General features: G+C 48.9%; 1 pseudogene; it reads right to left on the reverse strand.

Moving 5' to 3' along the window:
* Positions 1-32,760: 32,760 nt before the first annotated feature.
* On the reverse strand, positions 32,761-52,267 carry LOC142814459 (uncharacterized; annotated as a pseudogene).
* Positions 52,268-72,089: the final 19,822 nt, after the last annotated feature.

Here is a 72,089-nt window from a genome sequence, read left to right on the forward strand (position 1 = left end):
CTTTCCCTTTTCCGCACCACTACACTGCAAGTGGCCCGAATGATATCTTGGGTAGCCACTCGTCACCATGGCATGCGCGAGGAGGACACCCTCGTGGTCAGTAGAGTGACATACAGTTTTCTCTACCAACGCCTCACCAAAAGCGAACAGGGCCAAGTAGACGCAATGCTCCGCAAGGCCTACAAAGCGGCACTCAAGCTACCACCGGGTACTCCTTCTAGCAAGCTCTTCGCATTGGGCCTACACAACACCTTTGAAGAACTTTGTGAAGCGCAACTCGCCACACAACTGCAACGGCTCACGCAAACACCTACAGGCCATGACCTGCTTCTACGCCTCGACTAAATCAGCCAGTTTCACGACGCAGCTCGTCGCAAGCCCATTCCGGACCAACTTTGTGCCACTTATACGGTCGCTCCCATCCTCCGCAATATGGATCTCCGACTACATCAGGGCCGAAGGGAAGCCAGAGTGGAAGCCCTCGAGCGAACTTATGCACACAAGAACACTACGTACTATGTTGACGCCGCCAACTACGACCATGCAAACAGTAAGGCTGTAGCCACAGTCATGGACCACACACTCACAGAACGTACCAGCGCTTCCGTGTGGTGCCACATCACCGATGCTGAAGAAACTGCCATCGCGCTCGCTCTCGCCCTCGGCTACAGACAACGAAGGTCGTTGACTGTTCTCACGGATTCTCAAGCAGCTTGCCGCAACTACCTAAAGGGGCGCATCCGCCAACCCGCTCTCAACGTCATCCTGAACGTTACAGACACTGGCGAGCATTCCATTACACATCCACTCAGAATTTGGCATCGGATTATATGGACTCCGGGCCACATGGGACAGGAGGGGAATCAGGCAGCGGATAGGGTACCTCGAGGCTATGCGAGCCGAACACCTTCCAACTCCGCCCCTGAGGAACTCGTTCCGGTCCTATGCGACTATTCGGCCATCCTAAACCATTACAGAGGACTTAGGAAAGCTTATTCAATTCCACACCGAACACTAAATAAAGAGGAATCGGTCAGCTGGAGGCAAATTAAAACCGGCACGTTTCCAAATTTGCACATCCTGAGTAAAATGCACACCTCGGCATACTCTCTTCTCTGGCCATGGTGTTCAGCTAAAGCCACTCTGTACCACGTCACGTGGGAGTGTCAGGCCATTACAGCCTTACAACCAGTACAAAATCCAACAGCGGAGCGATGGGAGGAGCTGCTGGCCAGCGATAACCTGGAAGATCAGTTGAGTCTGATCAACCGGACCCGCAGAGCAGCTGCTGCAAGCGGAGCCCTGGACTAAGGGCCCCCCCACCGCAAGCCAAGCATCTCCGTAGTCGGAGCTTCTCCGCAGAAGCTTTCATGTAAATAAATAAATAAATACGTTTTCACCACCACCTCAAGTGTTCCGGAGCTCACCGCCAGGGCCAGGCGTGGCGTTGTGTTTGGTTTTCGAAATGTTCATGGACTGTCGCGCTGCCTAGCGGAATTCAGGAGCGTCCTCTCATGGATTATCAGTAGGCAGGCCCTCTACACGCTTCCTTGTTCGGTGGTATCAGTCTGAGTGTTTACGCGTTAGCAAGGAACGAACACAAACCACTTTGTATGTTGCGTGCATCAGTGAATGTACCGGACCGTCCGTGACTAGATAAGTCTGATTCGTTCTTGCGAGAGGCGAAGTTTTCGTGAAAATATGTGGCAACTCGCGCTTTCGACTATAGCCCTCTGAGCATAGAGTTTCCTACAATACTTACTAGAGGGAACTCTGGCGCTAGTGTCTGTGGGAGTTGCCACAAACGGCGCTTCAGCGAGATGGGAATGATGGGTAGTACACACATTTGTCTAATTTTCGTACTTCTGGCCTGCTCTTGGCTCCGTGTGTGTTGTGTGGCTTGAAGCTGTTTTCTCACGAAACAAAAATCAGCGAATGTTCAGCAATAGCGCTTCACCACCCTATTTTTTAATCACCTTTCCAAATTGGGTCACGAAGTTCAAAAGGGTTGAATCTTTCGTTCAAAACAAAATCGAAACACATCAATAAACGAAGCCGCAAGTACGATTCGCCACCCGCAAGTACGAAGACTAGGCAAATGTGTGTACTACCCATCATTCCCATGGTCGCTGAACGATCGCAGCGCCAGAGTGCCCTCTAGTTAATATTGAGAAACTCTATGCCTCAGAGTACACATATCAGCTTCGCGAGATCAACGTTGGACAGTTAAATGCTATTGTTTAACCTTTGCATTTGAAACTGCTATCCCCTTCAGCTCATTAAAAGCTATCTTGGTGATCGGACGCAGGTTGTTCAGATAAACCAGAGTTTTTCATCTCCAAAAACCAATAACATTGGCGTTCCCCAAGGGTCAATTCTGGGACCCCTCCTGTTCTTGTTATTTACAAATGCCTTACCACATCGTCTGAATCACACTAACGCTCTTCTCTACGCTGATGACACTACTATTTTTACCGCACACAAGGATCCACTCATGCTACAACAATCAATAAACGTCGACTTAAATAACGTTCATACATGGTGTGTATCGAATCTGTTACTCATCAATACATCAAAGACTAATTTCATGGTATTTCATTCCCCGCAGTTGTTTTCAAACATCGCTCCATTAGCAGTGACACTTGATGGACACTGCATTTATACATGTTCATCTACAAAATATCTTGGTGTGGTTTTAGACAAACATTTGAAATTCAGCGAGCATGCGAAGGCCTTAAATCAAGGGGTGTTTTTCGGTATTCACGTGATTATCAAAACACAACCTTACTTCTCCACTGAAATCCTTTATCTCTATATTACGCATTAATTCATAGTCACCGGTCATACTGGGTATCATCATGGGGAAATACATATTGGCCGCATGTAAATCATCTAGAACGATTACAGAAGCAAGTTTTGAGACTCATTACTTTCAAACCATTTTTATCACCATCAGCCCCCCTTTTTAGCAACATGAACATTTTACCTCTGCATAAACTCTTCAGTTACAAAATTCTAATGATCATGTTTCGTATCCTAAATCATGAATTATACATTTCCAGTTTCTCGGGAGTTACTCTTGTTAATATCAACACGAGGTTTTCAGCTAACCGTAATCTACTTCTACCTAAAGTACGTATAAACTATGGTCGAATGACGGCAAGATTTTCATGCATAACACTTTGGAACATGCTGCCTGTTGATCTCAAATCATGCTCAATGTACTTCTTTAGTAAGCGCTTGAAGGTCTTATTGTTAAATGACTTATGACTTGAACGTTTTCTTTTGGGTTTCTTTGTTTCAAGCAAATTGTCACTATTGCTCACATGGCCCTACGTTTTTGCACCATTTTCTTTTAAATATTGCTGTCATTTTGCCGCTGTTTGCTGACTAAAAAAGCTAATCCTGTTTTTACTTTTTGTTAGGAAGTCTTCCTGACAGTTTTTACTTTGGGACCTCCGATTCTTCATTCGCCGTGCAAAAAATGTATTCCTAAAAAAATGTATCTATTTTTGAGTAAACAACAACAACTCACATTGTTTTACGCGCGTATAGCATTTGTCAGTACTTTTGTAGTGCATGAACCTCATAACATTCATGGCAAGCTAAAAGTAGCGCAGGCTGATGATTTGCTTTTCCAAACCTTGGCCTACGCTGCGCCACTTGTTTTTATGGGCGAAGCTCCTTATGGCGTGGCTTGTGCGTCCCTCGTATGTAACCACCAGTGGCACATACCCGAAATAGCGGTCCTTACGATTTTGACCTCCAAGGTGGTTCCAGTGAGAGATTTCTTCTGTGCGTTGTTGAACAATTTAAGATAGTGCTCAATGCACATGTTAATGGCTGCTAAGGGGGAATGAGAGACAGGAGCATTCGGCCTTTAGGTAACGCGCACGCTGGGTGTAACCTCCTTGGTTTTAGACAGGTTTAGCGACCGTTGGGCTGCATAGCCACGAATACAGTGAACTAGTATATACCATGAACTCGAGGTGGTTAAAGGTGGACGTATACCCGAAGCGCAAGCCGTAAGAAAGTGTGCATGTGCCACCTCCCATTTAGTCCTTGAAATGTCCGCTCGATGGCGGTGCTTCCATATGGAGAATATATGATGAAAAGATGCGAGATGGTGGTACTTGTAGTGCTGAATAGATGGACGAAGGGACGCACAGGCAGATGCATGGATGGACGCATGAACGGACGCAGGCGCGGATGCATGGACGAACGCAGGGACGGACGCACGAACAGACGCACGCACGGACGGGTGGATGGACGCTCGAACGGTTACACAGACGTACGCAGGAACGGACGGAAGCAAGAACGAATGGACGGACGAATGCTTCGCCCCACTCCCCGTCATTCACTCCGTGGATATGCTGCCATTTTTTTACGTTCGTTGGTAGATGGCAGCACATTGCTAGTGATTTCTTTTTTCCCTGGTATCGGAGCGAAATGATCTCCGCACCCTGTAGGTACAGTGTACTAGAATAGAGGCAGTGTGCTCACAGGCGGCGGTGGGTGACCCACTTCGTGTCGATGCCGAGAGGCGGCGCGGTTCGCAGTGTCACCTGAAACTCCTTTGCGCGCTGAAGTAGAGAGCCACAGCGCAATTGTTGAAATGCCAGAAATTATGCAACGTTCGCGACATGCAATGCACGACACTTCTTTTGGGGCATCTTATCAGTGTGCAGGGCGTGAAGCAACTGACATTGTATTATTTTCCGGCCGTTTAAATGTTCAAAGTGGTTTCGCTAATGCAGCGGTCATGTCGAGTGCGGTTCCAAGGTGCGAAAAACACTACGCACTTTTTTTCTCGCAATGTCAGAATTAAAATTTTGGAGTTTAACGGGCCGAAGCCACACTTTCGCTATGAGGTGCGCCATAGCGGAGGGCTGCAGGTTAATTTAGATCCCTTTAGAATTTTTAACGTCAGCCGAAATGCCGACACACGGCTTGTTTCGTTTTTCTCCTCCGTCAGGAGAACAGCCACCGCAGCTAGGATCGAACACACGTCCTTGGGTTGAACAGTACAACGCCTTAGACAGCCTCCACGCCGGGTTTTTCTTGATTACGTGCCTGCTGCAGGAATGCGCGCCCTAAATCCAAACTTTAACCACCATGACAACCACGCACGACGTTTAACATTCTAGCATCGCTGCTTCGAGACTTTAGGTGATGATTGGTGTGTGGCGTGATTCTTGCTGTAAACAAGACGTAGCATCATTATTATCAACAGCCTGTTAGGTCCTGCAGGACGGAGACCTCTTTCATTGATTTACACCCGCTCCTGTCCTTCACTGCCAGAGTCCATTCCATTCATTGCCTCTGAATTTTCATATTTCGTGTATCCATCAAGTTAATGACGTAGCAAATTACAAAGAAATGATAAAAATCCATGTAAATTGATGAAATATTGTTTATTTACAAATAAGTGATGAAATAATTTGCACAAGAAATATTAGGGTAAAAAAAAGGCAGAATAATGGCAAATCGAGACATTTACACATTCATATGCACCATTACTTGGAAGGAGTCTTTACACAATAACAAAACGACAAGCAATGCTCGGGCTCCGCTGGAACGTCATCCTGTGTGAAGTCGCAGTCCTCCCCGGAATCAACAATAGCAGCCCGTGAAAATTCAGTACAGTCAGTCTCAAGAGCACTTCGGCTCTTTTTCTTGGCGGCTGCATGGTCATTTTCGCACATCTTGCTTTTAGCTCTCAGTTTTGGCATCTTCTTCGTGAGGTACTGCGGCAAATTTGGAAGAATCGTGGGGACGGAGTTTTGCGACAGCATCGGTTTATCACGAGGAATGCGTACCTCTTTGCCATCTATATGGTGCACGAACTCCTTGATAACGAACCTCGGTTAGAAATGCAGTTCGCAGACCGCAGAAAACTCATCCAGTTTCTTATCTGCACGGTGGAGATTTCTTTCCCACTCCTTCCGCCGTTCTTCATCACGCGGGACGCTGAACAAAGACGCCTGTGGTGCATCCTGCACACGACTGTACCCGGTTCGACAACTGGGCGCAAAACAGTAATTTCGACGGCGGTTAGGCATCTTCACGAACACATACTACACAATGATCCAAACATAAAGCACAGAACACGCACACGGGGTACCCACGTTGATCCAATCGAACTGAACTGAGCGAACCAGCCCCGTCTGCCAACACGAACTAAGAGAAGTTTTTCAGGTGCGTCAAGCGTCAGCGCCCCTGGTGGGCATCGTGGAAGTCGACACAGAGTGCGCTACGGCGGAGCGCCGCAAGGATAGGGCAGTGAGCACACTGCCTCTATTCTAGTACACTGTACTGTAGGTGTTCTATGGCACCACGGAGGAAGGAAAGGTACCTTTCCTTCTTTCGTGTGTGGCACCCTCAGATGAACGTGGTGAGTGACGCCGTGTCGGGGCTGTGCAATGACGCGTTGTTAACGCTATCGCAGTCTTTCGGGGGAGAGAATTCCTCAGATTACTTTCAGCAGTGATGTTTGAAGAAACTGGCGTCGAGGATTGGCGTCGAGGATTTTTCACTGGGCGTAGATGGTTGTCAACGCGCTTAGAGTCACAGTGATGACGAACAATCAGCTACTAGCTCACGAGCAGCGAGTTGCTATTTCCGTCCCGTCGTGCGTTTCTTTTTAAATGCGAAGCATTTCTTAGCGAGCTTCGGCGACTTTGAGCGTATCTATCTATCTATCTATCTATCTATCTATCTATCTATCTATCTATCTATCTATCTATCTATCTATCTATCTATCTATCTATCTATCTATCTATCTATCTATCTATCTATCTATCTATCTATCTATCTATCTATCTATCTATCTGTCTATCTGTCTGTCTGTCTGTCTGTCTGTCTGTCTGTCTGTCTGTCTGTCTATCTATCTATCTATCTATCTATCTATCTATCTATCTATCTATCTATCTATCTATCTATCTATCTATCTATCTATCTATCTATCTATCTATCTATCTATCTATCTATCTATCTATCTATCTATCTATCTATCTATCTATCTATCTATCTATCTATCTGTAGCATCTCAATGCGCCGCTCGTCAAGGAAGAAGAAGTTGGCATTTGGGCCGCGCGGCGGGTGCAACGCAACAATAAAAAAATTAGTTCGAAAAGTGAACGCTGTCAGGGCTGGATCTTTCCCGTGTTAGCTCCGACAGTTAATGGTGACCCGATAAAGAAAACACATCCCCGATGATCCCGCATGGATCCCGCCGGCTCTGCCACCAATCCTACCGGTCCTGACGCCCAAGAAAACGCCAAACCTAGCGGTGCTGCAGTCGCTGCGATTCAACATGTCAACCTGCCACCATTTTGGCCCAACAGCCCCAGCACATGGTTTCTGCAGGTTGCGGCGCACTTCCGTCTACGGCAAATCACCAGCCAACAGACCAGGCACTGGCATCTGGTATCCTGCTTACCTCCGGACGTAGCCGATGACTTAGCTGATATTTTAGCATCACCACACTCGAGCCATCCCTACGACACGTTGAAGGCAGCTATCATTTCCCACAAGGCTGAGTCCGAACACAGCAGACTCCAACAGCTCATCACGGCTACAGAGCTCGGTGACCGTCACCCATTACAGCTCCTGCGACGCATGCGCCAGCTCCTTGGCGGCCCCTCCGCCCCTCAAGAGGAGAAGCTGTTACGTGAGTTCTTCCTCCAGCGCTTACCGCAGAGCATGGTCCCGGTCCTTGTAGCTGCAGGAGATGTCCCACTAGACGCACTCGCTGAAATGGCTGACCGAGTGGCGGACTACTCGCAGGCGCATAGTCCCAACGCCGTTACCACACCGCCACCGGCCACCGCTGGAAACCCGCTGCTCGCGAGCATCGAGAACCGTTTGGACGCTTTTGTCAGGCACCTCGATGACTTTGTACCTGCGCATCGTCGACCGTCATCCAGGTTCCAGATACACAGTCGCTCCTCGACGCCTCCACGTTCTCCGGAACTTTGGCCACCCGACCCGCCACGGGACGTTTCATCCTCAATTGTGTGCTGGTACCACCGCCGATGCGGTGCCTCTGCTCGCAAATGCACTCGCCCATGCTCCTGGTCGGGAAATGCGACGACCGGCCACTGACGGCGGCAAGTGGTACTGGTCGAAAGTCATGCCGCCTTTTCTATGTTTCTGATAAAATCACTGGCGCTTGCTTCCTAGTCGACACAGGAGCCCAGGTTAGCGTCATCCCGGCCTCGTGTGCAGATCGCCGTCGCAACGAACAGACCTGCCCACTCCAAGCGATCAACAATTCCGCCATTCGCACATACGGCCAACGCTCTCTTACACTTGACCTTGGACTACGCCGTACGTTCCGCTGGATTTTCATCTTCGCTGACGTCTCGCAAGCTGTTCTTGGAGCTGACTTCCTCCGTTTTTTCAACCTTGCTGTGGACATGCATGCTCATCGCCTCATTGATCTCAACACCCGCCTCTCCATCAACGGTGTACTCTGTACTTCCTCGCCAACGGGACTGCGAGCTCTCACACCTGCTTCGCCGTATGCAAAAATACTCGACGACTTTCCCAGCATCACGAAGCCGCACTCCAGAGAGTCCCCGGTGAAGCATTCCATCACTCACCACATTGTGACCACTGGACCTCCCATTTTTACACGACCCCGTCGACTATCTGGAGAACGCCTCGCCATCGCCCGCCGTGAGTTTGAGCACATGCTTGAACTCGGCATTGTGCGGTCTTTCTCCAGCAACTGGGCGTCGCCACTCCACATGGTGCCGAAGAAAGATCCTGGTGACTGGAGTTCATGTGGGGATTACCGCGCTCTCAATGCCCTCACCTTACCAGACTGCTATCCACTTCCTCACATACAGGATTTCACATCAAATTTGGCTGGGTGCACAATCTTCTATAAGATTGACTTAATGAAGGCTTACCATCAGATTCCTGTAGAACCCGCCGACATTCCGAAGATGGCCATCACCACCCCATTCCGACTGTTTGAATATGTGAGGATGCTTTTTGGATTTCGCAACTCTGCACAGACCTTTCAGCGCACTATCCACGAGGTCACGCGAGGTCTCGATTTCGTATTTGCCTACCTTGATGACCTCCTTGTAGCAAGCTCATCCGGCCCTGAGCATGAAGCCCACCCTGTTCCAACGCCTGGATGATGACGGCTTCGTAATTAATCCCAATAAGTGCCTCTTCGGCGTCGCTACAATAGAGTTCCTAGGCCACCTTGTCACTCCAAAGGGTATACAACCACTCGCCAGCAAAGTGAAGGCTATTCAAGACTTTCAACCCCCGACTTCACTGAAGAGACTCCGAGAATTTCTGGGTCTACTAAACTTCCATCGCCGCTTTCTTCCAAAGTGCGCCACATTCCTAAAGCCCTTGACCGACCTATTAGCTAAAAAGAAAGACCCGGCTGCGCAACTGGAGTGGCCCAAGGACGCTGCATCTGCCTTCGACACTGTCAAGAAGGCTCTGGCAGACGCTACCATGCTCATACATCCCGTCCCTGATGCCCCAATTCGTCTCATCACCGATGCATCAAGCATGGCAGTTGGCGCTGTTCTCGAGCAGCACGTATCCAGTTGGCAGCCCCTTGGGTTTTTCTCGCAAAAACTGAAACCACCAGAGACAAAATACAGTACATTTGCCCGAGAACTCCTCGCGGTATACCTCGCCATCAAACATTTTTGTCATTTATTGGAGGGCCGAGACTTTTACGTCGTTACAGACCACAAGCCCCTGACGTTTGCCTTCCATCGCAATCACAGCAGTTATACTGCCCGGGAGATCCGTCAACTATGCTTTATTTCCGAATTCACTGTGAATTTCAGACACGTACATGGGCCGGAAAATGCTGCTGCTGATGCACTTCCCCGCATCGATGCCTTGTCGACCCAGCCACCACTAGACATGGAAGAGCTAGCAGCTGCCCGAAGCAACGATCCTGAGCTGCATCGTCTTCGCTCTTGAACGTCTCTATCGTTCACGGAGTGCCCGCTTCCATTTTCTACCTCATTAATAACGTGCGAAACGTCTACTGGTATCCCTCGGCCCTTCGTGCCTTCAGCTTTTCGTCGTGCAATTTTGGATCAATTGCACAACATAAGCCATCTTGGTATTCGTGCGACCCAGAAGTTAGTCACTTCTCGTTTCCTTTGGCCAAGCATCAATGCTGATTTCCGACGCTGGGCGCGAACCTGCCTTGAGTGCCAGCGCGCTAAAGTTCACCGTCACACTGTCACGGCAACAGCCCCGTTTCGGCCTCCAGACGCAAGGTTTTCTCACGTCCATCTCGACATCGTCGGTCCTCTTCCGTCATCGCAAGGAGCCTGTTACCTGCTGACATGTGTGGATCGCTTCACCCGATGGCCGGGAGCGTTTCCCATTTCCGACATTAAAGCACAACAGTTGCCAAGGCTTTCACAAGGCTGGGTGTCGCGCTTTGGATGCCCTTCTGTCGTCACCACTGATCGCGGTCGTCAGTTTCAATCGGCCCTTTTCACCGCACTTGCCAATATCCTGGGCATTCGACACATCCACACAACTGCCTACCATCCTTCCGCCAATGGCATGGTCGAACGGCTTCATCGACAACTGAAAGCTGCCCTCACTGCTCACCAGCCAAGGGAACGTTGGCTCGACCACCTCCCCTTCGTACTTCTGGGCATCCGATCAGCATTGAAAGTGGATCTCGGCTGCTCATCAGCCGAACTAGTCTATGGCGTTTCCCTGCGTCTTCCAGGAGAATTCTTCGAGCCATCATCGCCACCTTCCACTTACGATGCCTCCACGTACATTCGAGAGCTGCGCACCACGTTTCGGGACCTTGCTCCTGTGATTCCTGCCGACCGACACGCCCAGTCTGTCTTCGTCAGTCAGGATCTGCACGACTGCAGTCACGTCTTCGTTCAGCGTGACCAAATACGGCCACCACTAACACCAGCCTATGATGGCCCATTCCGCGTACTCCATCGTACACCTAAGACGTTCACGCTGGACATCAATGGCCGTGAAGACGTCGTGGCTGCTGATCGACTGAAACCTGCGTATATCGCTGCTCTCGCGGCCGCGGGGTTTCAATCTAAAGTCCAAATGCCAACATCCAAGCATGTCCACTGGGTGACTCCTCTGGTGATTCCTACGGCTCTCGCTCTACAGGGGGGGGGGGGGGAGCCCTGTAGCGTTTCATTGCACCGCTTGTCAAGGAAGAAGAAGTTGGAATTTGGGCCGCGCGGCGGGTGCAACGCAATAATAAAAAAATCAGTTCGAAAAGTGAACGCTGTCAGGGCTGGATCTTTCCCGTGTTAGCTCCTACATATCTGTCTACCTATCTATCTAGCCGTTTACGTTTTGGTGTTTTCGATGTCACCCCTCGAGAACCAAAATTAGCACGGGAGAGTAAAATGATTTGACGAATATGACGCGCTGGTCAAGACATGAATATTGTCACAATCCAGTCGCGTACGTCGTCAAACACAGGCTTCCCGCCAAACAGTGGCACATACTCACGGGCAGGTACAGTCGAGTGCATAATTTTAGAGACCACGGGAACGCGTGCCGAGGCGCGTCGCTGCGTCTTCTGGCGGCTGCACGGTTCTGTCCGGGAGCGCGTACTGCGCACGCTCGTCTCATATCACCCGGCAGCCTGCCCTTTCGCTCGTTTCAACGGCGCGCATCTCGAAACGATGCGGACGGCGCAAGGTGTCACTTCTGCAGTCGCTGTGCAAGCACCGGTACTCCAGAGCGATAATATAGCGGCGAAAATCAGGCCATGCTATGGGAATAGCATGGCCTGAGCGCGCCATGCAATACGCTTTCTTCCTTGATGCATCGCGGAAAACATGTAGTTTCTCAGCTTTTCTTAAACGGAGTTGCATGATATGCTCATCTTGCAGTGATGAATTTTGTGATCTGTCTCGGAGACGTTATTCCAGCTCGATTTCTTGGTGCGAATATCGCGCGTGCAGTGGTATGCAAACGGCCATCGGCGGCAATCCCTTGCGTCACACGAGATGGCATTGAATTGTAAAGCGCGGCCACGATCTCGGGGCGTGAACCAGTGCTTCCCACTCCTCCTGTATGGCCGCCAATAGGATCTCCTTCGTTGAACTTCCACTCAGTATACTAGTTTCAAGTATCTCTCCTCTACCGAAATACGGCATGCGCGACTAGACTTGAAGACGCGTCTCTCGGGTCAGCAGCCGAGCATCGAAACTACTGCACCACCGCAGCGGCCTTAATAAAGGATTTATTCCTAATAACCCGAGTTTGTTTTCACCTTCCTTCCTCGGCTCTTTTCTGCAGCTGTTGGAAGTTTGGTGGTTTCATGCATGTTCATAGACACATGATATTTGGACTGAGAATTACTATACGTGCGTTAGTTCGGTGAGTGAGAGTGCAAAAGGCGACACTGCTGGCTGACCTTATTGATTGCCTAACTCGACATTCAAAATGTGATCACGCCGTGGATCACCTAGGAGTAACGTGCACTATGTGCAGCACGCCGAAACCCGCAAATGATCTGCTGTCGTCACATTAGCGCTCGGCTTTTTTCATTGTCTTCACAGCGACTACAGAAGGGACACCTTGCACCGTCCGCATCGTTTCGAGATGCGCGCCGTTGAAACGAGCGAAAGGGCAGGCTGCCGGGTGATATGGGACGAGCGTGCGCAGTACGCGCTCCCGGACAGAACCGTGCAGCCGCCAGAAGACGCAGCGACGCGCCTCGGCACGCGTTCCCGTGGTTTCTAAAATTATGCACTCGACTGTACGTGCCGCTGGTATGCGGGTATGTGCCGTGGGTAAATGACACTTAGTATCTACCCAAGAACGACAAGAACCCACATGGACAATTTAAACGCACGAGCGTTAAGAAATACCCGACATCAGTAGTGTCGACCCGACGAATGCAAAGAAAAAACGGCAGGGTCCCAGCTGAAATCGAACCCAACCATTCTGCGTGGCAATGAAGCATTTTACCACATAGCTACGCCCCGTCTCGGAACTACTTTTCAAATAGACCCTAATCTTCGTGAAACGTCAATAGTGGTTGCAGTGCTGCCTACCCAGTTTTATAAACATTACATATGTACTCCTTTGATACGGCTATCACGTTGGGTTACCGTCAATTGCGGTTAGTTGCCATGCGCTCAAGTTGATTTATGTAGCAGTGTCCAGTGCCAGCATACTCGCGAGCATGAGCGCTTCATATCAGCTTCTGGTGTTGCTAATGCGCAATTTCCAGATGGGATCGTTGCGCAAGTGCAAACGACTCGTTATATAAACAACTGCACCTGTTCAACATATGTCTGTGCATGCAACATCTGTACAAATATTTAGCGTCTTTTCACGACGTGCCGCTCAGTCAAGAGATTGCAACATGATCCCCTTCCCTCCGCCTGCTTCACATAACGTCGATTCCTAGGTACATGAGATCTGCCGATTTTTTTTTCGTTCACGCTCGTAAGTCACTTTGATCGTTTTTATTGTATATTAGCTTTCCGTGAGCTCAAAATTAAAACAAAAACAGAGTTCTTGTGCATTGCATGTAGCCCAATTACAGTGAATATTACAAAACGCCGCATGCCGCTAATACACGCGAGCTCGACCAGCGAAGCGAAATAGTTAGAGCAATGAAATACGCAGTTACGACTACATTCCATGCTAACTTTTCCTACACTTCACCAGTGCCGTCCGAACGACGTTGTTGTTTGACAAATTTTCATAATTTTGGCGTTGCAAAGCGTACGCATTTATTTGTTTCGATATTCTTGTTTTGATCGCGCTGATGGAACCTGCAACATGCGAGTGCAGCGAAGAGCGCATTGTTGGAGTCTGATCGTGGCTGTGACACAAGCGGTTTAATGTTTGTGTTCCCTTGAAGAAGCAGCCGCGTGATACTTACAGCGCAAGTAATGACGACGGTGTAATATGTTTGCAAATCATCGCTACGGTAAACACTCGGTCCTGTGCAGTCGCGACGGCGTGCTACTCGCTAGTGGCCTACCACTGTGGCAAATTCGCCAGGCAGGCTCGGAGCAAATAATCTAGGAGTGCCGTTTAGTTCATGCGTGAATTCTAGTTCGCGCAGTTTTCTGTAGCACGCAAAGGATTACGAAAATCATCGTTGACACAAGGCCGATCAGCTGACACCTCCACCCTTGGCACTGCGGCAAGAAATAAGGTATCAAAGATTCAGCAGTTTCTATAGTTTGGGAAAGTACTTTGGGCCAATATACATGCATTTGGCGATCAAAAGTTAATCCGGTGAAAGCGGCATGGGGAGTACGTCCGTGCGTCCTATCTTTTCATACACGAGTTCACGGACTAATCATTCTTCCGCAGCCATCTTGGATTGCACGGCGCACCACCTATAAGCCGTGGGCATCGCGAATAGTCTGATGCCGGGCACGACCCGACGGTAACCGGCGCGAAATGCGACATGCTGCATTTGGTGCCGATGAGTTACCCAGACAGCACTGCGTCTGCCTCTTTTCGTGACGGAGGGACGCCGGACGCGCTGAAACGCACATGCATCAAACGCACCGGCGCCTGCCGTGGCAACGTCGGCGTGAAGCGACGAAACGAACGCCGGCGCGCACGCGCGCCGGGTCACGTCGAAGTGTATTGGCGCCTAGACTGTGGCATGTATTCATGTTTTCACATGACACGCATCTCATGATTATCATGTTTGCACCAGTCACATACCTTCGTCATCCATTGACGTCACGTAATACCAAATTTGGCATATGTCAAGCCAGCGAAGCGGCCGCGAGCGCATCATAAATGTGGCATGTAGTCATTTTGTTACATGACAAGCATGTCATGATTACCATATTTGGATGGGTCATTTACCTATGTCATCCGTTCGCGTTACGTAATACCGAATTTGGCGCTTGCGAAGTCAGCGAAATGGCCGTGAGCGCATCTTGTGCATAGCATGTAGTCATGTTGTAACATGACACGCATCTCAAGTTTAACATGTTTGCATCAGTCTCATACCTTCGTCATCCATTTACGTTCCGTAATACCAAGTTTAGTATAAGTGAAGTTAGCGAAACGGCCGCCAGCGCATCATGAGCGTGGAATGTAGTCATGTTGTTACATTACACCTATCTCATGAATATCGTGTTTGCGCCCGTCACACACATTTGACATCCATTCACCTATCGTAATACCTAACTTGGTATATGTGACGCTAGCAAAATGGCCGCGAGCGCATCATGAACGTGGCATGTAGTCATGTTGTTACATGACACGCATGTCACGATTTTCATGTTAGGGTATGTCGCTTGTGTTCGCCATGCAATCGTGTCATACCATACCAGTTTCGCTACATGTCATCTGAACGAAACCACCGCAAGAGCAGCAAGACAAGGAAATGTAAATCATGACATTCATGACATACATGACATGATTTTCATGTAATGACTGGTCAGATATGCTCGTCATACAGGGATATTGTACCACACCAAGTTTGTTTACGATACCATTATTAAAATAGCCAGGAAAGCTAAAAGTCGTAGGCGAATAGATAGATAGACAGATAGATAGATAGATAGATAGATAGATAGATAGATAGATATGCTCAAAGTCGCCGAAGTTCGCTAAGGAATGCTTCACATTAAAAGGGAACATCCTCTATTGTGAGCCATGTCAAAGGCGCTGCAATAGACGTAAAGTTCGCGATGAATCGTCGATAATAGGCGCAGAGACCCAAGAAGTGTGTATGTGTAAGTGATTCTTAAATGAGAGAAAAAGAAGATAAAAGTGAGCCCCGTAACTGTCTGTGTCATAGTGCGACACCTCTACAGTGGCTCACGAGGGATGGGGGTAAGGAGGGACTGAAATATATTGCTAGAGAGATAGGGACAAGGACAGACCCACATACACAAGTAAAGAGAGGATAGAGAAAGATTGGAAACGGTCGAAGCAGTCTGCGGATGGGGCACCATTCAGCGAGATCTTCACGGCGTCAGGAGATGGCGGAGGGTGAGCCGATCGGCCGGAGCTGCGCTGTCGTCGGAGATCGCGAGGGCACAACCGGTCGGCACGAAATCCAGCGAGCGAGTCCGAAGAAGAGCCTTGCTGCTCTTTTGTCATGTGGCGCAGAAAACTTTGCAACAGCGTCAATTTTGCCTGGGTCAGGTCGAACACCCTCAAGACTCACGACGTGGCCTTGGAGGCGAAGTTCACTGAAACCGCAATGGCACTTCTCTGGTTTTAAAGTAAGGCCAGCCGAACGTACGTATAGCTTGTAGAACTGCGATTAAGTTGCGTGGATGTTCCTAGAATGTAGTCAAGAAGACAATAACGTCGTTTAGATATACCAAGAATACCTGCCACACTTCAGTCTTGATAGCACGGTGTCAATTCAGCGCTGAAAAGTGACCAGTGCTGAGCCTAACCCGAATGGGAGCACTTTAAATTCATAGAGACCATGGGGCGTCACGATGGCAGTTTTCTCACGATCTTTCTTATCGACCTCTGTCTACCAATAGCCGCTTCGCTGGTCCATTGATGAGAAGTAGCGTGTATGCCACAACTTATCGCACAATCATCTATGCGTGGCAGCGGATAGACGCCTTTCCCCGTGACTTGGTTTAACTTGCTGCATTCTATAGAGAAACGCAAGCTGCCATCTTTATTTCTGACCAATACCACGGGGGATTCTCGAAGAATTTTTGAAGGCTGTGTGACGTCATCTTAGAGCATCTTGTGTACTTGCTTTTGAATGTCCTCGCGTTCTTTTGGAGCCTACACGGTATTGATTTTGTTAGATTGACCTCGTGTATTTTTAAACAATGATTCGATGCTGGGTCAATGGTGTTTGCTTGACCTTCGATGTACACGAAACACGTACACAAAACACAACCTTGAAACTGGTGTATCAGCTCTAGTAGGCGCTGTTTATCCGAGGCTGATGGGGCAGAGCAAATTTCGACAAAGGCGTCGAGGCAAGCATGGTTGCGTCGTCCAGTTGCAAAGCGATACAATCCCTGGCTTTGTCCACATCGTCGTAGTAGGCATTCACGGTTGAGCTTTTTCGTCGACACTTCAGCATGACAGTTAAAAAGGGCCGAAACGCCGAAACCATGCGACAAGATTTTTCCCGGTACTTTTTTAGTGTCGACGAAAAAGCTCAAAAGTAAAGCTAAGAGCCTGCTTCGCAAGTTAAACCTTGTAAGTGTCCTTGAGAATATGTCAGATGCCAAGGAAGATTTCCTTGAAGCCTTCTTCAGCGGGAAAACGCATAAGGTCGACATGCCTTTTAGGCTAATTGTATCTGAAAATAATACCTGGCAAAAATGTATTGCACTCGACCTGCAGAAAACCTTGAAATACCTAGAAATGAACTATCCATTTCTGGTAAAAAGTTCATGTGAAGTCTAGGAGTTTATTTCGTCGCGTTGGAATAAGGCTCTATTTGCCTTCTCTGTAGACGTCAAGGACCTGTACTATTCCATTCCGCATGATTCATTGTTACAATGCATTGGAGAATATATAGATGAGTATGGCGCCTCGAAATTCCAGACCCAGTCTGGCGTCAGCGTCAGTGCGTTTTTAGCGCTTTTAAGGTTTTACCTTCAGTTGACGTACATCCTATGGGATGGAAAACCTCACCTTCAAAAATCCGGCATCTGTATTGGTTCTTGCATCGCTCCCATCGTCAGTGACCTGTTTTTAGGCAAATTAGACAGATCCATTTTGGAAGTTTTCACTTACACTAATGTGACGCACGTTTTCAGATACGTAGATGATTTTTTAATTTTTATGGACACTGATGTTGCATCGCATAAGAATGACGCTCTTACAGTTTTAGACCTGATGCGAAATGGTTTTGAACATTTTGAGCTTACTCATGAACTTTCTGAGAATTGTGAAATCAGGTTCCTTGACTTTAAGCTTTTTCTGAATAATGGACGCACTTGCTAGATGTATCAACCGCGTGGAAATAAGCCTGATTTGTCATTTCATTCCGCGCATTCTAAGTTAGTTAAGCGAGGTGTTGCAAAATCTTGCTTCCTGAATGCCTTGCGAAAATCCTGTGTGCACAAGATTACACAAAGCTTTGTTAAGTAATCTTCAAGGCCGACGTCGGCTGGTTACCCCGACCACGTGCAAGTTTCCGTTGCCGAAGGCCTGCTGCGTGAACTTAAGGCCAAAGGGACAGATAATGCAGTCCCACCGGTCACAGCTGGACAGGCTTTCGCCGTGGTTCCATATATGCACAAGATAGCGCACAATCTTAAAAAAGTGGCACATCGAGTTAATGTGAAGGTGGTCTTTACGGCCCCTAAAAAATTGAGTCGCCTGTGCAAGCTGTCCGTTCCTCCGCCCAGACCCACCCTCGGTTGCACTACAAAACATGCAAATAAATTCAGAGATTGCATCTGTAATGTGGTGTATCAGCTGCTGTTATCGTGTGGAAGGTATTACGTCGGTCAAACAGGTCGTTGTATAAATGAGAGGCTGAGGGAACATATGTACATTGTGGATCACTTTAAACAAGGATGGCTGTCCGTTCACTGTGGCACGTGTGGCTGCCGGCCAATATTTTCAGAGTGCTCTGTTGTTGCTAGATGCAGGGATCGTACCACACGCGAGATCATAGAGGCAGAAAAGATTTGCTCTTTGAAAGATGCTTGTGTTAGCACCTCTTATGTCGCGCTCACCGATAAAGAAAAGTTATTCATTTGCTTGTCAATGGGATGTACTTATGCAGTGTCATTGTGTTTCGCGCATGACTAGTGCGACTGGTAACTGTATAAAAGCGAATACCTTCACAAGAAATAAATTGTTGGCAGTTCAGCGCTCTGTCTCGTTTCTTCTTCTGTCCCCTCCTGCCCTGTCGCTTGCGCTGGGAAGAAATCTTTATGCGAACGTCACGAAGGTGAAAACGCGGTCCAAGTTTGAGTGAGCAGAATCGACGTACATTGCCAGCATATCACCCAGTGTTCGATTAAATCGTTCTGTCAGGCCGTTAGTTTGAGTGCGGTATGCAGTGGTGGTGCGGTGAATGATGCGGCATTCCTTAAGAAGTGATTCGACAACTTCGAAGAGAAATACGCACCCTCGGCCGCTGAGCAGCTCACGCGGGACGCCATGACGTAGAACGAGGTGGTGTAAAATAAAAGAACCGCCGTCGATGGCCGACGCAGATTGCAGAGGTGAAGTTTCTGCGTAGCGCGTCAAATGATCGATTGCGACTATTTTATATCGGGCCTCAGCAGGTGTAATGGGTAATGGTCCATAAAGATCAATGCCCACAAGTTCAAACGGTCTGGCCGGACAAGATAGAGGCTCTAGAGGAGCAGGAGACCAAGGAAGAGTATCTTTGCGCCGTTCACAAGCGAGACAGGAGCGGATGTAGTGGCGAACAAAGCGATACATTCCACGCCAATAGTAGCGGTGGCGCAGGCGTGTATAATTTTTTAGTATTCCCGCATGTCCACAGTGTGGATCAGCATGAAAAGATGCGGATATATCTGACCGAAGATGCCGGGGAATAACCAAGAGCCATCTGCGCCCTTCAGAAAGGTAATATAGAGCAAACCATCTCGAATGCTAAAGAAATGGATTTGCCGCCGCAGTTCTCAACGAATGGGGTGCGATGGAGGCCGACATAACAAATTCATAAGAGAAGCGACCCAGGGGTCTTTCTGTTGCCCCTGAGGCATGTCAATGACAGGGAGTGAGGACACGTCATAGAACGATGTAGACAGAGACGAATCATTAGGTGGAAGAGGTGACCAGGACAGAGCGTCAGCATCAAAATATTTACGTCCAGACCGGTAAACGACGCGATTGTCGTACTCCTGCAGACGTAGTGCCCAACGGGCAAGTCGGCCGGATGTATCTTTTAAGGAGGAAAGCCAGCATAATGCGTGGTGATCTGTGACCACGCTAAATGGGCGTCCATAAATATAGAGCCGAAACTTGTCTATGGCTGAAACGATGGCTAAGCTTTCCTTTTCGGTCACAGAGTAGTTGGTTTCGGCTTTGGTGAGCGAACGGCTGGCGTAAGAGACGATGTACTCGTGAAATCATGGTTTTTGTTGTGCAAGCACAGCGCCGAGACCAACACCGCTTGCGTCCGTGTGCAGTTCAGTCGGGGTGAGAGGGTCAAAATGTCGCAGTATCGGAGGTGAATTTAGAAGGCGTCAAAGTGTGATGAATGCATCGTCGCAAGCTGATGACCACACTGCGAGGTCGTGGCCGCCGGGAAGGAGTTCAGTTAAAGGTGCAATGATGGATGCAGAGTTGGGAATAAAATGGCGAAAGTACGAACAAAGGCCAATAAAACTGCGAAGTTCTTTCAATGTCGTTGGTTTAGGAAACTAGGCAACCGCACGAAGTTTTGTCGGATCAGGAAGAACAACCTCTCTGGAGATGACGTGGCCCAAAATAGGAGCTTTCGAGCACCAAAGCAACACTTCTTCGAGTTCAGGTGCAGACAAGCAGATTTCAGGCAAGTGAGGACTGCTTCCAAGCGTTGAAGATGCGTAGGAAAGTCACGCGAAAATATTACAATCTCATCCAAGTAGCACTGACATGATTGCGATTTCAGGCCATGGAGGATGTTATAGATCATGCGCTCGAGGGTGGCAGGCGCATTGCAGAGCCCGAATGGCATGACATTAAATTCATACAAGCCATAGGGAGTAACAAAAGCAGTTTTGGGGCGACCAGCCTTCGCCATCGGTACCTGCCAGTAACCGGAGCGCAGATCTAATGAAGAGAAGAACTCGGCTCTTTGGAGGCAGTCGAGGGCATCGTCTATGCGAGGTAACAGGTAGACATGTTTGCGTGTTATGCTGTTCAGCCGTTAGTAGTCAACGCAAAAGCGCATTAAGCCGTCTTTCTTCTTAACCATAACTACCGGCGATGCCCACGGCCTGTTAGAGGACTCAAAGACCACGCTTAAGCATATCGTCAACTTGTGCAGCGATTATCTGACGTTCAGCTGCTGACACACAATATGGGCGCTGACGTAAAGGGGGGTGTAAGTCAGTGTCGACGTGATCAGCTACGGTTGAAGTATGGTCCAAGGATGTTTGTCGGTAATCGAAGCTGGTACGAAAACGTTCAAGCAAGGTGGTGATGTCAGAGCGCTGCTGTGACGTCAGTTGACTGTCGATGGGTCGGGAAAGCGTATAGGTGAGTGATTGTAACGAGCTGGAACGGAACAATCGATGCCGTTAATCTGGAGAGAAGTCCGCTCCTCAGAGATGACACTTCAGGGGAAGAAATCGAGGTCATAAACGATGCCAAGACACTCTCCTTTCAGTAGGATGGATGGGCAGGGAAACAGGTTCAAAACGTAAATTGCACTAGAAGAGTCTTGAATCGAGAGGACGGCGAAGGGTAGCAAGCAGCACTTTCGGCGAATAGCGGTTTCAGCTGGTATAAAAAGAACAGGTGAAGCAACAGAGGCGTCGCAGGAAAGCGGGACTAAAACAGATGAGAAAGGGGGTAGCGTGGTGTCGGCGGCGACGAACGCTTTTGCACGTAGACACGGCGGGTCGACTAAAACAGAGTCACACAGCGGCGAGAACTCGACCTCGGAGCGAGCAAAATCTATTACAGCATTGTGAGTACGTAGGAAGTCCCACCTTAGAATATCATGAATATTGCACAAGTACGACAAATTCGATCGTATAAAAACATCTTCGATGACAACCCGTGCAGTGACCGCAGTGAACGGCCGAATGGGTTGCGCATTAGCAGTGCTCAAAATGAAGTCGCGAAGAGGTGTCGTTACTTTTCGTAGTTGTCGGCAAAGCTTCTCAGACATGGCAGCAACTGCGGTTCCTGTGTCCACACGCGCTGAAACTGGTACACCGTCAACAGAAACAGCAATAACATTACACGGTGAAAAACAAGTCCTTGAAAAGTTCGAAAGCTGCGCAGTTCTTGCCTCCGCAACTGCGGTTCCTAGTTTTCCTCTGGGTCAGGTGGAGGACGTCGCCTCATGGGAGAAAGAGAACGGCGTTGTGGTGACAGGGATCGGGGTGCGTTGAAGTGCTGTCGAGTCGAAGAATCAGGAGCGTCGTATGACCCAGGTGAAGCAGGCTCAGGCCGGGGCACGAAATCGTAACCGTGTAGCCTCATATCATCATGCTGAGGTGGCGGCGCGAATTCGTAACCGTATGACCTCATGTCATCAGGCTGCATAAACCCACGTCACCAGCATAACCGTGCTACGTGACCCGGGAAACCGCACGCGTAGCATATGGGGCGATTGTCTTGAGTGCACCGTGGATTCAAGGAATGGAGTGTCGGTCTGGAGGGTGGTCGAGTAGCCTGATGCACAAGCTGATATGATGGCATGGATGGGCACGCGGGGACGTAGGAGTTGGCAGCGGGAAATCGTCGAGGGTCGACCAATGCTTCAGCATACGTCAGCGGAGCAGTCACTGGTGGTGCAGTGGCTGCGGGAAGCACCTCGGCGACTTGCTCTTGAACAACACGTTGTATTGACGTCGGTAGCGAACGTGGGGTGGAATCAGAGATGCAAGGCAAAAGGGAGAGCTGATGGGTGACTTCTTCACGCACAAACTGCTTGATGTCTCGAAGTAAAGCGGCATGGTTTTGCGCAAGGCCAGGAGACGTGAGAGCGGCAATGGTTACACCTAATGCAGTGGCGCGACGAGTAGATTCCCGTTGCTTCCGGAGTTGGCGGATAATTAGCGATGAGCATCTGGAAGGCATCGTCAGACACACTTTTCAGGATATGCTTGATCATCTCCGCCTCCGTCACTGAGGAGTCGATGCACTTGCAAAGAGTGACCACATCTTCAATGTAATTGCTGAAGCTCTCACCGCCTTGCTGTGCTCGACCTCGCAGGCGCTGTTCAGCTCGCAATTTCTGAAGTTCCGGACGGCTGAAAAGTTGAACGAAGGCCGTTTTGAAGGCTGACCGGGTAGGAAGGTCAGGACTGTGGTTACGAAACCACACAGTTTGGTGACATCAGTCAAGTTGAAGATGATGTTGGTGAGTTTGTGTGTATCTTCCCATTTGTTGTAAGTTGCTTGCCAGGTCGTACTCGTCAAGTCAGTCTTCTGAGTCTTTGTCCTCAGTGCCACTGAAGAGAGGAGGGTCACGCTGCCGAAGAGGGCCGGACCAAACAACAGTTGGAGGGTATGTCACCTGGGGGTCAGGCTGCTTGTAATTGTCCGGCACCATGAAATAAACTGGGGGCAACGTACGGTTGCGGAGATCCAGGACGATGGTAGCGTAACCCGCACCTCCACAAATAAAAATAATGCGTTTCGGCCCAGCACGTCTTTAATGAACCATATGGTTCGTCGCAGTAGGTCGGGGGGGGGGGGGCAACATCCGAGCAGGTACAAGCGTCGTGATGTACCAACCACGAACCTCGTCCGTCTTTCTGCCTGAGAGTGGTCCCCACTGCTTTTCAGAACAGCGCTGATCTTCTTGATTACTATATATACCATTGACCCCGCCAGTAGCATTTGCCACCCATGTCTTCAGTTGCTCCCCACTCCGCCCCTTTTTCGACACCTTGGGCCGCACCGCGAGTCAGCAATTCCTGGCGCACTCCTGACAATCGACCGATCTGCTACGCCTGCGGTACTCCAGGACACGTGGCACGATATTGTTGCCGTCGCTTCCAACCAACCACTCTACGACGCTACTCGGCCGTTACCGTATGACCTACAGCCCATGCACCTACCTGCTCCCTATCCCACACGGCAGTATGGCTACACTAATCTTCCCGTGTCGCCGTCACCCCAGCCCCCATCTCAGACTCAATCTCCCCGCTCCCCGTCTCCCCGCAGGAGATCACTGTCCCCAATGCACCCCGGCCCCCTTCCTTCAACCAGGAAAACTGAACGCCGCAGTTCCAGAGGCAAGAACTGCGCCGTCGTCGAAATGCTCAAGTCCTCGCACTTCACCTGCTAACGTGGTCGCCATATCTGTCGATGGTGTTTCTACCTTTGCCCTTGTCAACACAGGTGCTGCCGTTTCTGTTATAGCCGCCCAGCTCTGCCATTCCCTAAGCAAAGTGACCACGCCGCTCTTTTGACTATCGCTTCGTATGGCTAGCGCACAACCAGTTCGACCTCTCGGCACCTGTACGGCCCGCATATTCATCCTAGGGTCTGTGCTCATTGTCAAGTTCATCGTCATTTCGGTGTGCTCGCTTGACATTATCCTCGGGTGGGACTTTCTGCCACATCATCATGTTGTAATCGACAGCGCATGCGCTGACGTTCAATTTTCGCACCTGTGTGATGAACCTTTGCACGAAACTCTTGCGCGGTCGCCAAAACTCGTCGTGCGTGAGGACACTGAAATTCCGCGAGCCTCTCTTGCCGTTCTCCCTGTTTTCTGCGATGGCCATAACGATGCTACGGTAATGTTTACACCTTCCGACATTTTCATGAGCCGCAGAGCCGTTTCTGTGCCTTTCGCTGCACTTGACGTCACTGCTGGACGAAGCAATATTTTCGACCACAACTCCCTTTCAGCACCGCTTACGCTACTTGCCGGTGAATGTCTCGGTCGAGTGGAGTACCTTGATTCTTCTTTATTCCTTAACAAGCCAGACGAATCGTGCAGTAGGGCCTCGACCGAACTTCATGCCCTTTCCGCACTGGAATGCTCGTCGAGTGACATCTTCTCGAGTTCTATCGCCGACACCTTAGGTGCTCAAGAACGCGCCGAGCTTCTTAATTTTCTCCAGCACGTCGCGAATTAATTCGACGTTTCTCAGCTGCAATTGGGTCGTACTTCCACAGTGCACCACTACATTGACACAAGTTCGCACCAGCTATTGCGTCAAAGACCGTACCGTGTCTTTGCTGCAGAACGTCACGTCATCAACGACCAGGTCGAAGAGATGCTACGCCATTGCGTTATTCTACCGTCGCACAGTGCTTGGGTATAGTCTGTCGTTATAGTTCGAAAGAAGGATGGATAGATTCGATTTTGCGTCGACTACCGGCGATTAAAGAAGGTGACGCGGAAAGATGTCTATCCATTACCGCGCATCGACGACGCCCTTGACAGCCTCCAAGGAGCCGAATTCTTCTCCTCCTTAGACTTACGATATGGATACTGGCAGGTTCCTATGGCAGACGCTGATCGCCAGAAAACTGCGTTCATCACACCAGATGGCCTGTACAAATTTAATGTAATGCCTTTTGGGATTTGTAATGCTCCTGCCACGTTTGAACGACTCCTGGACAACACGCTGCATGGACTGAAGTGGTCTGTGTGTCCATGCTACCTCGACAACATTGTCATTTTCTCTCCCAATTTTTCTACACATCTGCTTCGGCTCCAACTGATTCTGACGTGTTTAACCAACGCTGGGCTCGAACTGAACCTTAAAAAGTGCCGCTTCGCCGCGCGAGAGCTGTCCATCTTAAGGCACATTGTGTCCAAGCATGGTGTTCTACCCGACCCTGCAAAACTGCGAGCAGTCGCCGAGTTCCCGAAATCTACTACACTGAAAGAATTACGCAGTTTCATCGGACTATGCCCGTACTTCTGGCACTTCGTTCGAAATTTCGCATTGATCATGTCACCACTCACCAACCTCCTACGCGGTGATGCAGACCTTTCATCCTGTTCTCCTGACTGCGACGTCACGATGATCTCCAATGTGGCCATACCGGAGTTTTCAAAACTTACGAACACATTAGCCATCGCTTCTGCTGGCGCGGATTGTATAATTTTGTTCGAAAATTCGTTATGGGCTGCGCTGATTGTCAACGCCGCAAATCGCTGCCTTTCCACTCGTCCGGTACTCTTCAACCGCTTCCGTGCCCTGCCTAACCTTTCGATCGGATCTGAATTGATCTCTATGGCCCTCTACCGACAACATCAGATGAAAATCGGTAGATCATAGTCACTGTGGACCATTTAACACACTACACTGAGACCGCCGCCCTTCCAAGTGCCACTGCCCGGGACGTAGCATCCTTCGTCCTCCATCGATTCATACTACGACATGGTGCACCTCGAGAACAACTAAGTGACCGAGGTCGAGCCTTTCTATCGGAAGGCTCTGCTTTCTGAATGCCATGTTGTGCATCACAAGGCCACGGCATACCACCCGCAGACTGACGGGCTCGCGGAGAGATTTAACCGCACCCTCGGCGATCTGCTCGCGATGTATGTGACATCTGATTATACTAGCTAGGATCACATCCTTCCATTCATCACGTTCGCATACAACACCGCGGCACAGTCTACCACTAGATTTTCACCTTTCTTTCTTCTTTATGGACGCGAACCATCCCACTTCATCAACATTCTCCTTCCATACCATCCTGACGCATCCGAATGCCCATCTGTGTCCGAAGCTGCCAGAAAAGCGTAAGAGTGCCGTGAACTCGCACGCACCTTTACGTCACAAGAACAGCAGCGCCAGAAAAAAAACAACGCGGACTCTTCACGAAGCCACAGTTATTCCCCGGTCTCACTTGTATGGCTGGCTGTTCCTTGCCAAACCCCCGGCTTTTCCTCAAAACTCGTCCCGAAGTACGAGGGCCCTTACAGCGTTTTAGAGCAAATCTCGCCGGTGAATTTTCTCATTGAGCCACTTTCCCCATCTGAAGACATGTGCCGGCGTGGACATGACATCATCCACGTCGCCCGCCTTAAGCCATATCATAGCCATCTGCCTCCAGACTTTTAGGTCGCCAGGATGGCTTTTTCGGCGGGGGAAAATTGTGAAGAAGAAAACGCATTGTTGGCAAGCAACATCGCCACCGTCATTTGCTGCTCTGGCCCGATCGTGTTTTCATCGCAGGGCCACCGTTGCAACACACGCCAATAAATCCCTTTTCAATATATATATATATATATATATATATATATATATATATATATATATATATATATATATATATATATATATATATATATATATATATATATATATATTGTCAGCCTCCAAGAGTTCGCGTTCGCAGATGCGAAGAAGAGGAGGTAGAAGGGAGTGCGAGCAGCGAGCCGTTGGGGAGCTGACCGTCGTGACCCATGCGTTGCGCTCCGCATCTCTGACTTCTCACCTTGTGTATAAATAAAATGTCTTCTCCATAATATCTGAAGGCTATGTATAGCCAACCACTATACATAGCCTTCATAGATTATGAGAAGGCATTTGATTCAGTAGAAACATCAGCAGATCATGCAGACACGGCAGAATAAGGACGCCGACAAACCATATCATCCTGGAAGAAATCTTGTAGTGCCCTCGTATACCGACGGATTGTGGCCACTAGCGTGAAAGCAAGTGGGCTTATCCACGCCCCGGGCGAGAAGTACTACACAGGGTGCCACGAGCATGACTCCGTTGGCAAAGGTGATTCACGGGGACACCGGGACAAAAAGCCCGACTGCTGGAGGGAGGGCAAAAATGTGCTCGCGTTGGCTTCGGAGAAGTACGGTTCGGCGTAGTATGACACCGCACCTATATTCGACCTAGCGTTCCAAAGGGGTGAGGGGTGACAAAAGGTAAGCGTTCGCCGAGGGCGCCAGGTGCCGTTGACGAAGTCCGACCGAGCCCCAAACAACAGGAGTCGACGGACGGAAAAGAAATGCGTGCTTGCCCCATGTCGTCCCGGAGTGGTTCTTTCTCACTCCCGACGCGCGCGTGTAAAAGCACAGAACACTCACCACTTAGGAGAACGGAAACTGTACCTTTGGGCTGTTTGTATCAAAATAGCATCCAAATAGGTATCGGCGGCATACTGAACTGCAATACCGCGAGGCGAGATGGTGCTGGTAGTACTGCCATCATCATTAAACAGACGCTTTTTTTTTGCTGCAGGTGGAGGGCTCGCTGCTGGTTCACGATGCTCACTCTTTCTGGTATTTTGTTTTTTTTCTCGTTGCTAAATCGTGGTTATCGTACGTATTTATCGCCAGGTGACCTAACTGGCCTCGACTGGCAAAAACAACGTCAATCAAGTAGGTTTGCATTGTTTATCGCGAGTGTCCAAGCCGGTACAACTAATGTATACGGTCACTCGTACATAAAGCTTTGAACCCACGTGTAAAGACTCTCGAAAGGTAACAAGCATGTCTATATAACTGAAAATCAAGATCGCCGAATGAACGTCGCCATCATTGTGTTGCGGCGTTCGAGTTAAATTGCGTGGCTTAGGGACAAGGGTCTGATTCTTTCGTCAGATGCAGCGCTTGCCAAGTAGTGCTGATCTTGAAGTGAAGTAAATGGATGATGTGAAATCGGGAAGGAAACTTGCACATTTCAGATAGAAAGCTCGCGCAGTGAGAGCAATGTAGTTTTACTAAACATGTCAAATAAAGAATCGCGTATGCGTGCAGTTCTGAATATTTCTCGCTCTGCAATGCTACATTGATCATTTCACAACTATGCAATGTCACGTCGTGTCGACATTGTAGGCACTAGTGTGAATTTTCAGCCGTGAGCCTATATCACAGGTAATATGTATTCAGCTGATGGCCATAAAAATATTTTACGCTTGCTGCATTTATTGTTAGAGTTAAGTTACACAGTTACTACAGGTAGAACTTCTCGTCTCAAGTAATGACCGGTCTGCTGAGTATGCAGCAAGCGTGTATGCTAAATGAACAGAGTTATGAGGTGTGCTTACTGATCGAAAAGGCTAAATTCTAAAAAAATAAGGTTTAGGCGTGCATAGTACATTTCTGTTGCTTGTATCTTACAGTGCACTAAACAACTGCTCAGCTCTGAGCACAATCTCTTTTTTTTGCATAGACATGTCGATAGAACTTGAACACTCTCTTGCAAGGAAGCACTCCAGAAATGCACATGATGTGAATCTGTCCAATTACTGGATCAATAAAGGTCACGTTTATTACACACTTGTTATTGTGTTTCCTTTTTCAGTATACTGGTGCTTGAAAGCTGAAGTTGTTTTCTCTCTGCTACTTTTATAGGTTTGGACTTGAAATCTTGCATTGTGGCTATCTTGCAGTGCGGCTGTGGATACGTCAAGATCATATATGTTTTAACTACCTGTGCAATTTTCTAGATTTTTTCATGAAGGTACTGCTAAAAATTTCACTTCATAGAGGGAGACACTATAGCTATGATAACTTAATTTAAACAGAAGCAGATGTGCTCAAAGAAATCTGAAACGCTTCTCTGCTATATTAAAGAAACATCACATCAATTGAACACAATCCTGCTCATCACGACAGCATTCACAAGTTTGAGGAAACTGTGCTGCAAGTGCGCATCACATTTATGATTTATTATTCTAGGAGCCCATGGAGCATATGTGCAAAGCTAATACAACAGAGTGTAGCCTCATGAGCTTTGGCACATCTTTTTCGTAAACTTGTATGAGCTAAACAGAGTAATTAAGACAAAACAGTGTAGTTTGTAAACTTTGTCACAAGACAACTAAATGTCGGGAAGCCTGTTAATGCCCCTCTCTGCGGGGGTGTTCATCGTTTAATGAAATCAATAATTTCTTACAGTTGACATGCCAACAATGAAGTGATCATGAGTCGTTCAGTAGTGGGCAAATTTAGATATTGATTCTGGCTTCAACGGGTTAAAACAAATGACTTTGTAGCCTCGCAGGAGAAAAGACTGCTTGTCGAAACATGTGCTCTGACACCTCATGCTGACAGATTTTTCATATTTTCAATCTTACATCATTTAAGGGTCAGTTTAGTTCACCTGCATCAATCGGAACTGGTTCACAGCTGTGCACGAGAAGCTGAGAACTTGTGCAGCATGAGTTCAGCAGTGCGACATCACAAGTGAATGACAAGGTGCCGACAAAGCGGAATCCTTAATTCTGTTCACTTAATTTAATGAGGTGCAAACATCTTGGCAAAACACGCCGCGTTTGTAGAGGCGTGTACGGCGCCTACATCTAATGCTATGTCGTTTGTTAAGCTGTGCCTGCGGCTGCACCAAACCAGCGCCGTCTGAGTAGGAGGTACAGGAAAATCATGAACTAGTTTTAGTGTTGTACCTCTCCTGCACTTTTTTCAAACGAATGACACGGCTAAGAGGACGTCATTACTGCACCACTGAAACGAATGGCAAGGTGCAGCACCTCGTAAAGTGGATCATGTGGAGCAGGCGAATCATACAAGCCCTTAAGCACACGAGCGTCTTTAGCATTTCGCCCCCATCGAAATATAGCCACTGTGGCAGGGATCAAGCCCGTGCTGTTGAGCCCAGCAGTACCACACAATCTCACTGATAGTGTTTAAGTTTCAGCGTTATTGAAGTGTGAATTCTATGCCGTGGTAGATAGCCAATGCTTGTGGCCAATCTAAAGCACCCCGGCACGACATGCGTGGTGAAACATTCACCAATACAGCATTGCATGTGTGAGGTTCGAGATGACCTGTTGTAGTGGACGTTCAGATGTTTCAACATGCTTGCAGAATGGACATTCGGGGGTAATCCTCCTGTCGTTGCATGGCAGTCTGGAAAAACAAGTAACATCACCAGATATTCATAAGCATAAGCAATACATAAATTTTTTTAAAGTAAACAAATAAACTCAGTTAACTAGTGAACCGCAGTATTTCATACATATATTTATTGGTACCCCATAACACATGTATCACTCGGGGGTGCTTATTCACATGGAATGTCATGTAGCAGGTTCCTTGCCCACTGTACACAGCTGCTTCCATGTCAGGTATGCCAGGAGGCTGTGGCAGAAAAAGAAGTATTTTTTATTTATTTGACGCTTTCTTCGTCACACTACAGCAAAACCACACCCATAATTATGATGCCTGTCAAATGTAACTGTGGTAAACTATTAACTCGTAGGTGTTTTGCACTAATATTTGGGCTAGGTACGAAGACACAAGGGAGGTAGCTGTGATGTATTTGCCTTCTTTCATCACAACGACGTGGTTTGCGTTACCGGGTGATACAACTTCAGAATTACCTATTCAGTCAGCGACTCGTTCCCACGTGAAGCCACGTCGCAGGTAACGCACGTTTTTCCGGTGACAGATTGACTCGTGAAAATTTTTAAAATGTAGTATTGTAATGTCATGTAAGCAGAAACACACGTCTATTCTGCGTTTTCATTTTATTTTGAGATATGGGCAGTGACATTAATTTGATTTGGGCATACATGCAGTGTATGTGACACATGAAGCCTGTATAAGGTGTAATATTGTAGCTAAAAATTAATTTCTACGCATACATTTCAAGTAAGTGTGCCAAGAAAAGGTAACATAATTGTTCCACAACTATAAATTTACCTTTTTTCGCATTTTTAAAATACGCTACTACGGTCTAGATGAAGATACTCATCTGTGGAATAGTAGTGGCGGCTGCAACCACTTGGATGGCTGATTTGACAGAAGACAACGGGCCAACAGCGTGGTTCCAAGTTCGGTGAGTATATATGCCCCAATTTTTCGTAAAATGAACATTAATACGACATAGAAAGCGCAAAGTCGTCTCCCTTGAACGTTGGTAAACATCCGTGACCCTTAAGAAGCTCTCCCACCTGCCTTTATACGCACTCCCGTGCAGTGATCGTGTGAGGCTTAGAGGTGTTAGGCCTGAAAATGGAACGTAGCAAAATCATTGTTAACAAGAAAAAGTAAAATATTCTGACCATGCTTTCTTTCTTTTTGCTGTTAATGAGAGGTGAAATATTGGCAGCGTTACGCTCTGACTTAATACAGAAACGCATTTGATTGAACTGCAGTTTCATTACCGACACCCTGACACCGATCTCGTGGGGGGAAGGGGGTGCGATGAAGACAAGCACAGTATTTGTGTCGCAGTATCTTAGTAAATTGCTACACTATTGGAGCTATAGCAATAGCATGCCATGACTTGCGAAACTTTTACCGCTGCACGCAAAGCTATATTTGGACACTACCTTTGAATGAGTGATCACTTTGCCTTTTTGCATGCTGCTTCTATCATTTTTAGGCTGAAAATATTGCTGTGCTGCGTCACTGAACTGAGGGTTCCGTGGCTTATAGCTTGTTCTGCGTACTGATGGAAAGCGCTCATTTTCCCGACCAATTTAGCTCATTTCAGCGTAGGTCAGAATGTTTCCACTGCTGTTTAAAAGTAAGTAAATAGTTTCACCAATGTTTTGCTGGGTTGGATTGTCTGTTTGTTTAATTAGTGTCAGCATAGAAGCGAGCCTCTTAATCTACCATTCACCTTTGGTCATACTCATTAGCTTGGAAGCAAGTCAACTTCTTTGCTAAGAAATCTTTGAGTCGTGCTTCAAAGCCTTGATGGCTGATCTTATCATGACGTTTCTTGTATTTACTGATTTTCTTGTATTTGCAAGCTGTATCATGGTGAATCATGTTTATGCATCAAAACAGGACATTTGCAATGTCAAAGGATTGGTTGGCCGAAACCTTAGACAAGGAAGGTAGCCGATCACGCAGGCATCACGGAGAGAGCATGCACAATTTGCCATAGGTGTTCGTGCGAAGAATTCGTCTAAACAAAAAGTTTTATGTCCCTGTACCTGTGACGTGAGCTTTATTGATGCTAGTATCTATGCCATTGATGCTAGTATTATTGATGCTAGTATTCATAGTATCTATGATCTAGAGTGGCTGCTACTAGATGAGCTGAAATTTTATTTGTGGGAGGTTTTGCAATCCTACTTTATGTGTGCTCGTGCGTGGGTTTGTGGGTGAACATTCAGATGTATACAATGCAGTACACGTGAAAATTTTAGGAAATAAAAAAGGCGTTAAAGCCCTCACAGGCTCCACCCTAGTGGCCACCAGCTGGCCACGTGCTAATTTTCACCGGGCCGAACGTGGCGCAACTGAGGCTGGCACTTGGCCAGGTCGGCAAATAAGGTCGGCCCCATGTTGATGGCCATAACATCGGCCGACGTGAGGCCAGTGTCAATCCCCATACGTGGGAAGGCCTCGGCAGCCGACCTAAGTCCAACGTCTGCAAAGCTGGCCAGTGACCTCGGGCCAACGTTGCGCCGAGTGCTTTTGACCCGTTGGGATGTTTAAGAAAAAGTACTTGCTATAAGAACAAATTGTTTTTTATGCGTAGAGGTACGTAAATATGTAGTATTTGATCATTTTAGAATTGAAACTTGGCCCCGACGAGAGCGCCTCTACAACACAGTGCAATGGCGGCGCCCATGCGCTGCATAACGGAGGCATCAGTAGATCCACTTCGGGTGTTTGAAGCCAGAACGCGATGTGTGTATGGATGGATTGATATGGCTGTACCCTTTAGATCTGGCGGTGGCCAGCGCCGCCAAGCCGTAATACTTAGTGGACCAAAAGCTAGATTAATTTTTTACCTTTAAATAGTGAGGTTTAGGACTCGTACTTTGCAGTGAAGGGTTTAATTTTCACTCGTGCCTTGACTTTAGCCATCAATCAGATAACCTCCTTCTAGTTAATTCTACCCGCTTAAAGTCTATTTTGCTCTCTCTGTCCCTAAACCCCAGTGCTTTGAAAAAATCTGCGCCATCATCCTGAACTATAGGGTGAAGCCCTTTACAGAACATTATCAAGTGTTCGGCAGTTTCCTATTCCTCTCCACACGCACTGCATACCGTGTCTACCCCTTCGTATTTGGCCCGATATGTCTTGGTTCGCAATACTCCCGTCTTGGCCTCAAATGGTAGAGAAATACTCCGAGTATTATCATAGATCCTTTCCTTGGCAATTTCCTGCTTAAAAGTTCGATAGATCTCTAGTGCAGACTTCTTAATCATGACAATGCTCCACATATCGGTCTCCGCTTCCTTCACCTTCTTCTTAACCAATAATTCTCTCTGGTTTGGCTTCCTGCTGTTTTCTAAGTATTTACCAGTCAATTTCCTGGTTCGCTTCCTTCATTTTTTGTCGACATTCTTCATGTACAAGTAGCTGAAAACCTTCCTAGCCCAACGCTCCTTCCCCGTTTCTCTCAATCGCTTCTTAAATTTTATCTTGTTGCTAGCTTCCCTGCCCTCAAATGATGTCCATCCCATATCACCTTGCACTCCCTGATTTGGTGTATTCTCGTGAGCTCTTAAGGCAAGCCTACCTATTCCACGTTTCTTAATTTCTAATTTTGCTTGAACTACTGATCTCATGCACAAGACCGCATTGCCGAACGTCATACCAGGAACCATGACCCCTTTCCATATTCTTCTCACAACATCATACCTAGTGTAATTCGACAGTGCCCTGTTTTTCATCACCGCTACATCCTGTTACCTTTAGTCGTCACGTATATTTCGTGTTTCCTTAAGTACTCGACCCCCTGCTTATTCATACGTCTAGATATTTGTATTTATCTGTTATCGCTAGCGTGCCCTCCTGTATTCTAAGTTCAATACCTTAGTTATCATTAAAAATCATGACTGCTGATTTTTTCTTACTGAATCAGAAATCTAACCTCTCTCCCTCATTACTGCAGATGTCCATCAGTCTCTGCAAATCTTTCTTGATGTCGGCCATTAGTACTATATCATCGGCGTACATCAATGCTGGTAGTGCCTGTTCAATGAGTTATCCTTGTTTGACGAAAGAGAGGTTGAAGCCAAGTCTACGTCCCTCTAATTTGGCCTTTAATCCTTGTAGGCACATCATGAATAACAAGAGTGACAGAGAATACCCCTGCCTTAGCCCCCGTTTCACCTCTGCAGGCTTGGTTACCTCTTTTTCCCACTTTATAACGGCCTTGTTACCTTATAGATATCCTTTAAAATATTAGTGACTCCATCTTTCACACCTAGTGTTCCTTTTCTGCTATTTCGATGAGCTGCGTCACTGAGAACAGATTGTCTTCCAATCTCTTGTGTTTCCGAAACCTATTCTGCAGTTCTCCCAGCACCCCTTCAATCTCTATTAATGCCTGCAGTTTTCCCTTCATAATCAGCATCGCCAGGCTGTAGACCACTGATGTCACTTTTATAGGACTGTAGTTGTTTATGTCATCTTTGTCCCCTTTCTTTTATAGATCATGCTTATCCTGCTAAGATTCCATCCATCGGGAACTTCACCACCGATTATTATTTTGCCTACTGCCTCTCTCAATGCCAGCTTACACTTCGGACCTAATGTCTTTATCAGCACAATTGGAATGCCATCTGGGCCTGTCGATGTACTACTAGGAACCCTCTTCTCAGCCCTTTTCCACTCTCGTTGTGAAAATGGAGCCATTGCACCACTTGATTCATCCTTGTCTATTATGGTGCATAAATCACTTCTTTGTTGAAATTTTTTTGTCACCCAAACTCTTATATATTCAATAGCTTCGTCCCCTTCTAGCCTAGCACCTTGAGCTGTAGTTATAAACCTCTGCTCTAGGCTTGTCTCTTCTCTTAGGGAGTTTAGATGGTTCCGAAATTTTGCAGCTGCCTTTCCATCTTTTTTATGTTCTTCTGCCAGCCACTGAGCTCCCTTTCTTCTAATTTTTTCATTGATCAGAAGGGGTGTATCCCTTCTACACCTTAGAAAGATTTCCCATTTTCTTTCAACATCATATGCCGGTTCACCCCGCTGCTTTGCATGCCTGTGTTCTTTAGAGGCTTCCTGGCGTTTTGCTATGCCTATCTTAACTTCCTCGTCCCACCAACTCTTGGGTTTGCGCCTTCTTTTCCGGGGTGACTTGTCACGCGCCTTAGCAAGCTCTAGCTCAAAGAGTCCAATTAGATTCGTGTATGTCCGCACTGTTTTATTATCCTCAGTGATTTCTTTCTCAATTTGTTTAGTAGCTATTTCTCTTCACCTTTCTGAATAAAAATGTTCCTGTAGTTGCTCATCTTGTCTCCTTCCCACTTTCACGGCTCTTCCAAAACTTAGCTTGATACGTTTGTGATCACTGCCAAGACTTCTGGAGCCACCTTCATCTATGTGCGTTCCCCTGAGCTTATCATACATCCTATCTGACATTAGTGCGTAATCTATCGTCGACTGCAGCCTTCCTACCTCCCATGGTATTTGCCTTTCACACGTCTCGGTACTGTTGCAAATGATCAATTCATGCCTTCACACATATCCGTGATCATTTTGCCTGTTGGGTCGGTATACCCATCTATATCTTCTATGTGAGCATTCATATCTCCTAGTATAATTATCTCTCACTATTCTCCTAACTCCTCAATGTCCTTTGTTATACACTCTACCATTGCCTGGTTTTCTTCTCTGGCTTTTGTTCCCGTCCACAAGTACACCAAACCAAGGAGTGTCATTTGCCCTGCCTCCTTCCTGTCTAGCCATAACTGTTCCTTGCACTCCTGCTTGACCCTTTGGCAGCCTGTGCTTTTATGATTGAATGCCCTAATACCACCCCCCTTTCTGCTGCCTTCTGTTCTATTACAATATTCCCACGCGTAGTCCGGATTGTTAGGAGGTTGTTCCATGTCCTTAAGATGTGTTTCTACAAAACCGTATTCCATCGGCCTGTCCTCCCTTAGCTGTTATTCCATCTCTTTCCACTTCAGCCTGTTCATGCCACCCTGCATGTTAATATACCCTGTGTCTGAATTGGCTCGGTGCTTGTGGCTACGTCTATATCTGCCCCGGTCTCTACTTTGGAATTGTATCTGTCCATACCACCTGTCAAAGAGTCTCCCTGGTTGTTTTTGTTGTTACTAGCTACTCTGCACCCCGAAGGGCCCGCGTGCCCCCCCAAAAAGCTACTGCGCGTCATGCAAGTCACCAACCCACCTCATGACCTAGCCGCCCATCGAAGTGAATTCTGTCTTGTTGAAAACCACCCCACTTATGCACCTCTCTATTTATATCCACCACCTCAAAGGCTTTCTCTCGACTCATCTGCCATATCTCTTGGTTTGCGTTGACAACAGATTTTTGCAGGTTGCCGTCCCACACCGGTACCTCCAGTATCGTGCATATCACTACCTGTACCTGAGGAGAAGTGGCACACATGTCATCGACCCCTTTCGCCAGTGTGGTCGCTAGTCCTGCCGTATCTCCATTTAAGACATCGTTTAAACCGTCTGAAATTTTTACGAGGTTTCGTCTATCAGCTGTAGATTGGAGTTTTGCACTCGCTTGCCTCATGACTGCTTTCAGCTTGCGTCCTGTAAACGTCCCTACTGCATGCGTCGTCTGCAACGCCCAGCGCGAGATTGCGTGTACCAAAATCACACACAAGATACCATACCCTCGCAACCACCCGCCCAATCCTCCCCTCTTCATCCGCCGCCTCGAGAGTACGTACCTAGGAATGCGTCTCCGCCGTCTGACCGCCCTCTGACTCAAATACCAACTTGAACGCATCGATCGCCTTCACTACGCCGCCCGCCAAAAACGCCCCAGCTGAGAAACTAGCTGGTGCAACCGATGAAGGCAAGGCCGCAGGACATATTCCTTGCAAGTTCCCCCACCTGCCGTCATGTTAAAGAACAAATTGTGTGTTTGTGTTGAATGCGTTAGTACTTTCGCTTTAGTAGATACTGGTGTTTCTGTGTCTGCGATGTCCCTTTCTCCCGAGAGCTGCTTCGGACAGCAAGTATATTCGCCATGAACGAAAGTCAACATATTGTGGAGTGAAGGGCAAACTATTGCGACCTATTGGAGTCTTTTCAGTTTTGGTTATCATAGGTGAACAAGCGTTTCAAACTGAATTCTCCGCACTAGCACTTGCTACGCATGATGTAATTCTTAGTATTTACTTTTTGCGAGACTGTGTATCTACATTTGACTGCAGAACGGGTGAAATTTCTCTTAGAACTGATGCTCTACCGGATGCTTTTGAGGAAATGCCATCTGATCGACTTGAAGTATTTTTCGTGTGCAGCGATGCTCTTTTGCCTGCGCGAGCTGCAAAGTTTGTTCCAGTGATTTTATCTCGTACCCGTGAAGTTTACGCTGTGGTTTGATTGAGCCGGGCTATTAGAACACGCAAAAAAAGTTCTTGTGTCTCGTTCACTTATCGTCTTAGTTGACTGTTCTATTCACGTCTGGACGGTGAATGTGTCCTCCAAGACTGTTGTTCTGGTGTTCAAGCTAGCGTACTTCGCAGAGAATACCACTCTGAGTATTCGTGAAGTTGCTGAAAAAATACCGACAGAACTTCGCCATTCTCTGACCACTCAAAAACGTTCAACAGCATGATAAAGTAATAGCACCCCTCGTCCGATCAACGCGCGCTTCACGAGCTTCTTGAACGCTATGCATCCGTCTTTGACTTCGCGGAACGGGAGCGCCTTCTTTGATCACCTGAATCGATCGTGCACCTTTGCACCAATACTGGGGCCGCGACTCCCATTCTACAGAAACCATACTGAGTCTCTCCGACCGAGCGAAGAGTAATAGATGACCAAGTTAGGAAGATGCTACAGAAAGGCGTAATCCTAGAGTCCTTTAGCCCTTGCGCAGCTCTAGTTATACGGGTCAAGAAAACGATGATTCGTGGCAAATTTGCGTCGACTATAGACGCCGCAACGCAGTTACGAAAGAGGATGTCTATCTGATTGCATGAATAGACCATGCCATTGACTGCCTACATTCCGTATTTCTCATCTGTAGACTAGTGCTCTCGCTACTGGCAAATACCTATGAATCCACAACACAAAGAGAAGAGAGCCTTGATTACGCCGGATGGTCCCTTTGTGTTTATTGTAATGCCCTTGGGCTTGTGTAATGCTCTGGCAACCTTTGAGTGATTCATGGACACGATTATTTGTGGCCTTAACGGGAGATATGTATGTGCTACTTTGATGACGTGGTCATTTATGTCAATACATTCTACGAGCAGAATTAATGGCTTGAACTTATTTTCCGTTGCGTCCGTCATGCAGGACTTATCCTTAACTCTAAAAAGTGTCACTCGGGTGAGGGTCAAACGCTTGTCGTGCTTTTTCTCGCCTACAAGAAAACGCACAACAAGCGTTTTATCGTATCCGTCTCGGCCCTCACAAGCTAGCCGCCGTCCGTGACATTGACCAACCGAATACGATCAAATACCTCCGTAGCCTCCTGGAGCTTTGCTCGTATTTCCACCGTTTAATCAAAGACTCCGCACGTCTAGCTCATCCGCTTACGTCTACGCAAAAACAAACCCTTCGCATGGATATCTGAGTGTGAGTCTGCCTTCAGCGAGTTAAAGTTTTTACTTATCTCTGCTATACACACTGATGCTATAGTGGTGTGGGCATTGACACAGTACTTGTACAGCTACATAATGGATGCCAACAAGTCATCGCCTGTGCAAGTCATAAACTGACTAAGGCAGAACGGAACTACTCGCAATGTTCATAGACTGTCGCGCCGCTTAGCAGAATTCAGGAGCGTCCTCTCAAGGATAATCAGTAGGCAGACACTCCTAATGCTCCCTTGTTCAGTGGTGCTAGCCGCAGTGTTAACGCGTTAGCAAGAAACGAACACAAACCATTTCGTATGTTAAATTTCCTGCATCAGTAAATATATAGGAGCGCCCGTGACAAGATAAAGCGGATTCGTTCCTGTGAGACGCGAAGTTTTCGTGAAAATACGTGGAAACTCACGCTTTCGATTGTAGCCCGCAGAGTACACATATCAGCTTCGCGAGATTTTCTGCAGCCACTTTGGATAATTAAAGGGACCCTGAAACACTCTTTCAAGCAAACATGGAATAAATTCACTGGAATAGCTTATTGCCTCACGAATTCAAAGCCGCAAACATTTTAAGAATCCGCCCAGTGCGAGTGGAGTTACAAAGGTTTGTCGCATGCTGCACTTGCATTCTCTCTTCTCTCGTCCAGACGAAAACACTGGAAGCTAAACTGGAAGGGCTGGAAAGGCCACAGAAAAACGTCACGAGTGCTTCGCGACCTATGGTAATGGAGGTACTGTTGTCGATCAGCTGGTTTGCGATCGAGGGTTGTGGAAAGTTTGTTATCTTCTATTCCCGTGTTTCAAGGAACTTTACGGTTACTTTTTAGTAGGTGTGTGTGAAGTGTATGATTGGATTCACAGTATTCTAAGTATCGATAAAGCTTAGCTGTTCATCCTCGCTGTGAGTCTAAAGAAAAAGATATCGTGAATGTATCTTCTGTATAAGAGCGGTTTCAAGGGAGTTTGGGACAAACATTCGGTTTCTAGTTTTCCCATGAAAATGTTAGCCGGAATGATTGTAAGACCAGCATGTCGAACAGCCACCGCATACACAACTAAAAGCCTACAAACGTGGATTCCCTGAACAAAATAGTATTCACTTTAAACGCCCGTTCTCGTGTCTCTGCAACACAGCCTGGTACCCCTTTAAAATGAGACAGCGCTGCGCAGCCTCCCTGGAGTCTCGGGACGCCGGCTCCGATGCCTGATTATTGACAGCCGGTTAAAAAAAAAGCTTTCCACGAGACGCAAGCCCTTACCGTAGCCGCAAGACACCGTCTACAATAAAGGGACCACCACCCAACTATACTGAACGCAACACTTCTAAGAAAATACCCACTTACGACGCCACTCGCATAGTACAGTGAACCCTGGAACGTTATCGTTTTTACTCCTCTTTTTATGTTATTTTTATTTCTGTTTTTCTATCTTAGCCGTTCTTTAACTCTCATTTTTTACTCAAAATACTATAAATGTTAGCGCGAGCAGAATGTACCTGACGAAGGCCAGACTCAGGTCGAAACTGTCGGGTTACCATTCTCACGGAAATCTGCTTAACTCTCTCTCTCTCTCTCTCTCTCTCTCTCTATATATATATATATATATATATATATGTATGTATGTATATATGTGTGTGTGTGTGTGTGTGTGTGTGTGTGTGTGTGTGTGTGTGTGTGTGTGTGTGTGTGTGTGTGTGACGTATGAAGCGATGGTTGGTGGTGGCAGAGGAGGAAAAAGTGACAGTAGAATAAACATGGCGTATGAGCCAGGCCACGTCAACCATTCATCATAGCGTCACACGAGTCGACAGGATGAAGACCTGGCAGCCACTTCATCAACCAGCCACCATCTCCGAACATCTCAGCAAGACGCAGTGACCGGACGTGGGCCAAGAAAGTACATCCCAACACTACACCAAGACCAGCATTATGACAGCACCAGCAGGCGACCTTCCCATCCCCAAGTACACCGGAGCAGCGGACGATGGACCTGTACAGGACTCGTTCGACCTGTTCGAGCACCACGCAACCGCTGCATCATGGTAGGAACGGGAGATGGTTACGAACGTCAGCGACTACGTCACCGGTGAGGCATTCAAATTTTACCTAATTCACATATTCGAGAACGACGAGTCATGGCGAAAAATCAAAGAGGAGATGATTACCCGTTTTAATGACTATGACCAAGACTTACTCATTGCCAACCATCTAGAGACAACTGCACACTATCGTCAATTTCCTAAGCAATCCTCAAGCATTCGAAAGTCCAGCGCGAATCGACAAGTGCCTCAAGACGAAGTGGCACATGCGTTTACTTACAGAAGGCCATGCGTATATTGGGAAAAACCCAACCGTCAAGCGCAGCTCCCTTGTGCACGAAAGTCGGCATTTCCAAAGTCGTGGCACCAGCATACGACACGAGACGTCGCTCACCCTACTGATGCCTTTCATGCTTCGTCTCGCATACATGGTCCACCACCTGGTTTTCTACGACGCAGCTCTTCAAAGGCTCCTAACGGTCACTATTCGTGTCATAAGGGCACCTTGTTCATGGTAGACCAGCTGACACATGGGGAAAATACCAAACAACGCCAAGATGACTCAAAGAGTGAAAATCAGTCTTCACGCCTTGGAGCAGCTTACTCCCCATCTCGCAGACTTGGCCCGCCTCCTGGTTTTCCATCGCTTGGCTCTTTCGTGACTCACAATGTGTATCTCACATCTAGCACGCTCACAATGGCCGGGATAGAGCTGCGGAGCTCGGACGATGCAACGCCAAGCCCTGGATTTACCACCCAGATTCATGCGCCAGAACACCTCGCATCGTTAGTTGCACAGAAAGAGGACCATTCACAACTCAAACCTTACCGAGCTATTCCTGTTAAGGTGTTGCCGTCCAGTGCGCAGCCACCAGAAACTCCAAACACAGAAGGCTCAGACGCATCGAACGTCGCATGCTACCAGGCGCAAGAACCACTCATAGTGAGCCGCGAAGAAGAAGCCCCTGATGAACTATCTGTCAACTCTGAATGTTTTTTGTCGCAAGAGTTCATTTCCACAACACCGCAGAATTTGCATTTTCAACCTGGTGATGTAACGTCACATGTGGTACCCTCATGCAGTGGTCAGCAATCCAAGAATCGAACCAATTCAGAAGCAAATCGTACATCAAACCTCGTACACAGTTGTTTTTCAGAAGCGTCCGTAATCAACCACGTCACAGAAGCCTCTGAAGAGCAGGCTAGCAATGATGGCGCACCACCAATCATGCCCGATAAGCAAGAAACCTGTTCACCATGCATCAGCTGTCTACAGGACGCGTCAAACCTCAAAGTAAATGAATGTCCCATTCCGGTAGGCTTGACAATACAGCCATCTCCTGAGCAGCATCAGCAAAGCAAGCATAGCCAAGCGCGCAACCTTATGCGACAATAAAATAGACTGCAACGAAGGCATCGACGAACGCGAAATTCAACGGAAGCACACTCACCAATTGAAGAACAGCGGAAAATAAGATCTCTAACACAAAAAGTATTCCAAGACATCAAATTTTCTCGCACAGAGGAAAGTCGCCAGAGACGCTCCCTGCGCCAGCAGTTACATAGACCGCAACACCACGGAAAACGCCAGGAAAGATGCGGAAGCACTTCTTGCATACCGCCAGCCCGCAGGCATCACGCCGTCACAATCCGTCAAGAAGCACGCATTTTAGAAGCAACGTGTCTGTTGCCACGACGGCGCTGCATCCGATGCCAAAGACATCCGTCAATCCAATGCTACACAGATTTCAAGCCTTGTTCGTTCCTCACAAGACTTCAAATCGTGTCATAATCAGTGAAGATGTCAAGGGTGTGGTTATGCCATCCAGAACGCAACAGTCAGCCTCGCCCACCAGAACTCCTGCGTTAACCGGACTGCTGCACTCTCCATTGAAGTCATTGAAAGTTTACGGAACTTCTCTGGAGCATAGAACCAATTGTGACTTTTGACATTTGTGGCTTTTCAACCTCTCCCTGTTTACTTTTTCTGGTTCATAATTCATGCCTTCTTTCGGGAGAGAGGGGGAATCGTGTGACGTATGAAGCGATGGTTGGTAGCGGCAGAGGAGGAGGACAGTAGAATAAACATGGTGTATGAGCCAGGCCACGTCACCCATTCATCATAGCGTCACACACACACACACACACACACACACACACACACACACACATATATATATATATATATATATATATATATATATATATACATATATATATATATATATATATATATATATATATATATATATATATATATATATATATATATATATATATATATATATATATATATATATATACAAGAGAAAGAAGTATATACCTAGGGGCTCGTTTTTCCGTGTTCTGACACAATATTATTGCGATCTAACACAAAATAATGCTAAGGAATGTATAGGGGAAGTTATTAGAACCAATGTAATGTTAATAAGAAGAAAGAAAAGTGGGTGAAAAAAATAAATTGCCATGAGCAGGAATCAAACCTACGACTTTTGAATAACGCTTTCGATGCTCTAGCCACTGAGCTATCATGGCGGCTATCCTCCGGCCACTTTATTGGGTTTATATGTAAGTTTAAACGTGGGAGTGTCAGTCAGCGCCATATGTAGCAACAGTGGAGAGTGTAAAACACCCTTTTATGAGCCTGTGTGACGTCACATAGCACGTGAACCTAATACGAGCGGCCGCTGACCTATAGTCCCTCGTATACAACCTAATGGCACCAAGTCTGCCAGTATGAGACCCTCGTTAATAAAAAGGGAAAAAAGTGTATACCTAAGGCCTCGTTTTTCCGTGTTTTGACACAATATTAATAACAAAAGGTTCCGGGAGTTCATCGATTAATGACTGACATTCATGTTTTTGTAGGTGATAGCTTGGAGGTACGTAAAGACTGGAAATTGTTACGAGTTTGTCAAAAAGCACAGCTCTAACAGCCACTGCTTCAAGATGTTTGGAGTTAAAAGTGTGTGCATGCAATCCCTTGATTCACTATATTGGCAACACCTCCGGATGATGTCATGGCATCATCACGGACCTTTCGGAAAATAACGTATTTACGAAGAAAGTTGGTGTGTTTTGAATTCAGGTGTGTTTCTTGTACACACAGCACTTTTGGTGAGTGTTCGTGTAAAAGTTCTCGGATATCGTCAAGGTTTTTAATAAGGCCCCTGACGTTCCATTTGTAGAGAGGAAGAAGATTATGTGCCACAGTGGGTCACGCCTTTAGCGAGAGGAGCCAAGCGCGAGCGTTTGCCCCGAGTGCTGTGATTCCAGAGTCCGTTGCTGCCGCCCGCTTTCCGCATCGATACACCTGCTGTGCAAGTACTACTTGTGCCAACAAACCCCGTTTCAGAGTGGTGGAGGTGCTGGGTATTTCAACCTGGAACTCCGCAACAGGAAACTACCTGCTATACCAGAAATGGCTGAAGAAACCACCCAGCAAGGTACGACCCAGCCTCCGATGGTCATCGTGCCCACTGCGCTACGCGTGCGCGATCCACCTTTTTTCGACGGTACCGATGAGCAAGACGTAGAAGATTGGCTGTCGACATTTGAAAAGGTAGGCGCAAGCAACAAGTGGGACGACACATCGAAGCTGCAATATGTACCCTTCTACCTGAAAGAGGTAGCGAGTCTCTGGTTTAATAACCACCACTCGGGATTCGCCACTTGGGATGCTTTTAAGCTACGCATTACCGATGTATTCGGTCGCCCCGAGGTACACAAGCTCCGTGCCGAACAGCGTCTACGGGGACGCGCACAGCTTCAGGGGGAAGGCTTCACAAGCTACATCGAGGATGTGCTAAACTTGTGCAGGCGCCTTGACCCTTCAATGATCAAGGCAGACAAGATCAAGTACATCTTGAAGGGGATAGACGACGACGCCTTCCAGATGCTGCTGGCCAAGGGCCCCGTACCGTGTCTGAACTCGCCACTCTTTGCCAGATCTTCGAGGAATCGCGCAAACAACGGGTCATGACACGGCGGCCAGCGGCTACGGACGAAACTCTCGCGGCATTGACCCTAGGTGGAGACCACAACAAAATCATGTCGGAAATCAAACGATATGCGCGCGAGGAGGTGACCCAACAACTCTCGTGTCTGTCGTATCAACCGGCAACGGAACCCTCTTCTGAGCGTCTCGCGCCCGCTATCAGACAGGTAATACAGGCGCAGGTCTCTGAGGCACTGCCGCCCGTCTCTCAGACAACACCTGTCACCGCGCCATTGACTTACGCTGCTGTTGCTCCACGACCTCCACTTCGGCCGACTCCCCAGCCTCGACGAGTACCAACGACGCCAGTTCCAGCAACACAACAGCGCTATAACAAAAACCCTTGGCGCACAGTTGACAATCGTTCAATCTGGTATGCATGCGGATATCCAGGTCACGTGGCGCGCCTCTGTCGCCAGCGCTTCACAACGGGCCCGGCTGCAGCTCCGAGGTACACTGACGACTCTTTCCCGGCCCCGTACAACGCGCAACGAGAAATGCCCCGTTAATACGCCCGACAATCAGTGCAACGCGACCCGTCCTCATCCGAACTAGACCACTACCCTGCTGCCGACTACCGACCATTTGGTCCCCGTCGCTCATCCTCACCACGCCGCTACCGTTCCCCGTCCCCGCTGCGTCGCCGACAGAACCCAGTAGAGACGGAAAACTCACTGCCGCAGCTCCGGAGGCACGAGCTGCGAAATTGTCGCATTGTAGAAGTCCTCGCCCATCCCCCACAAACGTTCTGGAACTGTTTGTTGAAGGTCTACGAACTCTTGCGCTTGTTGACACGGGTGCCGCCGTATCTGCGGTGAGTCAAAAACTCTGCCGTTCAATACGAAAAGTAACGACGCCGCCTTCCGACGTATTGCTGAATACCGCGAGCACGCAACCTATTCAACCAGTCAGAGCATGTACAGCGAGAGTAATCATTCAGGACGTCCTGTACCACATCGAGTTTCTCGTGTTGGCCACTTGTTCCCACGACGTGATACTTGGATGGGATTTTTTGCCACGCCACCATGCCGTAATTGACTGCGCTCGCGCGCAGATGGAATTTTCTGTGTTTTCTGATGCGCCATCTACCGACAATGAGCTCACTCACCTTGGCAAGCTTCTTGTTGCTTCCGACATAGATGTCACCCCTCTTAGTGCCATCGTTGTCCCCGTCAATCGCACTGAATTCTCCAGCTCTACCGTTGTGTTCTCCCCATCTGACGTTTTAAGTCGCCGCGACGGTACGTCTCTGCCATACGCCGTTCTGCCACCTCACCAAGATACTTCCGGAATTGTCGTTTGCAATCCTAGCTCATACCCTCTCACCTTAAGAGCTCACGAAACACTGGGCTATGTTATTCCTATTGATGAGAACGTTATTGTGCCTATTGAGTCCCCCGACACTGGCCAGTAACTTCAACTGAACGCTGTTACTCCTCCTTTTACGCGGGATGACTACTCCTCGGATTTCTTCGATCGTTCCATCGACATCAAGCTTCCTCTGGATCAACGGAACCAGCTAATAACCCTTCTGCATGAATTACGTGATTCATTTGACCTTCCTCAAAAGGCACTAAGTCCAACTAACACCGCCGCGCACACAATCTATACTGGAACGCACCCTCCTTTGCGACAACGCCCCTACCGCGTATCACCCAAGAAACGAAGTGTAATTGCAGAGCACGTGAACGATATGCTTCATCGCGGTGTCATCAAGCCATCTTCTAGCCCCTGGTCTTCACCTGTTGTGCTAGTGAAGAAAAAAGACGGTTCGATTAGATTCTGTGTCGACTACCAGCGACTGAACAAAATTACACGGAAAGATGTATCCCTCTTCCCCGCATCGACGACGCTATCGATTGCCTACAAGGTGCCGAATTCTTTTCTTCGTTGAACTTACGTTCAGGTTATTGGCAGGTTCCGATGGCAGAATGTGACCGTCCCAAAACAGCGTTCGTTACGCCGGATGGCCTATACGAATTCACGGTTATGCCATTCGGTCTGTGCAATGCACTTGCAACGTTTGAACAAATGATGGACAGCGTTTTACGCGGCCTTAAATGGCAGATATTCTTATGCTACCTTGATGATGTTATCGTATTTTCTCCTGATTTCCCTACTCACGTCGACCACCTGCGCACAATTCTTCAGTGCCTTACTAAGGCAAACCTCCAGCTTAACCTAGAGAAGTACCGCTTCGGGGCTCGCCAACTTACTATACTTGGTCACGTTGTGTCAAAGGATGGAATTTGCCCCGACCCGGACAAACTTCGAGCCGTAGCCAATTTTCCGAAGCCGACTTCACTCAAAGAACTTAGGAGCTTCATCGGCTTGTGCTCGTATTTTCGCCGTTTCGTCCACAACTTTGCATCAACAATAGCCCCACTTACGCAACCACTGAATGGTTCAGCTAATCTTTCTAACAGGACCCCGGCATGTGACGAAGCCTTCCTTACACTGCGACGCCTACTTAGGTCGCCACCCATTCTACGCCATTACAATCCAAGTGCCCCCACTGAAGTGCACACAGTGTTAAGGGTCGGAAGGAAGGTCGCTGGATGGCATCCCACCGCTGCCACCAGTAGTAAAAGATGGGGGACTACCCGGTCTCCTGTGGTAGCGTGGTGTAACTGGGTGGAGGAACTGAACGTTTACAAGAAGAGGATACGAAAACAAAACAGGTTTATGGCACTATTTACACATATTTACAGCAAAGAACGGTTAGTGGTTTCACAAACCACGAGCGTGATGGTTGAACCGTTACATGGTTCAGAGTGACGTCCAGCACTCGGCGGCGTCGTTTTAAGCCCTGTTGGGCTCCTCCTCTCCGAGTGGAACACCAATCACACACACACAGGGGAAGGGGACGAGCATGCACGGTCCACGTGAACCTCCAATATTGAGTCGTGAACAATGCACTGCAAGGTGGCGCCAGCAGGGCTCTTCCTCGTCGTGTGTGTGCCGCTAGTCAAGAGTTCCCACGATCCTGACAGCGTACATCGAAGGGTCTGCCGTACAGCTCGCCTAATTAGCGTGGTGATTTGCGGTGGCCGCCGTGGTCTCTTCCAAGAAGATGCTGTCATTGTTGTCCTCTTTCGTCGTTGCGTCATGGTGACATGACGTCTCATCCTCCGACTAGCAGGGACAATGCCTGGCGGGCATAGGCAGTCGGCCGGTCGGCTACTTGCTTGAGGATCAAAAGAGCGCCGCTCCCCCGTCAGCTCTGACGCCGGTCACGCCAGCTTCCCCGTCGCCCGATGAGTCGCCGAGGGCATCAGTCACTGCTTCTGCTCGAAGAGACGACAAAAGGGTCCGTAGTTGAAAGTCAGGAACTCGCTTCGCTTGTCACATGGTCTGGGTAATTACTCAAATCTTCGACAGCGTCTGGCAGACTGGGTGCCGAAGGGATTGAGAGCCTCTCCAGTGGACCGGCTTACGCACCATGGCGTCTGCCCAGATGAATTTCCAGGCCAAACTTAACAGCTCCTCCGCCGCCCGGAATATCTCGGCTGGCCAGCGCTTCCAACCGCTCGGCACGAAGAGAATGGTTGGTGACGAGGACGATGGCCTGGCTTTCCCCCTCCAGCTGCGAACTCGAAACCAACTCCCAAACCAGCTCACAATGATTGACAATAGCAAGGCGAACCACACAACACAATACCATGCTGAAGTCAAGCACATTAGACCCGCTTAAAACCCTCAAGGATTCTCAAGAAATACAAACAAAAGAAAAATCTGTACGCTAAAATTTTGAGATAATTTAGTGCTGTCAAAGTTACTACAATCATGGAGTAAGACGTAAAAATTAAAATAAAATAAATCGAACCCCTTTGGTCATACAATGCCAAAATCCGTAGAAAAATGAAGTGGCCTTTCATTCCCTAAAACAGCTCTTTTAAGACGAGTCTACTAAGGCCATCTGCATTGTTGTGCAATTTATCTTTCTTATAACGAACCTCGAAGTTATACTGCTGGAGGGTGAGGCTCTATCGGAGCAAGCGACCATTTTTGTGTGACATTTGATTGAGCCATGTCAGGGGACAGTGGTCTGTTTCAAAGATGAACCTTGCTCTGTACAAGTAACATGACAACTTTTGGGCTGCCCAAACCAAACAGGCACATTCCTTTTCGGAAGCGCTGTAGGCTTCTTCTCGGACCGTTAGTTTCCGGCTGGCTTAGATATTAGGGTGCTCTCCTTGATTGTCGTTAACCTGGCTAAGCACTACGCCCATGCCCCTGTCACTCGTGTCGCACTGAACTATAAATTCCTTACCATAAACCGGTGCACGTAACACAGATCGGGAAACGAGGAAGGCTTTCAAACCCTGAATTGCGGCTTCTTTGTCCTCATCCCATTTCACGCGGTTGGGCTCCTCTTTTCTTAACACGTCTGTAAGAGGACTTGCTCGTTGCGAAACATTGGGGATGTAACGGTGGTAGTACCCCACAAGTCCCAGGAACGACCGAATATCGGTTTTAGTATGTGGACGTGAAAACCCGGCAATCGCGCCTGTCTTTAGTTCGGCCGACTGCCTCCTTCCCTGCCCCACAACATGACCTAGGTAAGTTACTTGAGAGCAGCCAAAATTACATTTCTCAGCTTTCATTGTCAAACCTGCCTCTCTCAAGTGCGAAAATACCCTTTTTGGGTGCTTGCAGTGGTCCTCCCAGCTGTCGGAAAATATTGCGACATTGTCTTGGTATGGGAGTGTAAAGTCTTGCAGTTCTTTCAGTACAATGTTCATTAACTTTGAAAAGCTGAAAGACGCGTTTTTTAGCCCGAAGCTAAGAACTAAGGGTCTAAAGGTGTCGAAACGTGAAATGAATGCGGCATAACGGCTGGCACTTTCTGAGAGAGGAACCTGACAGTATCCTCTTACGAGTTCTAGCGTAGAAATGTACTTCGCTGCGCTGACCCTTTCGATTTGCTCCTCAATATTGGGTATAGGGTATAACTGATCCCTAGTGATAGTATTCAATTTCCGGTAGTCTACACAAGGACGGGGTTCTTTATTAGGGGTTTCCACAAGTATTAGTGGGGACGTGTAGTCACTTTCAGCGGGCTCGATTACCCCAAGCTCTAACATGCGCCGTATTTCAGCCTTCAATATCTCTTTCTGTTTTTGGAGACATTCGGTATGGCTTGGATCTTACCGGTTCGGCTGATGTCAATTCTATTTCGTGGCTTATTATTCCTGTTCTACCCGGCCGACGACTGAACCTATCTATGTACTGCTCCAGAAGTTCTTTTAGTTCGTTTACTTGTTCAGGCTCAAGAACTTTAGTGTTTAAAGAGGAAGCTAGAACCTCTTCTAGGCTAATTTCTGAGTCGGAAGTTCTCATGCATTCGTCGAACTCAGAGTGAATTTCTTCGAGCTCTTTTAGAGTGAAGTTCACAAGTCCCCGACGCTCTATGTAGGGCTTCATCAGGTTACAATGGTATAATTTTACCTCTTTCCTTCGACCTGGCATTTTCAACACGTAGTTTGTGTCAGAAAGCTTGTGCATCACTCTGACAGGCCCGTCCCAATGAACTTCCAATTTGTTTTTTCGTGACGGTTTTATAATCATTACCTCAACCCCAATATTAAAGATTCTAAGTCTCGCATCCTTGTCGTAGTAATGCTTGGCCGTCTTTTGAGCCCTTTCTATGTTCTTTCCTACCAGCCCTTGCGTCGTACTGAGCCGCCGCTCTAGCAACTTCAGCACGTATTCGACCACAGTTTGACTCTCCCCCTTTTCTTTCCACAATTCTCTCAGCATCCTAAGTGGGGAACGCAGCGTTCTGCCATACACTAACTCTGCTGGCGAGAACCCCGTGGCCTCATGCGGGACCGTACGCAAGGCGAACAAAGTAGCCGAAAGACAGCTTTTCCAGTCTTCTTAATGCTCATAACAGAGGGCGCACAACACTCGCTTCAACGCTGAATGCCATCTCTCGACGCTATTTGATTGGGGATGGTATACGAAACTATGTATCAGTTTTATCCCGAACTTCTGCAGGAACGTTGCAGTCAATGAGCTCGTGAAAACTGTCCCTTGATCAGCCTGTATTTCTGCCGGAAAGCCGACTCTCGTGAAGACTGACAGAAGGGCGTCTACTATTTCTGTCGAAGAGAGCTCCTTCTGAGGGATTGCTTCTGGAAACTTTGTTGCAGGGCACAACATGGTGAACAAGTACCTATAACCAGAATTAGTTGCCGGCAGGGGACCCACCGTGTCGATCATCATACGTCGGAATGGCTCTGATATTACAGGCACCAATTTTAGCAGAGCTTTCCACGTTTCCCCCGGCTTACCCGTGCGTTGGCACGTGTCACATGATCTTACGAATTCCTCTACCTCTTTGAAGCACCCTGTCCAATAGTATTTCATTAGCAATCTCTCTTTTGTTTATTCCTAGGTGACCAGACCAGCCGTTTCCGTGGCAGAGGTTCAAGAGATCCTCGCAATATTTTCTTGGAACGACCAACTGATCCGGAACCCTTCCTCTCTTATCTCTGTAGTGCCGATATAACAAACCTCCTTTCTTGTGTAACGTCACATTGCCCGTAGCAATCCCCTCTTTAGCGCTAAACTGCAGTTTAGCTAAGCTATTATCACTGTCTTGCTCAGCGGCCAGCGATTGTCTGTTTACCTGTACTAGCCGGTGAAAGTTTTTTGACGCCGGCGACGATACTGACCCCGTTTCGCTCACGGGTGTGTCGCCTGGTTTTCCCTCTCAGTCCCCACCTAACTCTGCTGATAAAGCCTCAAGTTGTCGACCAGCTGGCTTTCCGTCTATGTTTGCCGGTGAAACTTCATTTTGCTGATCAGTTGCCAACTCTCGCTGCGCCCCTGAGTGGTGACCTGAGCCTGGGTCTGTTTCCATTGGAATTGTTTTTTCCGATGCCCTGGACGCGATTTCACGTGCTTTGGAACGAGTTAGTGCGTGAACCGTTTCTTCTCCAAGCTTCTGATCTCGCTCGCGCAGTGTCCTGTCTGAACGGTTTGAAAATATGTACGGGTACTGCAATGACAGTGACGTTGAGACAGCTGCCTCTGTCACAAGCTTTCCAAACAGCCCAGTGATCGTTACTTTCGCCATGGGAAGGCAGACGCTGTTTTCCTCTACAACCTGTTTGATCCATGCCACTTCTCCAGTGAAGTCATCTACAGTAATGTAAGATGGGTGGACAATGTCCATGGTGGTGCCGCTGTCTCTGAGTACCTTACAGGGTTTTCCGTTAACCTCCAGGTCATGGAGATATGGGCGTAACAGCTCCAAGTTCTGGTCCCTTTCATCCATGTAGGATAAAACTACCTTAAGATTTCCGCAGTTTACTGCGAGATGGCCAGTCTTCTGACAGTTATAGCACCTAACAAGTTTAAAAGCCTCAAACTCTTTTCTTTGCGACTGGTGGGATCTCCCACTGTTCGGGTTTTCACCCTTGTTTTCTGGCGTACTTGTTTCCCCCTCAGTATTGCTCAATTTTTTTGCCTGCGGGCCTCTCCTGAATACAAACTCTTTTCGCGGCCCTTTTCGTCCGGCCGGCCCTCCGTACTCTGTGCTAAGTTTTCTACGCATTGTGTAATCTTCAGCTAACTCGGCCGCCTTTTCCACAGTGTTTACATTGTCTCTGTCTTGCACCGACAGCCTCACGTTCTGAGGTATGCTTTTGTAAAACTGCTCTAGACAAATGGTTTCGATAACCTTGTCTTTACTCTCGTAGGCTTCCGCGCCTTTTAACCACTCGATTAGGTTTCTCCTCATGCCGTAAGCAAACTCCGGATATCCCTCACTATCTTTCTTTTCTGGGTTTTGAAACCTCTTGCGGAATGCCTCGGCCGAAAGCCGGTACTTCTTCAATAAGGCGGCTTTAACTTTCTCATAATCATCTGCTTCTTGCGCACCGAGTCTCGTGATCACTTCAGCGGCTTCATACGGCAGCAGAGAAAGCAACCGCTGTGGCCCTGTGTTCGGAGCAAAGTTCAACCTCACACAGTTCTGTTCAAAATATGCGAGAAATACCCCTATGTCCTCCCCCACTTGGTGTGGCCTAAGTATTTTATCCATGCGGTATGATTCTATCTAGCTCGCTCGTTCTGGAGCCCCTCCACTCGCTTGAGCCATCCGTTTGCCTTCATTCTCAAGAGCGATTTTACGCAACTCAAATTCTCTTTCTTTTTCACGTTCCTCGCGTTCCTCCATTTTCTGTTTTTGTTCAGCCAACCTTTTGAAAGCTTGTAACGCGTATCTAATCGCCTCCCCACTGGCGTTTTGCAAAATTAGCGTCACAATTTGTGACCTGCCAATTTCTTCCTCAACCTCAATACCTAAGTCTTTACATAAATACAAAAATTCGTCTTTTAGCAGTGCGTATACCTTCATGATTGCCCTTTGTCTTTGGTCCGGCCTTTCGCACAAATGTAGGAGATCCCTAAAACGCACTCAGAACTTAGACTAGGTGATCTTCCTAACTTTTAATGAAACAATCCAGTTTCTACTAAACTCACACAATGAAACCTGGAAAGTTAAAGCAAGGACCAAGCACTCACCTCAACACAGCACCATGTCGCGAGGTCCGCCTCACCGCTGCCAACCAGTTGTTATGGTTGAAGAAAAAGTTGCTGATGGCATCCCACCGCTGCCACCAGTTGTTAAGGTCGCAGGAGGAAGTTCGCTGATGGCATCCCACCGCTGCCAACCAGTAGTAAAGAATGGGGGACTACCCGGTCTCCTGTGGTAGCGTGGTATAACCGGGTGTAGGAACTGAATGCTTACAAGAAGAGGATACGAAAACAAAACAGGTTTATGGCACTATTTACACATATTTACAGCAAAAAAAGGTTAGTGGTTTCACAAACCACGAGCATGATGGTTGAACCGTTACATGGTTCAGAGTGACGTCCAGCACTCGGCGGCGTCGTTTTAAGCCCTGTTGGGCTCCTCCTCTCCGAGTGGAACACCAATCACACACACACAGGGGAAGGGGACGAGCATGCACGGTCCACGTGAACCTCCAATATTGAGTCGTGAACAATGCACTGCAAGGTGGCGCCAGCAGGGCTCTTCCTCGTCGTGTGTGTGCCGCTAGTCAAGAGTTCCCACGATCCTGACAGCGTACATCGAAGGGTCTGCCGTACAGCTCGCTTAATTAGCGTGGTGATTTGCGGTGGCCGCCGTGGTCTCTTCCGAGAAGATGCTGTCTTTGTTGTCCTCTTTCGTCGTTGCGTCATGGTGACACGACGTCTCATCCTCCGACTAGCAGGGACAATGCCTGGCGGGCATAGGCAGTCGGCCGGTCGGCTACTTGCTTGAGGATCAAAAAAGCGCCGCTACCCGTCAGCTCTGACGCCGATCACGCCAGCTTCCCCGTCGCCCGATGAGTCGCCGAGGGCATCAGTCACTGCTTCTGCTCGAAGAGACGACAAAAGGGTCCATATTTGAAAGTCAGGAACTCGCCTTCGCTTGTCACATGGTCTGGGTAATTACTCAAATCTTCGACAGCGTCTGGCAGACTGGGTGCCGAAGGGATTGAGAGCCTCTCCAGTGGACTGGCTTACGCACCATGGCGTCTGCCCAGATAAATTTCCAGGCCGAACCTAACAACAGATGCCAGTGGCGTTGGTCTGGGAGCCGTACTCGCGCAACGAAAGCCCGGTATTCCAGAGTACGTCGTCGCATATGCAAGCCGCGCACTCACGAAAGTGGAAATGAACTACTCCGTAACTGAAAAAGAATGCCTCACAATCGTTTGGGCATTGAGCAAGTTTCGTCCTTACTTGTACGGACAGAGTTTCGACGTTGTGACAGATCACCACGCACTTTGTTGGTTGGCGTCGCTAAAAGATCCTTCAGGTCGCCTTGGATGTTGGGCTCTTCGCCTACAACAATTCAACATTCGTGTCGTCTACCGCTCAGGACGAAAACACTCTGATGCGGACGACCTCTCACGACCACCAGTGAGATCCAGCGCAGACCTGCATTCGGACGCCAATTTTTCCATCGCTCTCATTTCCGTCTCAAGCATGTCGTCTGAACAGCGGAAAGACCCCTGGATAAAATCTCTCCTCAACATTCTTTCCGACTCCTCATCGTCTGCGTACCCACGTGCTCTTCGCCGCCAAGTCACACATTTCCAGATACGGGATGCGCAACTATACCGCAGAAACTACCATGCGGATGGCCGTAAATGGCTCTTGGTTATACCACGCCACATGCGATCTGATATATGTGCGTATTTTCATGCTGACCCACAACATGCTCACGCTGGTGTGTTAAAAACATATCACCAGATCTGCCAGCGTTACTACTGGCGTGGCATGTACACCTTTGTAAAAAATACATTCGGTCCTGTTCATTATGCCAACGACGAAAGACAGCGGCCCATTCACCCGGATTATTACAGCCTCTACCGTGTCCGGTGCGCCCTTTCGACCACGTTGGAATCGATTTATATGGTCCCCTTCCATACCCTGCCACTGGAAATCGATGTGTGATGACGTTTATGGAACCGGAGAAGTCGCAACGATGTCGCAACGAAAAACGGCCGTACGACAAGTCTGGCAAAAGGCGGCCCAGGTTCTCGTGCAATCAGAGCACGGGGTTTTTCCTTCTCTTTGGAAGGCGCATACACGTTAGTGCGTATGCTCCACTACAATACCCCCCGGGTTGAAGAGTAGCCATCCTGGCGACTCAGGGAGTAGGCACAATGAGGGGGTCGTAGTAGGGCTTGAGACGGTCGATGTGTACGGTCTCGCGTCCTCGACGGCGCAAATCTGGCGATTGTGTTAGGGGCTCGACGATGTAATTCACTGGTGAGGTTGCGTCAATGACACGGTATGGACCATGGTACCGGGCCAGAAGTTTAGAAGACAGGCCAGGAACGTGCGGGGGCACCCAAAGCCACACGAGGGAGCCAGTACGAAACGTAGGCGCTATGTGATGAGCGTCATCATGCCGGGTTTTTTGTAGACCTTGAGCCTCACTTGTCATAGACCGAGCCAACTGACGGCAGTCTTCAGCGTATCTGGTGACTTCCGAAAGCGGGGAGCACTCCGATACATCAGGGCGGTACGGAAGTATGGTGTCGAGTGGGTGGGATGGTTCGCGGCCGTACAACAGAAAGAACGGGGAAAAACCGGTAGTCGCTTGCGTCGCGGTGTTGTGAGCGAAGGTAACAAAAGGCAAGGCAGCGTCCCAGTTAGTGTGGTCGGAGGAGGTGTACATCCTCAGCATGTCGCCAAGTGTGCGGTTGAACCGTTCAGTGAGACCATTCGTCTGTGGATGGTATGCGGTAGATTTCCGGTGGATGATGTTGCATTCAGCGAGAATAGCTTGGATGACCTCCTACAGGAACACTCGACCCCTATCACTGAGTAATTCCCGTGGAGCCCCATGGCGGAGAATGAAGCTGCGGAGAATGAAGAGTGCAACTTCGTGGGCGGTCGCTGCTGGTAGAGCTGCAGTCTCAGCGTAGCGTGTCAGATGATCGACGCCGACAATAATCCACCGGTTTCCAGAGCGACTATATGGGAGGGGGCCATAGAGATCGATACCCACGCGGTCGAATGGGCGAGCCGGGCATGGGAGCGGCTGTAACATGCCAGTAAGGTGCCGCGGAGGTGTCTTGTTCTGTTGGCAAGTGGTGCAAGACTGAATGTATTTCTGCACAAAGCGATACATTCCTCGCCAGTAATATCGTTGGCGCAGCCTCTCGTAGGTTTTCAGGACACCTGCGTGAGCACTTTGAGGGTCTGCATGGAAATTCATGCAGATGTCAGAGCGCATATGAGTTGGGCCAGCAAGGAGCCACTTCCGACCACCAGGCATGTAGTTGCGGCGGTACAGAATGCTGTCTCGCACGGAAAAGTGGGCTGCTTGTCGGCGTAGCGCTCTCGTGGAAGGGACAGCAGACGGATCGGTAAGGTAGTCGAGTAACAATGCAAGGTATGGATCTTTACGCTGCTCCGAAAGCATGTCAGTGGTGTCTATTGGTGACAAGGTGGTAAAAAGTGGTGACAGAGAAGCCACATCTGGGGTCAAAGGTGATCGCGAAAGTGCATCGGCGTCTGCATGCTTGCGACCGGAACGATATACTACACGGATGTCGTATTCTTGCAATCGAAGTGCCCAACGTCCCAGGCGTCCGGACGGGTCTTTCAATGTGGACAGCCAACATAGAGCGTGGTGGTCTGTGACCACGTCGAAGGGGGGCCGTAAAGGTACGGGCGAAACTTCGTCAAGGCCCAGATTATGGCCAAACACTCCTTCTCTGTCACGGAGTAATTCAATTCAGCCTTCTTGAGAGCGCGACTTGCATAGGCGACTACGTATTCGGCTTGGGTGCCTTTCCGTTGTGCCAAAACTGCACCAAGACCGATGCCACTTGCATCGGTATGAATTTCTGTGGCAGCAGCGGGGTCGTAGTGACGAAGAATGGGTGGTGAGGTCAGCAGGCGGCGCAGCTGGCGAAATGCGTCGTCACATGCAGGTGACCATGCAGATATACCTTTGCTGTTGGAGAGCAGACTTGTTAGAGGTGCGATGATGGACGCGAAGTTGGGCACAAAGCGACGAAAGTACGAGCAGAGACCGACGAAACTTCTTAGAGCTTTCAGTGATGTGGGCAACGGGAAGTCAGCGACAGCCCGAAGCTTATCGGGATCCGGAAGAACACCGTCTCTTGTGATGACATGTTCCAAGATGGTTAGTTTTCGTGCTGCGAAGTGGCACTTTTTGGAGTTAAGTTGTAGGCCCGCAGAAGTTAGACACGTCAGAATCTCGTGGAGGCGAACAAGATGTGTCGGGAAATCAGACGAAAAGACTACGATGTCGTCCAGGTAACACAAGCAAGTTTTCCACTTATGGGCACGCAAGATGGTATCGATCATGCGCTCAAATGTGGCAGGTGCGTTGCAGAGCCCAAATGGCATCACTTTGAACTCATATAGACCATCTGGCGTTACAAAGGCTGTTTTAGGGCGATCACATTCAGCCATTGGCACCTGCCAATACCCAGAACGCAGATCCAAGGATGTAAAGTACTCGGCGCCTTGTAAACAGTCAAGAGCATCGTCTATTCGTGGTAGCGGGTAGACATCTTTCTTCGTAATCTTGTTTAAGCGGCGATAGTCCCCGCAAAATCGAACGGGGCCATCTTTTTTCTTGACCAGAACGACAGGGGATGACCAAGCGCTTTGAGAAGGCTGTATCACTCCACGTTTAAGCATGTCGTCTACTTGCTCCGTAATGACGCGGCGCTCTTCGGCGGAAACGCGGTAAGGACGCTGTCGCAGAGGCAAATGTGAGCCGGTGTCAATAGTATGAGTGATAGTCGTGGTGCGGCCCAAAGCAGGTTCTTGAAAGTCGAAAGAAGAGCGAAACTTGTTAAGGAGAGCAACAAGTTGGCGGCGATGCGAGAGGGGAAGGTCTGCGTCAATAGCATTGTCGAAGGCTGACAAACTTGATGGCTCAGACGCATGAGTTATTGCGGCAATGTGACATGGCGTTTCGTCGGGAAGAATAATATGATCGATATGGTCGACAGGTTGCACATATCCCAACGTTTCACCACAAAGTAAGCTGATGGGGCAGTTGCAGTGGTTGGTAACCAGCATTACGGTTAAACCAGATGCAATTGTAAGAACGGCAAATGGGAGAACGATGCCCTTGCGTTCAGTAAAAACAGGAGATGGCGTAAACACCACCGTGGCGTCAGGTTGCGCCACACATGAAAGGCTTACAGGGACCGAAGCTTCCGGGGGCAAGGTGATGTCGTCGTCAGCGATGAGTTTGCAGAGCCGAGGAGACCGGTCGGGTGGTGGAAATTCATATGTTGGCACAAGGGACACTTCGGCACGGGAACAATCGATGATAGCTTCATGACCTGATAAGAAATCCCAACCAAGGATAAGGTCATGAGAGCAAGATGGCAGAACAAAAAACTGTACGACGTACAAAACATCTTGGATGACGACGCGCGCCGTACACAGAGCCGAGGGATGAATGCGTTGCGCGCTAGCCGTGGACAGCACCATGCCACAGAGAGATGTGGTCACTTTCTTCAGTTTCCGACAAAATTTGACGTCCATCACAGAAACGGCGGCCCCGGTATCAATTAACGCTAATGTGGCGACTCCCTCAACATCGACATCAACATTTTTCGGCGAAAACGGAGGCCTTGGGAATTGCGCACAAGTTGCAGTTCTTGCCTCCGGAACTGCACTGATTAGTTTCCCTCCTCAGGAGGTGGTCGACGACGCATAGGCGATGGCGACCAGCGACGAGGGGATGGGAAACGAGCAGTCGATGGGCGGCGATCTGAGTCTGAGTGCCTCTGTTCATATGCAGATGCGGTGGCCTGCTGCGGCGCGTAGGTAGGAGTTCCGAAGTATGCGTTTGCAGGTGTGGGGCGACGGCGGCAGAAGCGTGCAATGTGGCCAGCGATGCCACAGGCGAAGCAGATAGGACGATTGTCTTGAGTGCGCCACTCATTAGATCGATGGAAAAAGCGAGGTGAGGGCCTGTAAACTGGAGGCGAGGCCGGAGGAGGTGGAGCTGATAAGGCGACTGGATGTGGTGGGGGCCGCGCGACCACAGCTGCGTAGCTGAGAGGTGAAGGTGGTGCAGGTGGTGCGTAGCCGACAGCTGAGAGATTAGGCGCTACTGAAGTGCACGGGTAAGGGGCCTGCACTGTAGGGAGGACATCACAAATTTCCGTGCGTATGGCCTGCTGCAGTGTCGTAGGCAGGCTTGCGGTGGGCGCGTCGCTATGCGGCAGCAGGGAGAGCTGTCGGGCGACTTCCTCCCTGATGAAGTCTTTGATCTGGTTGGATAGACTTTCTTTGCAAACGTTGGCATTTGTGAGTGTGACGGCCGAGATCTAATCCGGCGGTAGGACACTCTGTCGGGCGATGGAACGCTGACGGCGCAATTCATCAAAGCTCTGGCAGAGGCTTACGAGCATTGCCACCGTGTTTGGGCTTTTCGCTAGCAACATCTGGAATGCGCCATCCTCGATGCCCTTGAGAATCTGCCGAATTTTTTCTTCTTCGGGCATAGATGGATTCACACGCTTGCAGAGGTCGAGCACGTCCTCTATGTAACTAGTAAACGTCTCGCCAGGCTGCTGAGCTCGGTGGCGCAGGCGCTGGTCAGCGCGGAGCTTGCGGACCTCTGGTCGGCCGAACGCTTCAGTGACGAGTGTCTTAAAGGAAGACCAGTTGGCGATGGCGGTTTCGCGGTTCGTAAACCAAAGTTTAGCTACGTCTGCCAAGTAAAATATAACGTAGGCGAGCTTAGAGTCGTTGTCCCACTTGTTACTGGCGCTTACGCGTTCGTACAAGGAGAGCCAGTCCTCGACGTCTTGCTCGCCACTGCCGCTGAAGATTGGTGGGTCCCGTTGGCGAGTAGCGCCGGGGCAGGTAGACGGGACAGCCGGTGGTGCTGGCTGGGCTGGGATGGGCTGGTTGGCGACTGCGTCAGTCATGTTTTGCAGTGGTCTCTCGGGCAACTTGCGAGAGCGGAGCTCCAGGTCTGCTTGAGGATCTCAGCAGCCTCCACCAAATGTGATGGCGTTTATTGAACCGGAGAAGTCGCAACGATGTCGCAACGAAAAACGGCCGTACGACAAGTCTGGCAAAAGGCGGCCCAGGTTCTCGTGCAATCAGAGCACGGGGTTTTTCCTTCTCTTTGGAAGGCGCATACACGTTAGTGCGTATGCTCCACTACAGATGGATCATTGTCGTGGTCGACCATCTGACGAGATATGCTGAAACAGCTCCACTACCTACGGCTGGTGCACGTGACGTAGCCAATTTCGTCTTGCGACGCTACGTACTGCGTCATGGGGCACCGCGTGAACTGCGGAGTGATCGAGGGCGTGGCTTTTTATCCGAAGTTGTACAACAACTCCTTCGGGCATGTCGCACGGTGCACCGCACCTCTACAGCCTACCACCCGCAGACCAACGCTCTAACTGAGCGCTTCAACCGAACGCTAGGAGACATGCTCACCATGTTTGTCGATTCCGACCAATCGAAGTGGGATGTAATTCTTCAATTTGTGACTTATGCGTACAACACCGCGACGCAGTCAAGCACAGGCTTCTCGCCTTTCTTTCTTTTATAGGGGCGTGAGCCATGCTCCACCCTTGACACCATTTTGCCGCATCGTCCCGACGTCTCAGAGTTCAACCCTCTCTCTGAAATTGTGCACCACGCTGAAGAGTGTCGTCAGTTGGCCCGATCATTCACCTCGGACAAGCAAGCACTCGAAAAAGACCGCCACGACCGCGACCAGCAAGTCGAGACTTTTGCCGTGGGCTCGCTCGTCTGGCTCTGACTGCCCTTTCACTCCCCAGGTCTGTCCTCTAAGTTTGGCCCCAATTTTCACGGTCCTTATTGCGTGGTCGAACGTTGATCTCATGTAACATACGTGATCGAGCCGATCACGCCATCTACAGACAGGCGACGCCTTGGTCGTGAGACTGTCCACGTGAGTCGTCTCAAGCCCTATCACGACCCACTCCTACTTTCGTCCCCTTGACTTGCCAGGATGGCTCGTCTTCGTCGCCGGGGTATTGTAGAGAGGAAGAAGATTATGTGCCGCAGTGGGTCACGCCTTTAGCGAGAGGAGCCAAGCGCGAGCGTTTGCCCCGAGTGCTGTGACTCCTGGGTCCGTTGCTGCCACCCGCTTTCCGCATCAATAGACCTGATGTGCAAGTAATACTTGTGCCAATAAACGCCGTTTCACATTGTATAATTTGAGTGTTCATGATGAATGTAAAGTAGTGCTGTGTGTACGAAAAGCAGTGTCTGTTTAGCCGAGAAGTTTGAATTCAAGTAACAGGGCCATCACAACGCACCGTAATTTGCTTTTTTTGTTTTCTTGACGCGCTCTAAGGAGCCACGTCGCTCTTTCGGTACTACCAAGGGTACTGCCGTATACATCACCTCCTCGGAGACACTGGATGCCCGCACGTGCGAGCTGGTTGTTGGAATTCTGGGCCTCGCCTGGTGAGGTGAGGCCTTGAGACCTGAGGACGCTGGGGTATCCGGTCTCTGTTCGGGAGTTGGCGGTGCAGTCTGGACTACAGCCGCCTTGGGGGCAGGTGCCACAACCACAGGCTCGCTATGCCCGGGCCGAAGGAGTGACGGGTGCTGGTGCGGCGGTGCTCCCTGACGCGCCGCATCAGCATACATTGGGCCATAAAATGGTGAGACTCTTTTCGTAGCTTCCTTAAAAGGAATGTTTTCTTTCACTTTCACCGTAATGATCTCCTTTTCTTTCTTCTCGCATGGACAGGAACGTGAATAAGCAGCATGGTTTCCGTCACAGTTTACACAGTGCGGCTGCTCTTGGCTGTTCTCAGACACGTGGCCCAGGGCTCCACATTGTGTACTGGTCTGGCGACCACGACAGCTTTTAGAGCCATGGCCATACCTCTGACACTGGAAGCAACTACGGGGGTTTGGTATGTATGGCCTGATTGAAGTTTTCGTGTACCCTGTTTGAATGGTTTCTGGTAATTTATTGGAAGCAAACGTTAGTATTAGGTGTTTTGTTGGTGTTTCCTTTTTGTCTCTTCTGATGATAATTCTCTGTACATTAGTCACATTTTTGCTCTTCCACCCCTCCAAAAGTTCAGTCTCAGTCAAGTTAAGTAAGTCCATGTCAAATACCACTCTGCGAGTTGTGTTCATTGATCTATGTGGTTTTATGGTTATTGGTATGCCACCGAAATCTGAGAGATTGTCTAACTTTTCAAATTGTTTTTTATCACGGATTTCGAGAAGAAGGTCTCCGCTAGCCATTTTGGTTACCTTGTGTCCAGTGCCAAGAGTTTTGGTAAGACATCTAGCAACTACGAAGGGAGAGACGGTCTTGACTTGCTTTCCAGTTTTTTTCACAGTGGATAACATGAAAGCGAGGAAATGTTTCTATTGGCCTGTTGAAAAAGTTTGTCATCGGTGCGTACCCGCTTCAATTCGGTACGATAGATAAGTAGGGGTAATGCTCTCTGCATGCCGGTTTTATTTTTATTCAGCAGCGTTGGCTACCACCCGCCATGGAGAACAACGAGGGGACGCTACAAGTTCGTAAATACTAAAAACTTGCCGACGCCAGCCGTACAACGCCACTATAACCCAATGCGCCAAGACCAAGGTAGGATATTTGCACAGGGTTAACCCTCGCCGCCAGGAAAATTGAAAGTGAAAGGAAGAAACAAGAAGACAGGAAAGGTAAAAAGTGATGGCAAAGATGAAGATGTAGAGAGAGAGGGAGGGGGATAGGAAAAGGCGACTGCCGATTTCCCCTGGGTGGGTCAGTCCAGGGGCACCGTCTACGTGAAGCCGGGGCCAATTGGGTGTGTTGCCTCTGCAGGGGGGCTTAAAGGTCCAATCACTCAGCGTTGGCTCAACCCCCAGGATCCTCTTTTCCCCGGACACGGAAAAGCCACCCACGGCTACGCGTGGGAGGGATTCAAAACTCCCCCGTTAGTTCGGGTCTGTGGTGTCGCTACGCACCGAACGTCTACTTGCACAGGCGCCCCTGCGGGGTTGGCGTCTCTGGTAGCGAGGGCATACAACTGAAGGCGCCTGGGTCCGAGATAGGCGTGATCTAGTCTATAGCTTATGCGCTACACACCAGGTTAAACTCCCTGCCTTTCTCCTTGTTCTCTCTCCACAATGGCGTATTGTGCACAGCTCCTACCATATTATAGCCATGCATATCCTAGTTGGTGTAAGGGGTGAGAAAGGCAAGTGAGGCTAAGGAGAAAGGGAGATGGTACATAGCCGTCTAAGGTATAGTTCAGGAAGGGGATGGGAAAGCGAAGGCTGATGAGGGTGGAGTGGAGGAGGTAAGAGGGTAGGCCACAGCATAGCCTTACACAACCTACTAGGTGTGGGAAAGGAGTAGTTGAGGTGAGGAGAAGAGAAAAAGACCATGATAGATTTAGAAAAAAAAACTCAATCTGCGTTCTCCAGGTGGCGGCGCTTGTTTGCCAACTCCACTGTTTATACAGCATGCACTTCGCCAGTTCAAAGGGGCCGGCTTCTGGCCCCGTGAACTGCGGCATTTAGTTTTTCTGGTCGGTTGCTGCGTGCCATGCACATTGTCACGGACTGCCATTTTCGCGACCCCGCGTCACGGATGTTAACGGGCGCCGTACTACCCCGCTGACCGGGGGAACAGCGGGTGCACGAAAGAGAGCCGGGAAGAGCAGAATGGGGGGTTCTTCGAACGTCGCCGCCGACGTTTGATCCTTTGTTCCTACGGCAGCGTCTGCAGGGTCGTGCAAGGCTGCGATGTACCCCGAACAATGTTTAGACTACGGGACGCACCAGCTGAGAGCCAAACAGCCTGACCGTTCCCACGGGAAAACTTCTGATGGCCAAGCCGTATGACAGCACCCCAACAGGTTGTCACTCTCGCTAGTTGAGGGCCCTCTCCTAATTAAAAAGGGGTTGGGCCAATATATTTTTGCGGCGGAGTTTCCAACAATGAAACGCGCATGATTGGACCCATGTAGAGGTCTCTTGTTCCCAAGGAAGAGAGCGAGGGGACACGAGGGTGATTTAAGCGCAGGATTTTGCCCTGCTAGGCAGTCTAGTCGCTGACCAACTTGGTTTAGAAACAGATCAACAAGTATCTCTTCTTGAAGTTTTTAGTGTGGCTCTGTATCGGCTGGCCACCTAACTTAGCCGTTCATCTAGTTGTGACGCGGTATTAACGTCTGCAACGTAGACATCGGGACTTCGCCTCGAGTTAGCTCAACCTGCCCGAGGTCACCTGCAAGCACTAGCCTGCCGGAGCCACCAGCGTTGCAACACCGCCGACATCGCAGTCGTGCCAGAACTCTCTTCGACTTCTCGCATCCGATCGTCGGGGACGCAACGCTGCCGGTCATCACACGTATACCTTCACCTGTTTATATTTTCGAACTTTCTCCTCCGTAGCTCTATTGTTGTTAGTTTGTGTAGTTTGTAATAGTTCTCTCTCGTAAGCTGATTTATTGTTTTTTATATGTATTTTTTAGTTGTATCAAGTGTTGATGTGTTTTTTTAGTTGTATTGAAGTGTTGTACTAGATCCCGTTTGCTGCAATATCACTAGACTAAAGTTTGTTTTGTTTTCTCACGTCTCTGATCTCTTCACTGTCTCTGCTTGCGCACTAAACAAACTAACCTGCTGTCATTCCCGTCGCCGACTTCGCGCTGGCGACGCTAGAGTGGCAGCTTGTAACAAAACTAGCGTCCGCGACGAGGACGTTCCGTACAAGAGTAAGACAGTGAGGGGTGAACGAGAACCGTGCGGACAGCGTGGTGATAGAGCCGCACAGTTGAAGCGATTGCATCCTGCGTATGATTGCGCTGTTTTTATAGTGCCATTATAGTGATAGTTTGCAGTATGGAGTGTATAGATTTTGATAAGTGGATCGCGCACGGTAAACAGTTAGGCCTCGAGGGCGTCGAACTAAGACAATGGGTTAAGGAGCAGCAGGAACAGGCGCAGGCGTTAGCCAGAGAAGAGCGGGCACTGGCCCGGGAGGAAAAGGAAAAAGAAAGAAAGAGAGAGCGCGAAGAAAAGGAGAGAGAACATGAAGAAAGGGAGAAAGAACGAGAAGCGGCAAGGGAAGCGGCAAGGGAAGCCGGAGAACGGGAAGTGCAGTTACTGCAATTAAAGATTCGCCTCAGTGAGAGTAGCAGTGTGAACCGATCCAGCAGTGAGCACGGCAATGTCGGGGAGGAGCCGAGTTTGAGAATACACGCAGGTAGACTGCTCTTCACCTTTGACGAAGGAAGGGACGACTTAGATGCGTTTATACGCCGGTTTGAGAGCATCGCCAGAGGGCAAAAGTGGCCTGAAAGCCAATGGGCGGCGGTGCTTTCAACATGTCTTACAGGAGAGGCGCTAAGCGTTTATGACAGGCTACCACCTACAGATGCAGCGGACTACACCAAGATTGAAACCACCCTCCTGAAGCGCTTTCGCTTCACGGCGGATGGGTTCCGAGACAAGTTTAATAAGGAGAGGTTAGTAGGGGGTGAAACAGCAACGCATTATGCGGCTCACTGAAGACATTACTTCGATAGATGGGTTGCGCTGTCCAAAACTGAGACAGAATTCGAGTCCCTCCGCGCATTGTTGATTAGAGAGAGGTTTTCGCATGGATGTGGTTCGAACCTGGCAATATATTTTAAAGAAAGGAGGGCGGAATCCCTGGGAGACATGCTTGAGCTGGCAGACCAGTTTTTGGAAGCTCAGGGTGGAGCAAGCCTAGCGAAAACAAAGAAAGATGGTCCCATAACGGACGAGAAGGGGAAATACGAGAAAGGAGGCAACAGCCACGCACCACTACCACGGTGCTATATTTGCAATCGTGGGAATCACCCGCCGCACTTCTGTCGCAACAGACCTGCCGCTAATGTAGCCATCGTCTGCCTCAAGTGTCGGAAAAAAGGACATAGGACAAACGACTGCCGGTCAGGAGCAAATAACTCACTCCAGGTGACCTGCCTCTACGCACCGAAGGAAACGCGGGGGGGATTCCATATGCGACGGGTATATCGAGCTTAGGAATGGCGAAAAAGTCCCCGTCGTCAACGCCGTAAAGGTGACACCGCCGAAAAATCTGGCCGAGAACCTTCCAGTGGCCACAGGGACCCTCCGAGGCACAGACATATCAGTGTTGCGGGATACGGGGTACAACACAGTAATCGTGCGGAGGAATTTGGTGAAGGAAGACGAGCTGACAGGTACAAGCAGACTCGTCTACTTGGTTGACGGAACAGCGAGAATGCTGCCCGAATCACGGATTGAGGATGACACCCCCTACTTTACTGGCAGTCTGACAGCACTATGCCTGCAAGATCCGCTGTATGACCTCATTCTGGGCAATATCGATGGCGTAAGACCTCCTAATGATCCCAGAAAGGAGACTGAAAAACCTGTCTCGACAAAGGAGTTAAAGGAAGAGCCTGTAGCAGCAGCTATCACCCGTTCCCAAGAACATGCACAGCCGGAAAAATTTGCCAAGCTTCGTACGCCTGGGACCACGGTGGGATTGCCGGGAGATAACTATGGCTGCGAGCAGAGGGGAGATGCGACACTCAAACAGTGTTTTGAGAAGATCGGCAGGAAGCAAACATGCCGAAACGAGACGGGAAGCATCGAGTATAAACAAGAACAGCGACTGGTGTACCGACAGTACACAGAGGCCAACGGACGGCTTGTACGCCAATTAGTCGTTCCGCACTGCCACCGAGAAGCTGTGCTTAAAACAGCACACGATGGTATAATGGCAGGACACTTGGGCACGCCGAAAACCAAGGACCGGATCTCGGAGGAGTTCTTTTGGCCAGGCATCACAGCTGACGTAAAACGGTCCGTCGCCTCATGTGACATTTGTCAGCGTACCGTACCAAAGGGCCGTGTACCACATGTTCCACTGGGGAGGGCACCCATAACCGACACCCCGTTCAAGCGAGTGGCGATCGATATAGTGGGACCGATTCACCCGCCCTCAAAGCATGGGAACCGATACATTTTGACTTTGATGGATTATGCCACCCGGTATCCAGACGCAGTGGCGCTCCCGAGTATCGAAACTGAGCGAGTGGCCGAAGCCCTGGTCGAGATGTTCTCCCGATTTCGCGTCCCCCGCGAGGTACTGAGCGACTGTGGCACGAACTTCACATCGAACCTGATGAAGGAAGTAGCGCGGCTCCTTTCCGTGCGCCAACTCCACACTACCCCATATCACCCCATGGCGAATGGCTTGGCGGAAAAATTCAATGGCACCCTAAAATTAATGTTGAAGCACATGTGCGCCGAAAACCCGAAAGAATGGGACCGCTACCTGGCACCTCTCCTCTTTGCCTATAGGGAGGTTCCGCAGGCCAGTATGGGGTTTTCACCCGTCGAGCTTCTTTGCGGCCGCCATGTGAGGGGACCTTTGGTGATACTGAAGGAGATGTGGACGAACGCCGACTTGACTGAAGAAGCTAAGACGACGTACCAGCATGTCTTCGACCTTCGGAACCGTTTGAAGGAAACGTGCCGCCTGGCACACGAGGAGTTGGAAAAAGCCGGAGCACGGTACACGAAGCTGTACAATCGAAAGGCGAAGGAGCGGAGTTTCAACCGCGGAGACAAGGTACTGATTTTACTTCCCATCGACACGAACAAGCTGCTGCTGCAAAGGAAGGGCCCTTTTGAAGTCCGGGAAAAGAAAGGTGAAGCTGACTACGTTGTAGACACGGCTGGTGGCAGAAAAATCTTCCACGCCAACTTACTGAAAAAGTAAAAGGAGAGGGACAGCCCCTCCACCAAGGTGTGCAACGTGACATTTTGGGTTGTGGAATCGAGCGAGGACGAGAATATTCAAACCCCTGACTGGGTGAAAGTGGAAGGGGAAGAAGACGTGAAGCTCTCCGACAAACTGGACGCTCAGCAGATTGGACAGCTGCAAAGAATTGTCAAAGAACACGCTCGTATTTTCTCGGATGTCCCGGGCAAAACTGATTGGGTCCACTGCAACCTCGAACTCACCACGAGTAACCCCGTCCACGTGAAACAATACCCTCTTCCCTTTGCAACGCGGGAAGGTGTAGAAAAAGAGGTGCGGGAGATGGAGAAGCTCGGCATCATTGAGAAGTCAGAGTCACCTTATAATTCGCCAGTCATTTTGGTAAAGAAACCCGACGGTACAAATCGACTGTGTATCAATTTTCGACGCTTGAACAACGTTCTGGTGGCCGACTCCGAACCTATGACAAGAACTGACGCGGTGTTTGCTACAGTGGGAAGGAAGAAGTATTTCTCGAAGATCGACTTCGTGAAGGGTTATTGGCAGATCCCGCTGACCGAAGAGTCCAAAGCGAAGACGGCCTTCTCGACGACATCGGGACTATATCATTTCCGCTTCATGCCATTCGGCATCAAGACAGCGCCTGCTGTATTTGCTAAGTTGATGCGGAAGGTTGCGGAAGGTATACCCGGTGTGGACCATTACTACGATGATGTACTGGTAGCCACCGAGACATGGGAAGAGCACCTGAGGTCTCTGGGACTGTTTTTGAGCGCATACAGAGGGCCGGGCTTACAGTGCGCCCCAGTAAATGTGAACTTGGTGTGGAATAAATCGACTTCTTGGGACACCGAGTTGGCAGGGGCAGATTGCGACCACCCAGGAAAACACTCGACAAGATCGAAGCTGCACCACGTCCTTCAACCAAGCGACAAGTGCGCGCCTTCCTCGGTTTGACCGGGTACTATCGGGAATTTATCCCGAATTACGCAGAAGTCAGCGCTCCCCTTACAGATTTTACCCGGAAGGGCGAAGCTAACTCGGTGAAATGGACAGCAGCCCACGAGGAGGCTTTTCGAAGTCTCAAACAACATGTCTCTACGGAGCCGATACTATGGCTACCAAATTTGCACCAACCATTCGTACTTCGAACGGACGCATCGTACACAAGTCTCGGAGCCGTGCTCATGCAGGCCCACGAAGGCAAGCTCCATCCCACAGCTAATGCCAGTCGAAAGCTGATTCCACGGGAGGCTTCCTATAGTACCATCGAACGCGAATGTCTCGCGTTGGTATGGGGAATTCAGAAATTCTCCATGTACTTATATGGAGTACATTTTTGTGTCCAGACAGACCACCAGCCTCTGAGTTATATCAACAGGCAAAACAGCTGAACGCTCGAGTACTTCGTCGGAGTTTACTACTCCAAGAGTACCAGTTCATCATTATGCATATTAAGGGTAGCGAAAACGTGGGAGCCAATTACTTGAGCCAGATATAGTTCTTGAGGTCTGGGGAGCACGTTATTTTTTTTATTCCTTTCGTCGTTTGTCTTCTGTTTGTATGTGCGTATTTCATTGTATAAGAAGTGTATTCTGAGTTATTTTCTTTTTGCTTGGCGCATTGGTTGTTTTTATATGTTGTATTGCACATTAAAGGATTTCACTACAGTAGAGGAGCACACCTGTTCCGTTTTGTTTCGTAGTATACATTCGTGTAGTGTATTCTGTATTGATGGCTGCCGTACACGGCTATTTCTTTTTCTTGTTTGTATGGCGCATTGATATTGTTGCGTGTAACTGAAGCTGGTACTCTAACAATTGTTTTTTTCCCTTTTGTTGTTACTTTGATGCACTCTGCCTATTTATGTTGTGTATGAGAAGGACAGTCCTCATGTTTCCCTTGTTGGTGGTGTTTTGTTCCTCGTTGTCGAAAAATTCCCCTCCGTGTCAGCAAATGTTATGAATAACATTATGAAAGTGGGGGGCAATGTCACGGACTGCCAGTTTTGTGACCCCGCGCCACGGCAATTAACGGGCGCCGTACTACCCCGCTGCGGCGGGCGCATCAAAGAGAGCCGGGAAGAGCAGAATGGGGGGTTCTTCTTCGAGCGTCGCCGCCGACGTTTGATCCTTTGTACCTACGGCGGCGTCTGCAGGGTCGTAGAAGGCCGTGATGTACCCCGAACAAGGTTTAGACTACGGGACGCACCGGCTGAGAGCCAAACAGTCTGACCGTTCCCACGGGAAAACTTCTGATGGCTAAGCCGTATGACAGCACCCCAACAGGTTGTCACTCTCGCTAGTTGAGGGCCCTCTCCTAATTAAAAAGGGGTTGGGCCAATATATTTTTGCGGCGGAGTTTCCAACAATGAAACGCGCATGATTGGACCCATGTAGAGGTCTCTTGTTCCCAAGGAAGAGAGCGAGGGGACACGAGGGTGATTTAAGCGCAGGATTTTGCCCTGCTAGGCAGTATAGTCACTAACCAACATGGTTTAGAAACAGATCAACAAGTATCTCTTCTAGAAATTTTTAGTGTGGCTCTGTATCGGCTGGCCACCTAACTTAGCCGTTCGTCTAGTTGTGACGCGATATTAACGTCTGCAACGTAGACATCGGGACTTCACCTCGAGTTAGCTCAACCTGCCCGAGGTCACCTGCAAGCACTAGCTTGCCGGAGCCACCAGCGTTGCAACACCGCCGACATCGCAGTCGTTCCAGAACTCTCTTCGACTTCTCGCATCCGATCGTCGGGGACGCAACGCTGCCGGTCATCACACGTATGCCTTCACCTGTCTATATATCTTCGAACTTTCTCCTCCGTAGTTCAATTGTTGTTAGTTTGTGTAGTTTGTAATAGTTCTCTCTCGTAAGCTGATTTATAGTTTTTATATGTATTTTAGTTGTATCAAGTGTTGATGTATTTTGTTAGTTGTATTGAAGTGTTGTACTGGATCCCGTGTGCTGCAATATCACTAGAGAATAGTTTATTTTGTTTTCTAACGTCTCTGATCTCTTCACTGTCTCTGCTTGCGTACGAAACGAACTAACCTGCTGTCATTCCCGTCGCCGACTGCGCGCTGGCGACGCTAGAGTGGCAGCTTGTAACACACATGCCCATTGCACGAGCTGAGTGCAATAGGCAATAGGCAAGCTGAGTGCAATCTGAGAATGACGGCGACGAAGTGCTGAGGGGAATGTGCATGGACTGCAGCAGCGTTGTACGCATTTGCTCGCAAATATATTCTTCGCATATACTTTATTCCCCATAACATCATTGGTGGAATGTGCGGAGTACAATTCGCTATACAGCTCCAGGAGCTGGATCTTCGCAGCGGACGGCGCATCGCAGCTACCACGATGACTGTCCAGGCTACTCAATGTCTACCAGATCTCTCAGCCCCACAGCTGATCGTTGTGGTGCAACCTCGTGACCCAGGCCCATACAATGGCACAATTGGCATAGACGTCGATGACTGGCTGGTTCTGTGTGAGCGCGTCAGAAGCAGAAATCATTGGGATCCGACGCTTATGATGGCGGACATCATTTTTTACTAGCATCGCACGGCAAAACTCTGGTACGAGACACACCAAGAAAAGTTTACCAGCTGGGACATCTGTAAGCAGAAATTACGCTATTTATTTGTGAAACTTATCGGACGACAAGTGACCGCAAAGAAAGACCTTGCGAATTGTGCCCAGACATC

Source organism: Rhipicephalus microplus, chromosome 4 (assembly GCF_043290135.1).
Source record: "Rhipicephalus microplus isolate Deutch F79 chromosome 4, USDA_Rmic, whole genome shotgun sequence".
NCBI classification, from domain to species: domain Eukaryota; kingdom Metazoa; phylum Arthropoda; class Arachnida; order Ixodida; family Ixodidae; genus Rhipicephalus; species Rhipicephalus microplus.